The sequence below is a fragment of the Vigna angularis genome, chromosome 4 (assembly GCF_016808095.1).
Source record: "Vigna angularis cultivar LongXiaoDou No.4 chromosome 4, ASM1680809v1, whole genome shotgun sequence".
Classification (NCBI taxonomy): Eukaryota; Viridiplantae; Streptophyta; class Magnoliopsida; order Fabales; family Fabaceae; genus Vigna; species Vigna angularis.
Genome location: NC_068973.1, coordinates 14,273,917 through 14,346,005, shown reverse-complemented (window position 1 = coordinate 14,346,005; position 72,089 = coordinate 14,273,917). Strand labels below are relative to the sequence as shown.

Below are 72,089 nucleotides of genomic sequence, written 5' to 3'. Positions count from 1 at the left end.
AGTATGATTATACTAAAAGACTTTGATTCATTTTTAAATTATAATACCATAAGTTTGAGAAAAAAAATAAGTTGACTAATAAACTAAAGGTGTTAAGATAGAATATTTTGGAAAAAAATGAAGATAGGTCAGTTAGAAAAAAATGTTGTTAAAAAGATGTTGTCAAAGTATAATTATTCAAAAATATTTAGGCAAGTTAACAACAGAGATGCATCATATCAGGTTAAATATCGAGAAGAGACTGCGTGTATGGGGAATAGTCATACAGATCTAGACCAAAAATTAAGTAGAATGGGTTGGGTCGAAAATTAAGGCAGATTAAGTTTTGACGGTGGAGACTGGTTGACCAAAAATGAATGTTCGGAGAATAAGACCAAAGGTGCCTTAAACATTTAGGGTTTCTTAGGGACTTGGCAATGTTGAGAGAGGATTCTTTTGGTTCTTGGTTCTCTGATTCTTATCAAAGATTAACATCTTTGTGGCAAATATTTAATTTAGTGTTTCTTAGGTGCCTTAAACATTTATACCTATATTGTGGCGTTTCCATCTTTGTCTTGTGAACCATAAGTAAAATTTAAAAAAGTCAAGACAGACGGGTAAGGTCATCAAAGATATTTGTCAGAATTCTAGGAACAACAAAAATTTTCTTAGGGACCAACGATATGTTAACAAAAATAAATTGTATTTTTCTTATCAAAGATTAACATCTTTGTGGTGAATCTTTCTTTTAGGGTTTCTTAGGGTCCTTAAACATTTATACATATATATATATATAGGGACACCAAATACATATGTAGACATTTTGGAAGTCATAAATTTGCATTTGCAATGTTGATAGAGGATTCTTTTGGTTCTTGGTTCTCTGATTCTTATCAAAGATTAGCATCTTTCTTTTAGGGTTGCTTAATTAGGTGCCTTAAACATTTATACCTATATTGTTGCGTTTCCATCTTTATCTTATGAACCATAAGTAAAATTTAAAAAAGTCAAGACGGATGAGCAAGGTCATGAAAGAGATTTGTCAGAATTCTATGAAAAACAAAAAAGAATTTAGGAACCAACTATATGTTAACAACTTTTTTGACAATATACTATGTCACTATTTTATTGGTCTGTACATTTGAAACGGAGTGATCACGACTACCACATAAGCATTTATAAAATCTCGAATTTAAAAAGTCAACGACGATCAAAGATCAAACAAACTCTCATAACAACTTTTATTTACCACATTGAGATAAATTATTTTGAATAATTTAAATTATAATTAGTTATTAGTATAAATGATTATGATATAAAAAAATAGTATGAATAACATTATTAGGAAAATACTATGAATAACATTATTTGCATTTCTTAATTTATAACGCTTTGAATCGATTCTTTATTACTTAGAATCGATTATATTAACTTAGAAAAATTGAGAGTGGAATTATATGAATATAGACGGGCACATCAAACTTTTTAACTTCAAGCCCTCCAAATCTCACCTTCTTCGCGGGTGATTCAAAAGTAGACAATTTCTGGGGAGCGGGACGTGATTTTGTTTTTAAATGAATCAAACGAAATTTATTGAATGATGTTTGAACGTCGAATTCGGCGGGGCTTCGACGTTCATACAAGAAGGTGGAGTGTTGCAGTTACTAAGCATAATTATATGATGTACGTCATCAGTTCATCTATAAATATAGCTTGCATTTCACATAATCAATCCCTGCCTCCTGTTTCCGTATTTGACATATTAGGATTCATGTTTTTTTATCTCCTTTGCATTTTCTTTTCCTTAGATATCTAAACATGTTTGTTCTTTAAATTGCAATTTGCTTGGTTGAATGTCAAAGTGCCTCATTCATGTCTCAGTTCATATGAAGGTGGCCTTTGATATTCAAGTGAACAAAATGCTTTTTACAGTAAGGAAATGATTAAGTTATCTTACTGAAAGCAAAGTGCTTGGGAAAAAGAAATATGGTTCACAATATGTTTAATTCTGAAACAATTTTATTATCTAAAACAATTATATAAAGAAGATGTTCAACTTCAACATTCAACTATGTATGAATCGTTTTTTAAATTGTCTTGGAGTTGTCTTCTACCATTAGATTTCAGAGATATTTGATTTCTTTTGGTGGAAACAACTCTAAAAAAATTAAATTTATAATGTTGACATCATTTGTTGAATGCATTTAATGCGAAAGACTGCTGATGTTTGAACGTCGGATTCGGAGGGGCCTTGATGTTCAGACAAGATAGTCAGTAAGCATAATTACACGATGTACGTCATTGGTTCATCTATAAATATTTCATCCATCACGTAATCACTTTCTTCATGTTTCCGTATTGAACATGTTAAGATTCATGTTTTTTATCTCCTTGGCATTTTCCTTTCCTTAGATTTTGAAACATGTTTGTTCTTTAAATTGCAATTTGCTCGCTTGAATGTCAAAGTGTCTCGTTCAGGTCTGAGTTCATATGAAGGTGGCCTTTGATATTCAAGTGAACAAAATGTTTTTGACAGTAAAGAAATGATTAAGTTATCTTACTAAAAGGAAAGTGCTTGGGAAAAATAAATATGGTTCACAATATGTTTAATGCTGAAACAATTTTATGATCTAAAATAATTATATAAAGAAGATGTTCAACTTCAACATTGAACTATGTATGAATCATTTTTTAAATTGTCTTGGAGTTGTCTTCTACCATTAGATTTCAGAGCTATTTGATTTCTTATGGTGGAAACAACTCCAAGACAAATTAAATTTATTAATTTGACATCGAATGTTGAGTGCATTGGATGCGAAAGACTGCTCAATGACATGTCTACATTTAGTCAGCAAGGAGTTCAGAAGAATCCGAAGAGATTTTTTACTTATTCAGTGAATGATGATTGAACGTCGAATTCGGAAGGGCTTCGACGTTCAGAAAGTTAATGTCAAATATTTGTGCTCGAGGACATCCTATATCATTATTCATCATAGAAATATCTACGTTTAGTCAGCAAGGAGTTCTTGAGAATCCAAAGAGATTTTTTACTTTTTCAGTGAATGATATTCGAATGTCGAATTGTGTAGGGCTTCGACGTTTAGGATATTGATGTCAATTATTTGTGCTCGAGGACATCCTATATCATTATTCATCATAGTAATGTCTACATTTAGTCAGCAAGGAGTCTTAAGAATCCAAAGAGATTTTTTACTTTTTCAATGATGTTTGAATGTCGAATTGTGCGAGCCTTCGACATGCAGGATATTAATCATGTGTAATGCTTTTAAAATGATTTAATTTTGCTACGCGGATCATTTAATTTTTAGTATTTTTTTCTTTTTAATTTTTAATTATTCAATGGCACGTCCGACTCTGTGGAGCAGTGGGACATTAATGGTGTGCATTTTCCAAGGATATTTTTAACGTCTTTTGTTGGGGGCTGGACGTCAATTAGTTCTTATGGGGGAAACAACTGAAATATAAATTAAATTTATACGATTGACGTCGAGTATTGACTGCAAACGATGCAAAGGTTTGGAGATTGGGTCAAATATTTGTGATCAATGACGTCCTATATCATTATTTATCATAGAATGTCTTCGATTAGTCAATAAGGAGATAATATCGAATCCAAAGAGATTTTTTACTTTTTCAGTGAATGATGTTTGAACGTCGAATTTGGAGTGGCTTCGACGTTCATACAATATCAAAATCCAAAGAGATTTTTTACTTTTTCAGTGAATGATGTTTGAACGTCGAATTGTGCGGGGCTTCGACGTTCGTACGATGTGGCAGTTTCTAATCATAATTACACGATGTACTTTTTTTATAATGATTTAATTTTCGTCAGCGGATCATCTAATTTTTAATATTTTTTTCTTTTTAATTTTTAATCATTCAATAGCACGTCCGACTTTGTGGAGTAATGGGACAATGTTTCCAGCGATGTTTTTCACGTCTTTTGTTGGGGGCTGGACGTCATGTAGTTCTTAGTTGAATCAAAAGAGATATATTACTTTCCACTGAATGATGTTTGAACATCGTCATTTCATCTATAAATATAGCTTAAATTTTGTGTAATCCCTACCATCCTGTTTCTCTGTTGAACATATTAGGATTCATGGTTTTTATATCCTTTGTGTTTTCTTTTCCTTAGATTTCGAATCATTTTTGTTCCTCAAATTGCAATCTACTCACTTGAATTTCAAAGTGCCGCATTCAGGTCTCAGTTCATAAGAAGGTGGCCTTTGAAATTCAAGTCAACAAAATGCTTTTTATAGTACAAAAGTGATTATGTTATCTTACTGAAAGGGAAACGCTTAGGAAAAAGAATAATGGTTCACAATATGTTTAATGCTGAAACAATTTTATGATCTAAAAAAATTATATAAAGAAGATGTTCAACTTCATCATTCAACAATGTATGAATCGGTTTTTAAATTGTCTCGGAGTTGTCTTCTACCATTAGATTTCAGAGCTATTTGATTTCCTATGGTGGAAACAACTCCAAGACAAGTTAAATTTATAAAGTTGACGTCAAATATTGGGTGCATTGGACGCAAAGGCCTGGTGATTGACGTCTACTTTTTGGGATCACCGACGTCCTAGAACTTAGAGGATTTCAAAAGGAAAACTCCTCTTACAAAACACTTAATCTAAAATGAAGACCAAAGATGATGGAAGACATTATAACCCAAACCAGGAAGTTAGAAAAAAAAACAAAGGAAAAAGTTAACATGAATTTGGTTGCGAAAGTAATGTAGGATAGGTTTTGAAAGGGTCTACTTGAAATTCATAAGTGTTAACTTTTTCTATGCTTTCCCCCATGCCTTCATGGTTAACAAAGAAATGTCTTCGTTTAGTAAAGGAAAAGAAGGAAAACACAAGAAAAAAGTTAACATGAATTTGATTACTGAAGTTATGTAGGATAGGTTTTCAAAGGGTCTACTTGAAATTCATAAGTGTTAACATTTTCCTTTGTTTTAGCCCTTTGCCTTCATGGTTAACAAAGAAATGTCTTCGTTTAGTGAAGGAAAAGAACTAAAATAGTTGAAAAAAGTTAACATGAATTTGATTACCGAAGTTATGTAGGATAGGTTTTCAAATGGTCTACTTATTTATCGAGGTGAAGGGCATTGGAGTGGTTGGGATCATTAATTGTGTGAACAAAATGTTACGTCAAATTCAGCTGGTATATGACGTTTTAATCTTCATCCAAAAGCCAAAATTCGCTCCATTTTTGATTACTTTTTCTTTTTCCTTTTAAACTCTCACTTTAACGTCCAAGCTTTGTAGATCTTCGACGTTTTTTTCGTCAGAAGCACCAAGGATTTTTTTAATTTTTCACTGAATTTATTTACGACAATGCCACCGATTATTGTTTACGTTCCCGATTATTTTATTTGATGTGGAACGCATGACGTTGCGCACCCTTATATAAACTGTATTTGAAAATCTTATGTACATTGAGTTGTTTCTATATTGGTAAATCCTAATACTGAGGAAAATTATCTGGTATCCAAATTCAAATGGCTTCTTCATCACATCCTTCAACAGACAGAGGAAAGGCTGTTGTGGCTGCAAGAAATGTTGATCTCTCCGGGTGGATCAGTGATGAGGAGACTTGTCTACAGTTTTTGAGGTGGAAGAAGTTTAAACATATTGTTCCTCACAAATATCTAAACCTCGACTTATTTGAAAAGGAGGGATTTCACTTCCAGGAATGGATTGAAACTCAAGGTCTCTCTACACTTGTTTAGATGAAGGGTGATTGGTACCCTGACTTAGTAAGGGTCTTCTACAACAATATGAGAAACATAGATGGTGTCCTTCATTCTCGAGTAAAAGGAGTAAATGTTCACATTGACAATGATGTCTGGTTTCAACTTGCTGGGTTTAAAGCCGAAGGGTTATTCTCTCACTTATGGTACTCAGAAACAAACAGATGGCTGAAGAAAAAGGACGTGTACAGTAACTGGTTAAGGTTTCCTTGGAGATACACAATTGAAAGATTATATGTGCATGAGGGACTGAATAAAGAAGGAAAGATAATAGCACACATTCTTGCTTGGGTGATTTTACCTTCTAGACCTGTACAAGTACAAGACAGAATGACAACTGAAGATGTTTTTCTGCTGTATGCCATCAAGAATGATGTTCCTACCAATTGGGTGGAAGTAATAAAAGATCATATGATTGATGCAGGCACCAAACATGAACGACATCTACCATATGTTGTGTCTATCAGCAAAATCCTGACCCTTCAAGGTGTGGATGTTAGTGGTGAAAAGAAATGCTCTTGTAACTGCTCAAATGTTATAAATCGAAACACCTTGACTTCCATTGGCCTTGTGAAGACTACAAAGGGATGGTGCTTCAAGGATGAAGAGAAAATGGTTCAAAGTTCTGGAAGCACACTTGCACTAAATGAAGACCGCACCAACTTCGTCCCTGAAACCAATTTTGAAAGATTTGTTGTTGAAAAACTCAGGAGACTCGAACAGAAGATAGACGCTCTGCATGAGAAAAAGAATAAAAATGATTCTCCAACTGAAGATTCAAGTGAAGAGTCTAGTGAGGAGGATTCAATGGAAATATTCTTAATTAGAATAGAGGCTTAGAATTTTAGTATGGAGTCGATTTTGTGTTTCTGCTCTATATCTGTTTTGCTTCTAATCTGATTGTAATCACTATGAATATGAATGAAATTGTACTACTTGTAACGAAATCCAAATTTTTAACTTATTTCTTATGTTTTCTATAGCTCTCCCCTGCGTCACCCTAACTTTTGTGATGACCTAGGAAGAGCCATGAGGAAACATAAAGAATATGATATCAGAGTGACAAGTTACGACTAAATTTTATAAGTGGAGGACTAGATCAAGGATGCACAAGTGTATTTATAAAAATGGACTTCATCTTTGACATCGACTTTTACAATATGCGACGTAACATTCATTTTTTCCTATTTTTTTTTAAAAAAACACATAATAACATTAAACAAAAGAAAAATATGAAAATATAACCACGAAAAGTATATATTAAAATTTCAAACAGAGTTCAAACATACAAAAATATACTAAAATATATTAAAATATTACATTAATTTAAGAAAAATAAACTAAAATGGACTCTTCTTCCTAATCTTAGTCAGATGTCTCCATAAACTCAACTTCTATTGTGTCGTCTTCATCATCAGATTCACTTGCTGAGGGAGTTATGAGAGCATTGTCTTCATCTGATTTCTTGTTAATCATGATCAGAGATTTTTCAACTTTTGAAATTCTTGTTGAAAGCATTCGAAATTGTTCCACAACAAATCTTTCAAACTCAGTCTATGGAGTGAAGGTAGAAGGATTTTCGTCAACATCCTTGAACACCCAACCATTGTCAGGAGCGGCTGCAGCGGAATGGTTAGCGTGGAATAACAAACCAAGAGGGTTTTTAATACTAACTTGTGCCTTAAAAATTTCTACTCAGTTAAACTTACTTAGCAATTAATATTGACAAACAAAGAGAGTAAGGTTGAGAGAAATTTGCACAGATGATTTTATCCTGGTTCGGATCTTACCAATCCTACGTCCAGTCGCTTATCTCAAAACAAGATAAACAGTTTCACTAACACAAAACAATTACAAACTACAATCACAAAGATACAATTTGTAAAAGTTTAGAAACCACCTCTCTTGATGCCACAAGAGATGAGACAACACCTCCTTTGAATCTTCACAAAGGATGAAACACTTCCTCCGAATACTTAACGAAGGATGAACACCTCCTCCGAATACTTCACGAAGGATGAACTTCCTCTTCCAGACACCTCCTTAGACACACCAAGGATGAACCAGCTATTCCTCTATCACCGTAGCAGTATATCACCAACTCTACAGACAGAGTTTCCTTAGCTGAGCAAGAGCACACAATTCTCAAGAGTTTCTGAGTATATGAGCACAAGGGAAGAGTTTCTCTGTCTCTAGTTTCTCTTCTTGAGAGGAAATGAGAGTCTATTTATAGACTCATCCAAAGACTCTTCCATTTTTCGTTTTCAGCCTTTCTTACTGTGTTAATCGATTAGCTACAGTGGTTAATCGATTAACACTCCAACGGATAGTCCAACGGCTCTAAAAACGGCTAGTTTTTCAAACGGCTCCTGTGTTAATCGATTAACAGCCCTTGTTAATCGATTAACGTTAATCGATTAACACCCTGTGTTAATCGATTAACACTGCAATGCTGGGCTTCTTCATGGCGCACTGGAACAATCGATTAACACCCTCTGTTAATCGATTAGCACTGCACAGTTTTGGCTTTTTGGTTTATTTTTACATCACTTTTGAATGTATACATAAAACTACTAATTTTCCTATGTTCATACAATTATTACAAAAGATTACAAGTCTTCAAAAGATCATTCTTCATGAGTCTTGGTTGTTCTTGACTTGATTTGGATATCATCAAAACTTCATCTTCATCATTTTGCTAACAACCATCTTTTATTTTCTTTAGACCATTATGTCTCAGTGTCACTTTTCCTATTTCATTTGATTCGGTGCACTAAATTGTTTTTTCACCAGTAAGATCAACTTGATGATGCTTCAATACATGACTGATAAAAACACCATATAGTAGAATATGTCTATGACTACTTGCAATTTCAATCATGTGCTCACTCATGACAGCAACCTAGTTGATTGGTATTTGGGTTTTTATGGCATGAACCAAAAATAAATCTACAATAGTTAGACGATCATGTAAACATCTTCTAGGTAGTATTACCCAAGTAAGTACAAAAGCACACATCTTTTCTTCCATTTTCAAACCATCAAGTAGATACGGCTTGTATACCTTTAGCCTTGTTGGACTTCTCAGATATTCCTTATAAATTTTCTTCTTGTTGGTCCATTGGTTGAGTTCAGAATTTCTTTCATGAGACATGAAGCCTTCTGCTTTGAGACCAGTAAAAGATAGCCATATCTCGTCATCAATTTTAATATCGACACCTTTCACTCGAGAGCATATAACACCATCGACAACCTTCAGATTATGGTAGAAGACCTATACCAGGTCAAGAGAGCAATCACCGGTCATTTCTACAAATTTTAGAAGACCAACATCTACAAGCCATTCTTGAAAGATAAACCCCTCCCTTCTGAATAATTCCACATCCAAGAACTTGTGAGGGACCACCTTGAAGAGTTTTCTATAACATCCAAATTTGTATCGTTCTTCGTCATCACTGATCCACCCATTTGGACTAGCATTTCTTAGAAGGTGTGCAACCTTCTTTCCACGCCGTGAAGATGAGGAAGCCATCTCAGAACGGGATTTAGACATTTACAGGAAGGGTTTAAGAATTTTGTTTCTGACAATGATACATGATAGATTTAATCAAACCATATGACGATTTATTTGCCTATAGAAGTATTCATTTTTAAACCTTGAAGTTTATTAACTTTTAATTTCCCTATTAAAGTTTGTCGTCGAATTCGATTTCTATTCGACGTCCTATATCTTTTACTTGAACAAGAAACTACATTAAAAAACACACACGAATTAAATAAAAAAAAACAGAAAAACAATGGAGAATGTTTTTGAAATTCATAACTGTTAACATTTTCCTCAGGATTTTACATGAACAAGAAACAACATTAAAAAAAACACATGAATTAAATATAAAAAAAACATAAAAACAATGAAGAATGTTTTTGAAATTCATAAGTGTTAACATTTTCCTCAGGATTTCCACCGTGCCTTTATCGTTAACAAAGAAATGTCCTCATTTAGTAGAGGAACTGATGGCAATCCTAAGGAAAAAGTTAACATGAATTTGGTTACGGAAGCTCTGTAGTGTAGGTTTTTAAAGGGTAGTTCCAAAGGATCCGAAACTGTATTTAAAGAAAATGCTGGAAGCCATTAATGCACCCAACTACTCTAGTGCCCATGAAGTCAATCCTTACATTGTCAGAGAATAAAACGTCAAAGCCTGTAGAAATTCATCGTTGCTAAAATTATTTTATTAGGATATATATGATTGAAAATTATATTGTTAGACTTCCACATAATAAAACGTCGAACCCTTTAGAATTTCGTCGTTGCTGAAATTATTTTATTGGGATATATAATAAGATTGAAAATTATATTGTCAAAGTTTCGCATAATAAAACATCGAACCCTTTCTAAATTCGTCGCCCATCAAGTCAATCCTTATATTGTTAGAGTTCAACTTCAACCGCATAAGAAGACGTCGAACTCTATATAAGTTTGTCGTTGCTTTAATTATTTTATAAGCATATATAAGATTGAAAATTTTAGTTGGGCCTAAAACTTATAAGATTTGATGCACAACTTTATAAATACTAGATTTGAAAACGCACTCAGTGTTTTCTAAACTAAAGAGTTACAAACCCTAGAAATGTGAAAGACGTTCCACAATCTGATCAGAAATGGCTTCTTCATCATCATCAAGAAGAAAATGGAAGGTTGCCAGGATTGCAAGGAATGCTAATCCTACAGGTTGGATTAGTGATGAAGACATTCGACGGAAGCTTTTTAGTCTAAGGAAGATTAAAACCGTGGTTTCTCACAGATATCTGAAACTGGTGAGCGTGTTCTACTCCAACTTAAAGATGAGTGATGAAACATTTTGTAACAAAGTCAAGGGGGTTGATATGAAGCTGATCAAAGAGGTTTGGATTAGGATTGTCGTTTATCACCCGATCAACAAAGAAGGCTTTCTCTTTCATATTTGGATTGGTATCAAGGACTTATTGGATTCACTAAGAGAAAAAATGATGATCATCAGCAAGTCTATCCCATATCTGATTCTTGGAGTGCAAACAAAACAGATTCGACAAAAACTGAAGAAGATGAGTGGGCTAGATGGTTATGCGGTGAAAATAGATTGTATGTCAGAATCGCTCAAAAAGATTCTTGGGGCTCAAGTAAATTGAAAGCTGACTGCAATAGAAGAATATGGATTTTTATGTTTTGATTTTAATTTTGTAATCAGTAGCTTCTTAACCCATCTTTTGTTTCGCTGGTTGTAATCATCTTTTGTATGTCAGAATCGCTAAAAAGATTCTTGGGGCTCAAGTAAATTGAAAGTTGACATAGTCATTGACAAAAGACTCTAAGGATTGAAAAATCACCGACAAAATGGAAAGGAAGGTGATGTGAACAACCAGAAAGTGATCAACAATAATTCTGCAATAGAAGAATATGGATTTTCGTAGTTTGATTTTAATTTTGTAATCAGTGACTTCTTAAGCCATCTTTTGTTTTGCTGGTTGTAATCAATCATCTTTTGAATATTAATAAAATTCTCTTTTGGCACTAACATTAGTGAATGGTGATTGAATTGTTTAAATTGATTAAATCACTTGTATGAATGTAATTGAAATTTTTAATGTTAGATCATTACATTGAATATACCATTGCACTCTTTTTGTTTTTTTTCTTTTAGAACACCAATAGTACGTCGATTAGCTACTAATCGACGTAATATTAATAAGAAAGTTATGAAACGTAGAGGTTAACGTCCAATTTCTTGGGCATGTGACGTATTATTCGTTAAGCAAACCCAAAGGTCGCTCCCTTTTTTTATTTATGGGAAAACACAGTTGATTGGGCTTCATAAATGTTGTGTTAGAAACAAAGAGATCCACGTCATATATTGAGACCACTCCACGTCCAGGTATATGGGAAAAGACTGTTGGCAGGGCATGATAAATGCTACATTAAAATGAAGAGATACATGTCAATATTGACACCACTTGACGTCCACGTTACTTAGGAAATACATAGGGACGTCCACGTTATTTGGGAAATACATAGGGACATCATTTTCCTTCAGTATTCGACGTAAAATTATTTGAAGGATTTCTAAAAGAAATCCATTATTACGTAGGTTCATAAATGGAAACGAAACAAAGGAAAAACATAATAACACTAAACATAGAAAACAAAATGAAAATCAAACGACGAAAAGATCCTCGGGATTGTTAAAATGTAGAAGGATTTTTGTGAATAGAGGTTGTAGTGTTTTGAAAGGGTGCAAAATCCAAATCTTTCAACCTTTTTCTTTGGATTTCTATCACTCTTTCAACCTCTTTGCCATGACGCACTCTTTCAAGTTATTCGCCATGACAAAGAATCAAACCAAAAGGAAATTACTCGCTTTGGTGAACTTGAAAGAAATGATAGAGAAACAAAGAAGAAAGTTAACAGATTGTTACGAGATATTTGGTGAATAGAGGTTATAGCGTTTTGAAAGGGTGTGAAATGATATGTGCTTGATATGGTTATTAATTGAGAATCACTGGTCCAGGACCACTCAAGAAATTCTTGCTCCCATAGAGGGTTCACTGGATCAGCATTGCCATCCATAAACTATATATTTATTGCAGACACTATAACAGATTAACTTTAAAATAGAATTTATAAATGCCACTACACTACCTCCATGCATAAAGTATCAAATTTAATAATTAATATTGGAATATTTTATCATGTCTAAATTTACAAAGTATTCTCATGCAGGGCATAGTTTGCTCAGGAATGGCTTATTACATCCAAGGAGTTGTGATGAAAGATAGAGGTCCGGTCTTTGTGACAACTTTTAACCCTCTATGCATGGTCATTGTGGCTATCATGGGCTCCTTATTTCTGCCAGAACAAATGTACCTTGGAAGGTAATAGGAAATCCAATCACATGCCCAAAAAACTCACTAAAAACTCATAAGAAAATTAAACTAAATAAATCTGAAATTTTTTACAGGGCAATTGGTGCTATCGTGATTATTGTAGGACTGTATCTGGTGGTGTGGGGTAAAAGCAAAGACTACGAGTCATCAAGTACGATTACTGAAGAGAATATGTTGTCAGCCAAGCAAACAGTAGAAAAGAGCAATCACAAAGAAGAACAACCTTATATGGCCCTGATATGGGCTTCAATAATAAAAGACAGTCTACTTAAATGATATATGGGAACATGCAGTTTGCTACTAGAAACGAAGAGGTTGACGTCAATTTCTTTAGACTTCCAAAGTGTCTTTTTGGTTTAATTATTTTTTATTTAATCCAACACTAAACGTCAGATTCCTTGGGTATCTGATGTATTATTCGTTATCCAAGGCAAAGGTTGCTCTTTTTTTTCTTTTTCCTTTTTAAATTCCCATAGAACGTCAACTCTAGGGGACTTCAACATGAAAGGCATTGGAGTGGTTCTTTGTTCTGTTATGAGACATTGAACTTTGACGTTATATGCGAGTACAGCACGTCAAAGCCAAATACCCACATAATTTGACTTCGCTTAATGAAACGTCGAAGCCACGAGTACAAAGACGTTTTTTCGTTTGGTTTAGAAGAAAAAATTAAAAACATAATTTATGGAAAATACAACGTCCAACGCGAAGAAGAATTCGATGTTTTGTGGTTGGTTTAAAAGAAAAAGAAAAAAAAATAAAAACGGAATTAAATAACAAATCGTCCAAGCCAGTTTAAAACTGACATTTTATGGGTTAATTTAAATGAAAAATAAACAAATAACTGCTAGTTGTAATATACAACTTCCTTCTTTTGTTACAGTCGACGTCATATTAATTAAATCAATATTTAGTATTTATTTATTTTGTATTGGACGTCAACTGCTTCCTTATTGACGTTATGTGATTACGACCAGCACGTCCAACCCCAACTTGTTCGACATTCTGTATTGTTTTAAATGTCGACCCCATAAAGTGTGGGACGTTCTATTTGGTTTAAAATAGAAAAGAAATAAAGAATAATTAAGGGATTTACACTTTGGCTTCATGCTGGCATATAAAACGTCGAATATTTGTGATGGTTGACGTCAAATGTGGGTAGGAGTAATACTGTTGGAAGCAAACCCCTATTTCGTTATTTTTTTATTTTAAATTGAACGTCAGATATTTTTTAAGTTGACGTTATGTGAATCTAAGGTCATTGTTTTACGTCGATCTTGGCCTTGTTTGACGTTAATACATTTTAGATTACGTCGATATGCTTCTTGTTTGACGTTAATACATTTTAGATGACGCACTACTTTAGTAATTGACGTGGAGCGAATCAATTTATTTATGACAATGCCACCAGTCATTTTTAACGTTGGATATTGAGTGCTACAACATTGAATGCGTGACGTTATACGCTATTTTTGTACTAGTGGATCTAGCCAGAAAAAGAATTCCAAGTTCCTTCCAATGAATGTTAAGTGTATAGATAGGAACTTATTGATGTTGAGTGTATAGATAGGAACTCGTTGAAAATTGAAACATCTATTTGTTGTCGAAATTGATGAGTGTGCGGATAGAAACTTATTATTGTTCAGTGAAAGTAGTTTTGCTTTGGGGTGGTGAGATTGTATTGCACTTTTAAGAATAAGGAACCTTTTGGCATACATGCACCCTACCGTTTGTAGCTTACGTTCCCTTCCCAAATAAAATCGCGAATGCAGAAATTGATTGTATTTTGATTCTGCAAGCATTATCGTCTACAAGAATATTGAAATGTTTATTCTTAGTTGTTGCTAGTGTTGAGTTAACTGACTTAAATCAGTTTTATTTTCTAAGAGTGATTTTTTCATTGGCATAGTATAGGTGAATTGTTCGTGAAAGGACAACGAGGAGTTTTCCTACATGAACATTAGTTTTGCACAGTTTATTTTGCCCTCTTTGATGTAAATTTATGAAATATAGTATGTTTTTCCTGTGCAAACTTTATCGGCATGAAGAAATATATTTTCTCTACTATACGAATTAGCATAAGTTTTGTTGAGATTGTTGATAGGGGAGCATTGGTTTAGCTGAACCCACAATCTCAATGATATTTGAGTTTTTGATGATGACAACACATAATTAATAACACACGTTTATTTTATGTTACATGTTATATGCTTACATGTTATATGCATTTTTGAGAACATGATTGTGTTGTTTATGTTGTTCATTGCATTTCACTGTGTTATATATGTGATTTTATACATGAATGCATGACACATGTTTTTGGAAAAGAAAAACCACAAGCACTTTTGTTGAACTTAAATTGTGTAGCAAAACAATAGTTTTAAGTCGATTTCATTATGGGGTGAGTCGATTAAAACTCACGTCTTTGCACAAACTTTTTCAAGTGTGTTGCGAGAGTTTTTCAAAGAGAAAAGTTTTCAAAATTGTTTTACTCTGTTATAAAGTTGATTACATGCATGTTGCATTCAATTGAGTTTGTTATGTTTTGAATAACTGTTAATGCTTGATATAACTGTCACAACAGCTATAGTTTTAAATATGTTGACCAAGCATTAAATGAAATTCGACTACATTAATTGTACATTCAATTAACTGCATTGATTGCTGCTAACTTCAATAACAAAATTGCTATATTTGACTGCATTAGTAGCATAGTCGATTAAAATGTGTTAGAGTTGCGTCAAAGAAATTGAGCCATTCTTTTTTAACAAGTTTGTTGGTGTTTACTAAGAGTACTTTTTGTTTTGACATAATGAGATCACATTTTGCACTTTAGTTTGTGTACATGTATATCGATTTTAGACAGTATATTTTGTCCTCTTTTTGATATAAGTTTGTGAAGCGATTTGGCAAATGTTTCAAAATTGTTGACTTGTTTTTCTAACAGGTGCTTGAGATTTTCGGTCACGTGAACAAGAGAGTTAAGCTACAACCTCAAATTGGTTTACCTTTGTCTAACCTGTGGAAATAGTGTTCAGGTTCTAGTGTTGTCCCTATCACAAGGAAATTTTGCATTGTGTATACAGAGATGGCATTTCAACGTGTTAATGCAAAGGTCTCTAGTTTTTTATATCTAAGTACCTGTTAGTTGATATTATTTTTGTGGCTTTAATGTGAAATTTGATGTTGATTGTAACATCCCGATTTTTGGGATGTCTCGATTACGAGGGAAAATTTAAAATTTTAAAATCATAATATCATTGCGGAAATCTAATTATATAATACCGAAATTAATAAAATAAACAACGAAATAAAGTAAACCCAATTACATTATTTCTAAAATTTATAGCATAAAACTTTAAATAACACAAGTTTTTCTTTCACTCTCATGTCTCTATCATGCATCTGTAACATCCCCTGCTCCCGTATAACCAAAGGTCATACGATCATTACAAAACACACACACAACCACAACACAAAGAAATATGGGTAAGCTACCATAGCACGACCAATAACAAGACAATATATACATAACAAGCAAACACATCTTAATAACAAATAGTCATTTATAGTGTTATCCTTGATCGAGGCCATATTCGAATCAAATTAATATGAAATTAAGTACAGTATAGACTAGGAAGTGACTCCTAGGTCATCTCTCAAGCACCAAACTTTTGTTCAAGCAATAGGTCGAACACGTGGTGGTGGGTGGTTTTGTGGACAGTTGCAACTTCAAATTAACAAACTAAAACACGAAATCAAACACTAATTAAAAACGGTTGTTCACTAGCTCAATTACGTGCTTCCAATCATAGATTAACAACAATTATCCATTCCTCTAACCCCTAATCCAACACAAGTTAACCAACTAAGCGAAGACTAACCATGTTTTCATAAAAGCGAATTAAGCAAACGCGATGCACACATTCAATCAATTCTACACCATACAGTCCAATCAACTAAGCGAAAATTAAACACCAATTAGGCAACTAAGCGTATACCCAATCGCAAGCGCAAAACAAATTCAATATTATGCCAAGTTAGAGCAGCATAATGACAATTCACAGTCCAGAATTCTCATGGAAACGAGGCAATTTCACTAATGAACAACTAAACACGTTAACCTACCATTAAAACGAGATTCAAACAGCAAAACGAGATTGAAAATGAAAGCATCACAGCAAGAAAATGTAACGATAACAACACAATAGAAATCGAAATTGAAAAAAAAAATCGAAAAGCACAAAATGCAAACAAAAAAATGCAAATATAATTGAACAAAATGCAATACCAAAAACGTAAATGCAGATGACAAATGTAAGTGCAGTAGACTGCAAAAGGTAATCAAATTGAACCATGAACAAAAATAGAATTGTAATTAAAACGAAGTTGATTCAATACATGAAGAAGGAAAGGAAAGAAAAACAAAACCTAAAACCCCCAAAGGGGGGCTAGAAAACGCACCAAGACGTAGGAAAAACGAAAAATGAGAAAGGGGAGAAATGAAATTTGATTTGGGTTTAAAAGCCATAAAAGATGAAAATACCCTCATACGGGCTTCTCCTAATTTTTGACCAAAAAATAGGCCCAAAACAAATCTGGTCCAAAAATAAAAGAATTAAAATTACAAACGAAATTAAAAACAATTGTTGACATGGTCGCACTCTTGTTGTCCCAAAATATGATTCCAAAATTGTCCTGCAAATAATAAATGGAATAATTAAGTCCAAATAATTCAAATTAATTAAAATAAGAATTACTAGTCAAATTAAGCCCAAATAGTAAAAATGAGATAATAATGGAGAAATAAACATAATTCGTTAATACAATTTGGTGAGGAAAGCTAAGGGAATAGTACAAAATAATGATTCATCAATCCTCACTAACATCCTCATCATTCATACCACAACTATACCATCAAGGTTATCGTTATCAATACTGTCTCCAAACACATTGTTATCACGAATCATCAACACATGTACCTCCATCAGAACTAACCTCATGATGAATGATTCATCATGAATAACACCATGAGCCTCCACAATACCATAATTCGTGAAAGGAATCAATCACACCCTTGTACCCTACCTCACAAACATGTAGCCTCCCTACAAGTTTGCTCAAGTAGTCCCGTCATCCTGACTATGGAACATGTTTCCTACCACACAAGGACAAGGCAAATGCCATCACCCCCATACAAAGAAAGTTTAATACTCGAGCATCCTAGTTTTGCACACGAGGCCAAAGGGAGTCGTTATCTCGTAGCAGACGATCGATAGTCTCAAGCTTTACTAGGTATAACAAGTAGACCTATCTCTTACTCTTATGCTCATCAACCACACACTCAGGTACATCCCAATACGCACTCGTTCCAACATCAACCAAAGTTCATCGTATACCTAAGTACAATAATCATTCTCATTCTCTGTCTAACATTATTCATTTATCATTATCTAAAGTCTCAATAAAAACCCAATGTGCCCAAAATAATGGGTTTCAATCCAACAACATATGACAAAACAAATAAATAAATATCATTCAATATCAATCCAAAAATAATAAATCATTTATTATTTTAATTAATCATTAAAATTTCCCTACTTTCCTTTTCTTTAAATTAATTCTTAAATAAATAATAATAATTTTCTTCTCATAATTATAATAATTATTAATAATAATTAATGTTTTCGTCTCTTCTTTACAACTTACTTTTATTAATTAATGTTATTAATTATTAATTCTATAGACTCCAAACTAGATCCAAACACTAGGCCATGCAGACCCAACTATACAATAACATGTGTTGCACTTCTATCAACAAATGAAATAAATGACATAGAACTTTATGCTTTACTCCGCACACCAACTAAATTACATCACACCTTGTGAACTCATGCAAATTCTAATAAAACATACTAAAGTCTACATTTTTCTCGGGTCTTACACTGATGACTCCTTTTTTTGACACCCAGTTGAATTTTTAAATGTAAATAATGTTTCATTATAGAATAAATAGTCAAATTCATTGGTTTTGGATTCTTAAATATTGTTTTCTGTTATTGAATGTTTAATGTGGAGACTATCTGATGCCTAATGAGTTTTAAATAGAAAAAGGAAGATTTGGCTCTTGATCTCTTGATGAACATCTCAAAACTTCCACTTCAACATTAGGAAATTATTCTTAAAATCATTGTTGAGGTATCAACATGCACTATTGGACTTTTCCCAAATCTTAATGGTGATGGTTATAATTTGTAATTATAGTTGGGGAAGAGTTTTTCATCCATATTTGGACCTTTCCCAAATGTTAATGGTAATGGTTATAATTTGAAATTATAGTTGGGGAAGAGTTTTTCATCCATATTTTTCAGTATGGGTACACATTATTTGAGTTGGTGTCATTACAATTTTTCAATGCATTGGGACACTTTTCTCCTTATTCTATCTATGAAAGGCTTCAGTTTTGTGGATATTTATTTTTAGGAAATTAGAAAGGATACATAAGGAAAATTAGATGAAAATTCTAAGCTTGGGAATTCAAATAAAGGGATCTTTTAGTGGGAAGAAGGGTCCATAACTACCATTAAGAGCACTTGAATTTCTTGGATCCATGGGCTTCTTTCCAGGATCAAGTTTTAAATGAAATTTTCTTGCTCTATTTTCATTATTTATATATCTTAGTTGCTTTTTATATATTTTTTTTACTATATTATAGAATAGCAAGGGTCATCCTAAATTATCTCTTGGAGTACTAATGGATTTGTGCTTCTTTTTATGTAATTAATGAATGCCACTCTAGTCAAATTGGTGAGGAAGTTGTAGCGAAGTTGATCGAGGACGTACCTGAATCAAATTAATATGCAATGAAGTGCAGTATAATCTAGGAAGTGACTTTTAGGTCGTCTCTCAAGGACCAAATGTGGTTCAGGAATTAGATCGAACACTTGGTGGGGATGTTTATGAAAGATTTGTGAATGGAAATACACTAAATTAAAACTCGAATTCAACACAAATTAAAGCATGTTGGCAACTAGATTGATTACAATGCTTCCAATCATAGATTAACAATAATAAAACACTACTCTCACCCCAAATCCAACACGAATTAACCAACTAAGCGAAAGTTAATTTGGTCTTCAAAAACGTGAATTAAGCAAACAAGTTGCACAAACCCAATCAAATATGCACCCACGGTCCAATTAACTAAGCGTATACCTAATTGCAAGCACAAACCTGAATCGGTATCATGCAAGGTAAGAATAACACCATCAATTACAATTCCAAAATCTCAAGCAAGCATTGCAATATCCCCAATTACCAACCCAAACAGTTTCACTCTTCCATTAAAACAAAATTAAAACATTGCAACAAACTTAAATTAAATTGGCAAAGCTTAAAACGAAACAAGAAATTAAATTGAAAGCAAGAAACAAAATTGATATTGCAATTGAAAATGTAAATGATTCATTACACAAAGAAAGGGAAAGCAAGGACCTAAACCCCCAAAGAGGGAAGGGGGAGCCTGAAAAACACAACTATGCTCCAAGACCTTGAAGAAGAAAACGAAAAATGATGAGAGAGCAGAAAGTGAAATCTGATTTGGAGTTTATAGACCCCAAATTACGATTCTACCCTTCTAATGGGCTTCTATAAAATATTGACCAAAAATAGGCACAAAAGTCAAATCTGGTCAAAAGTAAAAAAATTAAAATTACAAAACGAAATTAAATGATGTTCGCAGCCCTCTTGAAGTCCTAATCATAATTCCAAAATTGTCCTGCAATTAATAATGAGAATAATTAGGCCTAAATAATTCAAATTAATTAAAATAAGAATTATTAGTCAAATTAAGCCCAAATAGTGAAAATGTGACAATAATGGAGAATTAAACACAATTCACTAACACAATTCGGTGCGAAAAGTTAAGGGAATAGTACAAAATAGTGATTCATCAAAATAAACCACACTTAATCTTTTACACTCTTGGGCAAAATCAAGACGCAGAACAAGGAACAATTCAAAAGACATCAAGAGAGTGACACAACCTCAAGAAACAAAAACAAAAAGACACAAAAGTCAACAAACAGATTTACACAATCCTCAATGAATCTGGGAAAAGAAAAGGAGTAGACAACATCCAACACATAGATAATAAGGGAAAGCTGATAGTCATTTTAATCATCCAAGCAATTCAAGACATGGAAAAATAATCAATTAGCTCAAGAGTTGAATCAAAAGCAACAGAACCTCACAGATGCGCTATCACTATTTCTCTAGAGTGTCTAGGGTAAACAATGTAAACTCACTGAACTCAAGAAAGCAAGCAACAAACAGACTTGACCAGTCTCTAATATCAATAGTGAAAACATATGGAAGATCAAATCATAAGGTCATTTCAAGGTTGTAATGGGGCCAAGGACAAAGGAGGATATCATATGGATGAGAAGCTACAAACCAAAAGAAATAGAGGAGCAATGGGGAACAAGTGACAACACAATCAAATCACACCCAAAACCTCTAATTCAATCCTCTTCTTGACTCCATTATTCAATGTTTTTTTTATTTTGCTCATTTTTTTTGTAATGTTTTTTCTATTTTTCTTTCTATTGTTCTCTTGTCTCTTTCCTTTTCTCTCTAATTTTTAGAACACAATTGTAAGAGACAAGATGCATAACTTATTTACAAAACCACCAAGAAGAGGAACCAGCTAGCCAATTCATAAAAATCCCCATGAAGACCACACTTGTTCCCAAAACAATTCCAAAGCTCTAAAAATTCCCTAAGGTTAAGGTAATCATGGTTTTTTCACTTAAGGCTAAGTAATGAGCTTGAAAACAAAGAACAGGGGAAAGCATAGGCTCAACAAAGGTTATCAAAGGATTAGAACAAGGTAAGCTTTTTTTTTTCCTAGAGAGGCTTAAGAACAAAATTGCCTTTATCACTTCCAAACATGCATATCAATCAAGAATTATCAAGTAGAATCAAGTAAAAGCATATGTGCAAGCAATCAAGAGATATATCACACAAGAAATAACATAAGTGGCTCAAATTCTCACATAGGGTATTTCTAGAGATGACAATGGGTCGGGTCGGACACGAATAGTGTGATACCCAAACCTGACCCGCATGAAAAAAGTGTACTCGTTACCCGCCCCGCTACCCGTCGGGTACTGGCATAAAAAAAATCCACGGATTTTTTCGAACCTACGGATATCCGTTGGATACCCGTTAACAATTTGTATTATTATCCAAGCCCAAATTTTGATCCAAACCCTATTTTCCTTTCTTTTTCAAAACTTATAAACCCTAGATCTTCACCTCAAAATTCAAATCTACACCAAAACATTTCAGATCTGCACAAAAACATCTCATATCTCCACTTAAGGATGTCAGATCTACACAAAAGCATATCAGATCTGCACTAAAGGATCTCAGATCTGCAGCAAATAATCTCAGATCTATCGTCGTCTCCTCGTGTCGTCGATCACTCACGATACGGTTTAGTCTCTCAAGCTCTGCGAACGGGATCTCCTGCTGTTGGCTGGCTCCACCGCTGGACGTGGGTGGAGCCGTGAATGGTGGAAGAGCTACGACAACGGCAACGTAAGGTACCCTCGTCTTCGCTGGGGACGGTGATTCTTGTTGTTGGTAGGTGGCGGAAAGAAGAAGGGAAAGGAAGTTTGAGATAGAAGAAGGAAAAATGCAAGGAAGTTTGAGAGAGAAGAAAGAAGAAGAAGGGAGACCTTTGGGCACCGTAACAGAGGCAAAATTTAAAATAAACATTTTATTTATTTTCTAATTTCATAAAAAAGTAATGGGTAAAATTGGAATTTCGTTTTTTAAACGGGTAACGGATACCCGCGGGTACGGATAGTGTGATATCCGAACACACACGTTAACGAGCGGGTATTAAATTACTTGCTACACGCAGGTACCTCTTGCCCGCAGATACTAAATACCCGCAACGGATTTTACCCGCGGATACCCGCGGGTACGAGTTTTATTGACATCCCTAGGTAGTTCTATCACAATCAATTCAACCTCTTAGACATCTGAAAACGGTTTAAAATATCGTTATCTGTGATGAAATTTTGATACTAAATTCACCCTTTTTTTACTTAGAAACTTGCTTTGACTCATGTTTTTCTTTAGTTTTGTGAATAAGAGAGTTGACGTTATAGTTGATGATTTTATCACCAAATTCTCTTGATTTTGTAGGCTATTAGAATGGTTTGAAAAAAAAGTTAAAGTACCAAATAGTTGAAATGCAGAAAAGTCAACCAAAATGTAGAAAAGTCAACTAGACTGTAGAAAAGTCAACCGTAGAGCTTGGGCACCCAGTGAAGGCTTGGGCGCCAGAAATCGACGTCCACCGCCCGGGCACCCAAAAAGGGGTGCCCGAGTATCGTGCGTCGTGGAATAGGCCCATTTTTTGCTCTATTTTGACTCTTTTGGACCAGACCCTATTTCTACTCTTTTCCGACTCTATTTAAAGGACCCAGGCGCTCTAGGTTTGGTATCTCTGGCTGGAGCAACATAACAGCACACTCTTATACTCTCTAAAGGGTTTCACTATCTCATGTTTTTCCATTATTCATATAGTTTCTCCATGTCTATGGGGAACTAAACTCTATTTGTTGTTGGGGAATGATGTAACCTTGTGAACTCTCATGTATTTGAATTGATTCTTAATTTATATATTTTTTCATTAATTATTAGGGAATTCATTTGTTTCAATGCTTGCTCTATTTAACTCATTTAGTAGCATGATTTATGATCTGCATGAGTGCTGGGAGGTTCCTTACAATTCAGGTTCTTGTTGAATTCTCCCAAGGGTAATATTTCTCAAGGATGAGGGTATGAGTACTTGGTCGTCTTAAGCTCTTGATCTTCAAACTTAATTTTCTAGGAACGCTAGGAATTGCACGAACTAGGAATTAAGGCAGGTTTATTGCGCCGAGGGATCGGGTTCTAAGTAATTTAGTGAGTGACGTTAGTACTAATGTAAAAAGAAGAATTCTTATATACATGAGAGTAAACTTGGTGAAATCAAACCCTAACAACATAATCATCTCATTTTATAAACAACCTCCGTTCATCTTTGTGTTACTCTATTATTGATCAATTCGCATTCATATTTAATTTTATGTCTTTGCATTTGAAACCAACAATCTCATTTTATTTAAGTCTTAATTAATTGAGTTATCACACAACTGTTTAGTGCCGAGCATCTTCAGGGATACGATACTTGGTCTTACCATTTTATATTAATTGTGCGATTTGGTACACTTGCCAATCCATCAACAAGTTTTTGGTTTCGTTTCTGGAGATCAAAAATATTGTTAACAACATCATAAGCATGTACCAGACAGAGAAAAGCAAGGAATTCAAACCAATATGAGTATCAATGAAGTGAAGGACAAGCCTACAACCTAAACAAATTCTAGAAATCAAGAGAAACATGCAAAATTGTACACAAACACAAGCTTAAAACAAAACAAAAACAACCTAGAACTAGATACATCTAAACAACGAAAAGCCTAAACAAAGAAAACTCTCCCCCAATAGACCACACTTACATTACACAGTGTCCCCAATGTGTCACAAACATAAGATCAACAATCAAAATAGTCAACAGATCATGGACAGGTGCAATAAAAGTGGGCAAGGGTAGAGAAGGGAAAAGAAAACTCCCCTGAGTCAGGGTGGAAGATGCCAAACTTGATTTAGTAGAGAAGTGTCTTCCACAACTAGATCAAGATATGAAGTTCTGTGGAACTGCGTCATCCGCCAAATCTGATCGAGCAGGGAAATGTCTTCCACAGTTGGATCTAAGAAGGAAGTATTGTTGATGAGTGGGTGTTTATTGGTCAGAGCTATGTATACCTTCTGCAATAGGGTTAGTGCATGGTGACTCCAAAGAATTTACATGCAAAGGTATAACACACAATCCCAATGTATCAGACTGAACATCATAAATACTCTCAGAACATGGATGTATAGATTTAGAAGCAATAATAGTCTCAGATTCATGTTCAATGCATGGATAAGAAGTATTCAGATAGGATGGCAAAGAGTGGTTCTCATCATGCAGAGAGTAAAAATTAGAAGCATACTCATCAATAATATAATCATCAACAACATACCCATCAACAACAGAATCAATCTTAGGTATGTTTACCTTCACTTCCCTGTAGGTTTGTTGAATAGGAGACATCAACAAATCATAACTAGTGGTGGAAGATGAAGATGGCCTACCTGGCTCAAAAGTGTTGCTCATACCCGCCTGGTCCTCAAAATCTTTACCAAGATCTGCATCAGCCTCCTCAAGTGCAAGAGTAGATACATATGAAGGTGGGAAAGTAGGTAGCATAATGAGCACATGACTCTGGTTCCCATCTCCTATGTTGATGGCACTAACATCTCCCAAAATCTGAACAGTCTGAAATGGTAACTCCTCTGGAATTTTAGATTGTTCCTAGTTAAGCTGAATGGCCATCTGCCTCATCTGATTAGTGAAACTATGAATGGATGCTCTGGTCTCTTGCTGGAATTGAATGTTATGCATGGTCATATGCTTCAACAACTCCTCAAATGTAGGCTCAGAAGTAAAAGGCTCAGGAGCTAATTGGGAAGGAGCATCATGTTGCTGACGCTAGTATTATTGGACCGATGAACGCATACAAGTATCCTGAAATGGTGGTTCTTGGTATTGTTGTTGTTATTGTAGAACATCATACCATCTCAGATCTGGGTCATTCGTTCATCCTAGATTTTTGCTATATGAATAAAAATTATGCTGAGTAGGGCAGAATTCGTCCAAGAATAGTTGCTTAAGATTTTCCCAAGCAGTGATGGACTCTAGAGGAAGACAATACAATCAGTCCTTTGCTGCTCCTTGTAATGAGTGTGGAAATGTCCTTAAGAAAATATGATCATCCTGGACATGTGGAGGCTTCAAATTGGAACAAATGATAAGGAAATCTTGCAAATGTTTGTGGGCATTCACCTGCAAAACCATGAAACTTAGGCAGCAAATGTATTAGTCCAGTGGTGAGAACGCAATGAACATCATCCTCATTTAGTGGAATCGACTCCCAAAGAGCACTCTCACGAGTTGGAGGAGTCATATTGTTCTCAGCATAGAAATCAGAAGAATACAAATGAGAATCAAAAGTACAATTTAATGCAACAGATGCACTATGCCCAAAATATGGAGCAGTGGACACAAGAGAAGAATTATAATCATAGGCACATGCAGAAGGAGAATCATAATTAGAGCCACTAGCAGAATAAGCATTATGCATATAACGGCAAACACTAAGAAGGAGAATGTAGTTCATTATGTAACTAAGGCTATTTAAATGCAAAGACTACAAACTCCTAGAATGCCTAACTAATCTACGAAAAGTCGTATCAATATCAGGATCAAAGAGTGGTCATGGCCCAAGATTCCCCCTAGTCATACACTAAGTCAACTCTATCAGTAAAAGTCAACATAGTGAAAACATAGGAGGGTAAACATCAAGTATATGCAAATCAATTCAGAATGGGCTGAAAATTTGTGACAAATCCCCAAAAATCATGAAAAGATAGTACAAAAATTTCAAATCAAAATTCAAAGTGCAACTATGTTAACCGACACAAGAAAGTGTGAAAAACGGTAAACATAAAACTTCAAAAATAAAAAAGAAATAATAAACGACCTTTTTTTGGAATTTGAGGGCTATCCTCCTAGTGTAAGTGAGGAGAAATGGATAGCTCGCATTTTTCTACCCAAAAAGCACATATGTTACTCGTAAAGTTTGGGCCGACGTGTTTTCACAAAACTTGTTTGGGATAACCACAAGTGATTCTGAGATTTTCCTATCCAAATATGAGCCAAAAGAAGTGATCACACCAAAATTCAACAAAAAACAAGACCCCTAGCTATCAAAACCAAATATGCCAATTAGTTAGACAAAATTGGGCATTATTCAAGCACTGGCCATGCGCCGCTCAGCGCCCTAGAGCCAGTGCCACTCAGCGCCACCTGTACAAAACACAAAACACCACACAGACCTAAAATTGAATCATTGGTCCACGGCAACAGTGCCAAATTTCATCGAGAACGTACCTGAATCAGATTAATATGCAACTAAGTGTAGTATATGCTAGTAAGTGACTCCTAGGTCGTCTCTCAAGGACAAAATATGGTTCAAGAATTAGATCGAACACTTGATGGGGCGGTGTTTATGGACAAATTTGTGAATGGAAATGCACTAAATTAAAACTCGAATTCAACACAAATTAAAGCAGGTTGGCAACTAGATCGATTACAATGCTTCCAATTATAGATTAACAACAATAAAACACTATTCTCACCCTTAATCCAACACGAATTAACCAACTAAGCGAAGGTTAATTCGGTCTTCAAAAATGTGAATTAAGCAAACACATTGCACAAACTCAATCAAATGGGCACCCACAATCCACTTAACTAAGCGAAAATCAAACACCAATTAGGCAACTAAGCGTATACCTAAATGCAAGCACAAACATGAATTGGTATCATGTAAGGCAAGAATAGCACCATCAATTACAATTCGAAAATCTCAAGCAAGCATTGCAATATCCCCAATTACCAATCCAAATAGTTCCACTCTTCCATTAAAACGAAATTAAAACATTACAACAAACGTAAATTAAATTGGCAAAGCTTAAAACGAAACTGGAAATTAAATTGAAAGCTTAAAATGAAACTGGAAATTAAATTGAAAGCAAGAAACAAAATTGAAATTGTAATTGAAAATGTAAACGATTCATTACACAAAGAAAAGGAAAGAAAGAACCTAAACCCCCAAATGAAAGAAAACGAAAAATGAGGAGAGAGCAGAAAGTGAAATCTGATTTGGGGTTTATAGACCCTAAATTATGATTACGCCCTTCTAATGGGCTTCTACAAAATATTGACCAAAAATAGGCCCAAAAGTCAAATCTGGTCAAAACTAAATTAATTAAAATTACAAAATTAAATTAAATGATGTTGGCAGCCCTCTTGAAGTCCTAATCATAATTCCAAAATTGTCCTGCAATTAATAATGAGAATAATTAGGCCCAAATAATTCAAATTAATTAAAATAAGAATTATTAGTCAAATTAAGCTCAAATAGTGAAAATGAGACACTAATGGAGAATTAAACACAATTCACTAACACAATTCGGTGCAAAACGCTAAGTGAATAGTACAAAATAGTGATTCATCAGAAGTATAAAAAAGTGAAAAACCCTCAAGATAGGGAGTTGTTTATTGAGTTTTGTCTTCATACAATATTGTACCATCAGAGGTCCCTATTTGTGCAGAATCGTCTCAAATAGGTCCTCGTTATTTTGTCATCCCAATTAGGTCCCTTTTTCTGTAAAATTGAGTCAATTTTGACCTTGTCATTAAATTCAGCGGATGGCGTTAAAATTTATGTGTTTTGGCTTGCTGCCTACGCAATTTTTAATGACGTGACACAATATGGTGCAATTTATTTTATTTTAAGTTTTAAATAAAATCCCTATTTCAAACAAATTATATTAAGTGTGTCATTTCTCTCTTCCTCCTCCTTCGCTCTTTCAGTCGCCGGATAATATGAGGTTGACGAGGGCCATTGGCAACCCGTCCTTACAAGGACCCAAATCAGGAGCACAAAGTTTAGTGGTCCCTAGGAAAGAGGTATAGTTAAAGTAACCGAACTGCCCGGTTCCAAAACCAAACCAGAGAGATTATTGTAGGAAAAATCAACAGATGTTAAACTTTGCATAAAACTATGGAGCTTGGAATTGAGCCAACTAAATGATTTCTTGAAAGAGTTTGGGAAGTCCAAATAGACCTACAGGAATAGAACCATTAAGAAAGTTCTCTCCCATTCGAATCCTATTCAGAGACTTGAACTTCCCAAGAAAATAAAGAATGGGACCAAGCAGATAATTCTCGAGAGTCATCAAAGTCTAAAGACAACGCCACGGCAAGGGCGTAGCCGATGGTTGACCGCGGAGGCAACGAGAGCCCAGCGAAGGTGTGGCGGAGGCGCGGCGGGACGCGGCGAGGGCGCAAGGGCATGTTTCTTCTTCTTCCCTACGTTTTGATTCGTGGGATGAGGAGGAAGCTTCCTTCCCTTCTTCCTTTTCTGATTTTGATTGGATTTTAGGGGTTATTGTTCATTATCTGATTTTTGCGAATTGGGATGGTTGTTGTGCTTCTTTTCTGCAAATTGAAATGCGTTTTGAAGTTTCCCTGTTGCGATATTGGGGTTAGGGTTCAGATTGAGAATGCTAAGGTATTGAGTTTGGGGAATTTCTTTTTCGGGTTTTGTTTGAAGTTTTGGTCCGTGAGGGTTATTGATAGTTGCGCCAGTGGATCAGCCATGGGGGGTTTCGGTTATTGGCGGCGGAGTCCTTCGTAGGCTGTGTGGTCTAGATTGGCAGAGGCGAGAATAAGTTGTAGGAGAGGTTGAGATGGCGGAGGGCGTAGAGTGCGGAGAAGGAGGCGGGGATTGGGCCAAAGAACTGGTTGTCAGTGAGGGAAAGGTAGGAGAGGTCATCGTAGAGTGTGCCAGAGAGGGACAAGGAAGTGAGGTTAAGGGTGGATGAGGACTAAGCCAATGTTTGCCCAGCAGATCGTCCCATCTTTATCCCCTTCCAACACTCACACACACCCACAATCTTACTCATCTTCCTCTTTCTCTTTTTCTTTTTATTTTATTTTATCCAGCCACTGTGAGTTCAACAAGGAAATTATTCGGCAACCAGAAGAGCGAAGGAGGAGGAAGAGAGAAAAACTTTGGGGGCTACTGGATTTCATGGCACCAGAGAGAGAGGTAATTGGATCCAAACAGGACACTTAATATAATTTGTTTGAAATAGGGATTTTATTTAAAACTTAAAATAAAATAAATTCCAACACATTGTGCCATGCCATTAAAAATTGCGCAATCAGCAAGCCAAGACACAAAATTTAACATCGTCCACTGAATTTAACTGCAAGGTCAAAATTGACTCAATTTTACAAAAAAAAAAGACCTAATTTGGATAAAAAATAATACGAAAACCTATTTGAGACGATTCTGCACAAATAGGGACCTCTGAAACGATTAAACATTTTATATACTAACAAGGCTATCTAAAAATGCAGAGAAAAAAATAACAACAAACTGCTTTTGTTCCATGTTGTGAGTTTTTTAAATCATTATTATTCTACTACTCTTGTTCCTATTTTTTTTAATTTACTCTAAAAATAGAAAACTTAGATGATATAAGTATTCTGATTTTTTTTATCATATTAGTGGTTTTCTTCTTCCACATCTTAGCCTATTGTGGTGTTTGTATGATTTTGGTGGTAATACTAGACATTTATTGTTTGTTATTTGCTTTACTTTCATTTTCAATTTTTCGAGAGAACTCTTGTATCTTGAAAGCGAATTCATTTTTCTGCCTTATTTTATCCAAAACCAAATTTGAGTTTTAATTATATTTTTTTTTTGTTTGCTCTTCAATATTTATATTGATATTAAATGTAGTTACTGTTGGAGTTGAAAATGCTGATTTAGAATCAAGAGTTAGTCCTGGGAGTTATGCTTTAAAGGCAAACGTGATGTCTATATTCTACAGGTCAATTGTAGCAGCAAACAACTCCACCTTGCAGTGCATTTTTGGTTGCATTTATGGTACTAGGATATCTTTTTGTTTAATGATTGAGCTTATATTTTCTAATTAATGTTTTTTGTTGTTCTGAAAACTTGTAACTCCTTTCTTGCAAAGTTTATTGCTTAAGAATTGGCCAGTGGAATTAAGATTTTGCACATGCACTATAGTAATGATACTTGTGCACTTGAATTTGCAGCTTCATCATATATAGTCTATATGATTATTGAACATATTAATATATTATCTTAGAATTTATCTCACTTTTCATTGCTTGATTTTTTTTCTTCTATTCTTTAAGTTGTTCAAATAGATTATGTTACAAAGAAGGAAAGTTTATAGAAAAGGCACATGGGCAAATTCTTAAGGACGAAAATAAATAACAAAATGTGTTAAAATAACATTTGTTTTTGTGATAATATTTTTCTTTAATCAACCAATCTATTCAATGATACCGTGCAAACATGGACCATGACAACAGAAATCCTCAATTTCTCTTACCTTCAACAATGTTGTATCCTTAACTAAATCATGGAATGAATGCTGAAGGGGGAGAATGGATTATAACTTTGTACTGATTGTAGGCACTGTAATCTGCGTCATCTTTTTAACGAGAACTTTTCCATTTGAAGTTATTGTGTGATAAAGTAGTTAATGTTGTTGTAGTTAATTTTTTTATTATTATTTAGTAAAACTGTAAAATTAATTGAGTTGTAGCCAAATTAAAATTGTACTCCTCTTGCAGTATATCAAATAAACATAAGGAGCATTGTCTGATATTTTGACGTGTGTACATGTTATGCCTTATTTTACTTTTTTGTTTTTATTTGCTTTTAGACTAATAGAATTTTACTAATAGGTGTTGTTTCTTGTCTGTGTAGGCAAACTTGAAATGTAGAAACGGGAGTTGGGAGACATTACTACTCTTCCTACACAAAAACAGAGCACTTGTGAGAAGAGTGAAAGGGTCTCTATTTTGCTACCCTTAGAGGTGTGTTGGAGAGGAGCCAAGAGGTGTGGAGTGACCTTGGTGTTGCAACAAGTGGAGAGAAGTTTTTGGTCATAGCTAGGACACCAAATAACACTTGAAGATTTATTGGAAACTAAAGTATGTTAGCCTTTATACAGAAGATAGGTTACATTTTTAAGATTATATCCTCTCCCATTTATTTTATTTCTTTTCAGTTAATATCCTGATAGTGGTCTATTTTAAAACCGTTTTTTCAAACGTGCGTGGATGTGTCGTGATTTCCGCAACAAACTCTTCTAACGTTAAAATACTTTGTGATGGTTTTTGGAGTTTTACAGAAATTTTATAATCAGGTCATTGAGCCTACTCTTTACTTCATATACATCACCATCGTGTTTTAAGAGCAAGGGTTCAGAAACTAGAAGTTAAGCAAGCATACAACAATGGTTGGAGGTTGGTCTTTCTGCTTCTGCTTTCTTTCTTATAATCTGAATATGCTTAAATGTATGTGCTTGTTTAACATATTTAGATTTATTGAATCTTTAGTATAAATCTGTTTCATTTGGTATCAGAGCATGTTTATCCTCTGCCTTGTTTGGTTCACTCATCTGTGTATTGTGTTTTTAGTTTTATCAATTGTTTTGAAACTGGATAGAAAGAAGAAAGCTTTCTGTGAAATTTTCGGTGATGAAATATTTTGATGCTAAAACCCTCACATATTATTGGGTTCACGTTTGGTATACATTTTGTTTGGAATCATGTGAAAGGTTGAAGATGATCGAAACGCTTTTGTTTTTGCGTTTCATTGTGGGCATCTACCAGAAACATATATTTCAATTTTTTATTTTCTTCTTTACCTACTGTATACATACGCGCACTGGAGATTGAAATGTACGCTGCTCTGCTTCTGGTTTTAATCCAGAGTTGTCTTTTCATTCTACGCACATTAATTGTTTTTCATACATATATAAATATATGTTGTTTATTGTTTGCGTTTTATATTGGATACTTTTTCCTGATATATATACACGCTATGGTGTTATGATAGGCACTGTTATACACGCAATTAAAATTAAAGTGCGCGTAATTTATACTAATATTTAATGTTAGTATAATAAATTTGAATATTATATATTTATAATATGATTCTTATATTTTATTTAGATTAAATATAAGACCTATAGAGAATTTAATGTTTAGTGAAAAATATAATTTTTAATAATTAGAGAGTAGCCACAACATCTTTAATTAATTAAATTATATTACAAAGATCACTTTATTGAAACATTAATTGTAATTAATTATATATAATCTGATGAAATATACCCAGAGGATTTTTCTTACATTTGTATGATTAATTAGGATAAAATATTTATTATAATTCTTAATTTTTCCACAGGAATTAGGAATGTGATATAATTTAATAGTTTTATCATAAGGTTAAATGAGTCTAATTGAGTAAGACTTTAGCCACAGACAAGTTTTATGTTAATAGACTCATTGGTAAAGTCATGTTTGCATTGGTAAAACATGACATTTATTTTAGTCTCAAATTATGATAATGAACATGATTTTGAATTTGGATTTTCTTAATCTGTGAATATTTCTGATATCAAGTGTGGTATTCCCGAGTTGAAAAGAGATAATTATAAGATTTGGAAGGAGAGAGTTCTTCTTCATTTAGGCTGGATGGACATTGACTATGCTATTAGAAAACCAGAACCACCTGGTATTATTGAGACTAGCACTTCAGATGCCATTGATCTTTATTAAATATGGGAGAGGTCAAATCGTCTCTCCGTAATGTTCATAAAAACCAACATTTCCGTTGGAATCAGGGGTTCGGTTGATCAATATGAGAATGTCAAGGATTTATTGAGGGCTATTGATGAGCAATTTACGACATCTGATAAATCTCTTGCCAGCACCCTTATAATGCAGTTTTCATCCTTAAAGCTCACTAGAATTAAGGGAGTACGTGATCATATCATGCGCATAAGGGACATTGTGGCTCAACTAAAAGCTTTGGAAGTTACCATATCTGATTCTTTCCTAGTGCACTATATTTTGTGCACTTTGCCTCACCATTATGTCCCCTTTAAAATCTCTTACAACACACATAAGGACAAGTGGTCTATTAATGAATTATTGACCATGTGTGTTCAAGAAGAAGAAAGGCTATTGATTGAAGAAGGGGAGAAGGTGAACTTGACCACTTCGTTTAAGAATAAGAAGAACCAACTTAATAAGAAGGGAAAGATTCCTACTCAGCCAGTTATTAAGAAGGAGTCCAGATGTTTCTTTTGTAAAAAGAAGGGACACATGAAGAAGGAATGTCAAAAGTTTAAGGATTAGCTTGAAAAGAAAGGTAATTTGTTTGCTTTTTTCTGTTATGAATCTAATTTGACTAGTTTTAATCATAACACATGGTGGATTGATTCTGGTTCTACAATCCATGTTTCTAATACCTTGCAGGGTATGGAAAACCTAAGGAAACCGATGGGAAGTGAGCAACGCATCTATTCAGGAAGCAAGATGAGTTCACATGTAGAAGTCATTGGGACATGCAATTTAGTTTTAAGCAATGGTTTTGTTTTATGTTTAGAAAAGACTTTTTATGTTCCTAGTTTTAGAAAGAACTTGATTTCTATTTTACAACTTGCACCTTTGGGTTTTTCCTTTAATTTTATGGATTCTGGTTTTACTTTATTGAATAAATCCAAAGTTATTGGCTTTGGGGAATTATGCGACAGTCTTTACTTTACTAAATTGCAAAACAACGCTGCTTATAGTTCTATGCATGTTTCTGCTGGGTTAAAAAGATGTGTTATGAATGAGGATTCTTCTGTTTTATGCCACCGTAGATTGGGACATATCTCCATTGAGAGAATTAAGCGATTAGTAAATGAAGGAGTACTTAGTACTTTGGATTTTACTGATTTTGAGACTTGTGTGGATTGCATTAAGGGAAAGCAAACTAACAAGTCCAAAAGAGGTGCCAAGAGGAGTTCAAGTTTACTAGAAATTATTCATACATATATTTGTTGTCCGGATATGGATGCAAGTAGTCCAAAATACTTTATCACCTTTATAGATGATTACTCACGATACATGTATTTGTACTTACTTCGTTCTAAGAATGAAGCCTTATATGCCTTTAAAGTTTTTAAGGTTGAAGTAGAGTTACAATTTGAAAAGAAAATTAAGATTGTGAGATCAGACAGATGTGGAGAGTACTATGGTAGATACACGGAGAATGGACAAGCACCTGGTTCGTTTGCTAGATTTCTTCAAGAACATGGGATTGTTGCCCAATATACCATGCTTGGATCTCCATATCAGAATGATGTAGCAGAAAGAAGAAATCGAACCTTGATGGATATGGTGAGAAGTATGAGGAGTAATTCAAAACTTCCTCGGTTCTTGTGGACTGAGGCACTTAAGACGGTGGTGTATATAGTAAATCGGGTCCCAACTCAGGCTGTTTTAAAAACACCTTTTGAGTTATTCAAAGGTTGGAAACCTAGTTTACGACATGTACGCGTTTGGGGATGTCCGTCTGAAGTAAGAGTTTATAATCCACAAGAGAAGAAACTAGACCCAAGGACTATTAGTGGGTATTTCATTGGATATGCTGAAAAGTCTAAAGGGTATAGATTCTATTGTCCAACTCATAACACTAAGATTGTGGAATCAAGAAATGCAAAGTTTCTTGAAAATGACTTTATTAGTGGGAGTGATTTAAATCAAGATGTTGATCTTGAAAAAGATCACTATAAAGCTCAAACCTCTCAATCAAATGATAGATTGGTAGTCATTCACGCTCCTCCAGTTCAAAAGCGTATTAGACAACCAATAATTGAAGTTCCACAAATTGTTGAGAATGATAATGTAGATCAAATTGTTGATGAGGAGCAACAAGTAAATGTTGAACAACCAGTTGAACAACAAGCTTCTCATCAAGATGTTGAGACAATATTAAGAAGATATACTAGAATCAAAAGACCAACAGTTTCTAGTGCTTATGAAGTGTATTGGAGGCAAAAATGATCCTTAAACGTTTTCACAAGCCATGAGTTCTAAGGAATCAAATTTGTGGCATAATGCTATGAAAGATGAGATGGATTTTATGTCATCTAATCAAGTCTGGGATCTTGTTGAGTTGCCTAATGGTCTAAAACCCATTGGATGTAGATGGGTCTTCAAAACTAAGAAGGACTCTCAAAGTAACATTGAAATATATAAAGCGAGACTTGTTGCCAAAAGATTCACTCAAAGTGAAGGAATTGATTATAAAGAGACTTTTTCTCCTGTATCTAAGAAGGATTCTTTACGAATAATCATGGCATTAGTAGCTCATTTTGACTTTGAGTTACATCAAATGGATGTGAAAACAGTATTCCTTAATGGTGATCTAGAGGAAGAGGTTTACATGAAACAACCGAAGGATTTTTCTCTAGAAATAGTGAGCACTTGGTATGTAAGCTTAATAAGTCCATCTATGGATTAAAACAAGCTTCACGCCAATGGTATTTAAAATTTCATGAAGTTATCTCTTCTTTTGGTTTTGAAGAAAACATCATGGATCAATGTATATACTGTTAATCTCTTTGGCAAGTGCACCAAATCGTTCAAGTAATAAACCGTGGTAAGACCAGGTATCGTTTTCCCAAGAGACTCGTAATACTAGAAAATTGTGCGATTAACAACTCATCTAGACTCAAGAACAACTCATCTTTAAGAATATGTGCAAAAAGATAAATTCACAAGTAATTACAAGGTTGGACTTTGGTATTGAAGGCACTTGGAAATGGAAAAGACTAGAAATGGTATGAAATGACATTGTTAAGGTTAGTTTTCACCAATGCACTCTTGTGTATAACCAATTTCATCTCTTCTCTATCAATTTACTAAAGTCAATCCACTAAAACACTCTAGCCCTAATCCCTTAGGTGAAAGAGCCTAGGTTTTCCTTATCAAACTCCAATCCCTTGGACAATCTAACAAGCAAACCCGCATTAAGAACTAGGATCTAAGACAACATGTGAATCATATCCCATCCCTGGCTCAATGACCCACAAGGACTCTTGTTTCAGTTCAAGATTTCATATCCCATCCCTGGCTCAATAAAACCCCAAAATCAAGTCATGAACGTCCCCATTACATGCAAGCTTTAAGATCATAAACAAGAATAATAGTAATAGATAGAAAAGGCATTTATAAATACGAAACAATCATTCATTACACAAGAGTTCATAGGCTACATCTAACCCTAACAAGAAGAATCTAGTTCTCCATTTCCATGGAGAACCCTAAAGCTTACAAACATGGAAGATGGAAGAAGAAGGAGACCCAAAGGAAGAGGAGGAGATGTTCCCACAAGCTCCTCGCGCCCTCCATGAGCTCCAGACGTGAAATCGCGCCTCCAAAGAACCAAAGACCCTTTTTTCTTTCTGCCTCGTGAGTATATATACTGCCCGAATTCTCGCTTAAGCTAAATTATTCTCGCTTAAGCGAGAATTCTTCTTGGAGAAGATAGTCATTCTCGCTTAAGCTAAATTATTCTCGCTTAAGTGAAAATGACTGTTAAATCAATGACTTCCTGGATCACCGAGGCTCTTCAATGTAATGGAGGATCTTCCTAACATCAAAATAGGTCAAAGAAAACAAGGGATTAGAGTATTATTTACGTAATGTAGCTCAAAATATAGATAAATACTAAAACTAAATAAAAGAGAGGATTTAAGCAAGTAATAAGCTAAAGAAAAGTTGATTTTGCTACTAAAATGATGCTTAGATAATGGTAAGAATTAGCATTATCAAACTCCCTCAAACTTACAACTTTGCTTGTCCTCAAGCAAAAGTACTTCACGTAGTAAACGATTCAATCACGATAGTCTAGCAACTCAAGCACAATTTCAATCAAATAAACAAAATCAATCATGCTTGCTCAACTCGGAAATTACATTCAAGAGATTAAATGGCTTTAGCAAGCTAAACTTCAATCATGGTGCTCACAATTTAAAATCACAAGATAGATGTAATTGATAGATCAACAAACGTGGCAAGATGCTTTCATTGGATGCATGGAACCATCCTTCACCAAGGAAAGTGTTTCACTCAAGCACAATGGTGTATAAGGATGTGTGTCTAACTCTCAACTATCACAGTGTTATACAAATTAAATTTGTCGTTCGTTTCACAATATCAAACACATTCACAAGCAAGTTAGCATCACAAGGACTTTTTAAGGCTTGTAATGTGGCTGGGCTAAGAAGAAAAATTAGTTTTTTTGGACAACAAAGCACCTTGAGCTAAGAGATAAAACAATTTACTTCATGATATAACATTAGTCTCTCTCTTTGCTTCACAATTGGATAAACCACTTCTCAACTTATTTCCCAATTCTTTTTCAATGAATTCATTTTTCTTTCTCTTCTTCTTCTTTCTTCTTTTTCTTTCTTTTTGACTCATTTTGCTATTTTCTCAATGCTCCCTTATTTCAAAAACTCCCCCAAACTTAAACCATTCTCCTTATCCTAACATATATGTTCATCTCAACTCAAGGTAAGGAGGTTAAGGATTTTTTAATGAGCTTAAGGTTCCAGGGGTGAGAAAGTTTTTCTTCAAGGTTCAAGTGTTTTGCATTGGCTTTTAGGCTCAAAAATGTAGAAGAGGTTGAAGAACAAGATGGCCTTGATCATTTGTAATTAACAAGCAAGCAAATAGTTCAAATAGAGAAACTCAGGCAAAATCAACTATGATTTCAAAGTGATAGCACTCAACAATAAACTCTGGGCACAACATCTCACAGGTTTACTCAGGGTTCCAAAGTTTGATAAACATCATGCCAAGAATATTGATCACAATTAAAACCAAGCATCCATCTAAACATATACAAGCAACCACAACCTCTATTCAACAAACTTAACCACATAATCTCAATTAAATTTTCAAAGAAATTTTCATAGATAAAGAGCAAGCACAAAAGATTTGTATTCAATTCAAGCATAACATATGATTCACTCGAATCACCAAACCAATTGCAAAAGAACTATCCACTAGGCAAGTCAAAAAGAAATCAAAAACACAAAAACTGAAAGTAAATAAGAACTGAAAATTAAAACTGAAAAACTGATCAAAATGGACTCTTTGTAGCTCCAACAGTGTAGAATACTAGCCTCACTTTTCATATGTAACATCTTCCTCCTCCAGTAGCTTATACTCCGCAACTGCTCCACCTCCCCCATCAGTAGGGGCCTGGCCCCCAGGCCATGCTGCACAAGCAGCAAAATCTTCAAGTCTTATGTTTCTCAGCTCAGGCATGCCTCAAAGGTTGACCAATGGTGGTTTTGAACTCTTTAATTCCTAAGGAAGATCTTATCCTGTAACAAGAAAGCTCAAAGTAAAATTAGTATCTCATAGTCAACAATTGAAGAGAAAGGTCCAAAAACATACTAAAAGAAATGTGCAAAAGAAAGCAAAGAAACAAAACAATGAAAGTCAAAACAAACAAAGACAAAAGTCCATGAACATAGAGGGAAGTCTTAAAATTAAGCTTCCCAAAGGTACAACAACACAAAAAGGTTTAAAAACACATCAAAAGAAGTGTTTGAAAGAGTGCAAAGCAAGAGAAAACTCAAAATCAATCAACAAAAACAAATGTGCAGAACCAGTATTGGGGGCACCATATCAGATTTTAGCTTAAGCTAAACCTTTTTCGCTTAAGCTAAACATTTTTCGCTTAAGCTAAACATTTTTCGCTTAAGCTAAACTTATTTCGCTTAAGCTAGATTTGCAGTAGAAATTTTCGCCCAAGCTACAATATTTTCGCTTAAGCGAACTTGTTCCAGTGGGTACCCCAATCTTTAGCCTAAATCTCGCCCAAGCGATTTAGTTTTAGCTTAAGCGAAACAATTTCAGTGAGCACCTTAATTTCAAATTCAGTTCTCGCCTAAGCGAATCTTCTTTAGCCTAAGCGAAAATATCAGCAAAACTTATTTTCCTGTTCTCTGCATATCTCGCCCAGACGAGAATTTTTAGCTTAGGCAAAAATAATGCAGATTTTTGCAAAATTAGTCACTCACCCTATGATTTTTTTTCTACACATTCATTCAATGCACTTACACACAAACCAAGCTAAAACTAACATAATACACTTATACAAACCACAAAAACAACATTACAACTCAAAAATCACGAAAATGCAACCAAAGACAACATAACATAAATCAATAATGCAAATGACACAAAAATGACACAAACATAAGTAAAAAGGGTAAGAAAATTGGGTTGCCCCCCAAAAGCGCTTGTTTAACGTCATTAGCTTGACGGTTTACTCAATGAAGTGCAAATGTTGTTGTTGGTGTGCTCCTTTCACCAACTCTTCTTAAATCACTTTCTAGTCACCAAATTAACTCTCATAGCATAAGAATCTTCATTGTAGCCCTTCCACTACCTTGACATCTTTAAATACTCATCAAATAGTGGTGGTGACTAGTCTTTCTCTTTGGTTTCTCCTTTCTTCTTCTACTTTCACTTAGTACTTGGAGCATACACAAGAAAGGGAGAATTTGGGGCAGTTTGTGATGCTCAAGCTAGTTGTATCCTTGTGTCCTATAATTCCTTCAATCTCAGGGTCTTCATGATGCTTTTGAGGCTGCAGTCCTCCTTATGTGAACATCTCCCTGCATACACTTAGACACAACTAGGCTAAAGCCACAAATTAGCCCAAATAAAAGTGAAAATCTATTTACAACAAAAGAGTTAGTTTTATATATAAAATCAAGTCTACATAAGTTAGAAACCTCACAAAAGTCTAGTATTGACACGAGTCCCCGGCAACGGCGCCAAAAACTTGTTAATCTCTTTGGCAAGTGCACCAAATCGTTCAAGTAATAAACCGTGGTAAGACCAGGTATCGTTTTCCCAAGAGACTCGTAATACTAGAAAATTGTGCGATTAACAACTCATCTAGACTCAAGAACAACTCATCTTTAAGAATATGTGCAAAAAGATAAATTCACAAGTAATTACAAGGTTGGACTTTGGTATTGAAGGCACTTGGAAATGGAAAAGACTAGAAATGGTATGAAATGACATTGTTAAGGTTAGTTTTCACCAATGCACTCTTGTGTATAACCAATTTCATCTCTTCTCTATCAATTTACTAAAGTCAATCCACTAAAACACTCTAGCCCTAATCCCTTAGGTGAAAGAGCCTAGGTTTTCCTTATCAAACTCCAATCCCTTGGACAATCTAACAAGCAAACCCGCATTAAGAACTAGGATCTAAGACAACATGTGAATCATATCCCATCCCTGGCTCAATGACCCACAAGGACTCTTGTTTCAGTTCAAGATTTCATATTCCATCCCTGGCTCAATAAAACCCCAAAATCAAGTCATGAACGTCCCCATTACATGCAAGCTTTAAGATCAGAAACAAGAATACTAGTAATAGATAGAAAAGGCATTTATAAATACGAAACAATCATTCATTACACAAGAGTTCATAGGCTACATCTAACCCTAACAAGATGAATCTAGTTCTCCATTTCCATGGAGAACCCTAAAGCTTACAAACATGGAAGATGGAAGAAGAAGGAGACCCAAAGGAAGAGGAGGAGATGTTCCCACAAGATCTTCGCGCCCTCCATGAGCTCGAGACGTGAAATCGCGCCTCCAAAGAACCAAAGACCCTTTTTTCTTTCTGCCTCGTGAGTATATATACTGCCCGAATTCTCGCTTAAGCTAAATTATTCTCGCTTAAGCGAGAATTCTTCTTGGAGAAGATAGTCATTCTCGCTTAAGCTAAATTATTCTCACTTAAGCGAAAATGACTATTAAATCAATGACTTCCTGGATCATCGAGGCTCTTCAATGTAATGGAGGATCTTCCTAACATCGAAATAGATCAAAGAAAACAAGGGATTAGAGTATTATTTACGTAATGTAGCTCAAAATATAGATAAATACTAAAACTAAATAAAAGAGAGGATTTAAGCAAGTAATAAGCTAAAGAAGAGTTGATTTTGCTACTAAAATGATGCTTAGATAATGGTAAGAATTAGCATTATCATATACCAGAAGGTTAGTGGGAGCAAAATTTGTTTTCTTGTTTTATATGTGGATGACATTTTGCTTGCAACCAACGATAAGGGTATGTTATATGAGGTGAAGCAATTTCTCTCAAAGAACTTTGATATGAACGATATGGGTGTAGCATCTTATGTCATAGGCATTAAGATTCATAGAGAAAGATCTCGAGGTATTTTGGGTTTGTTTAAAGAGACCTATATCAATAAAGTTCTAGCGAGATTTAACATGAAAGATTGTTCACCAAGTGTAGTTCCCATTATAAAGGGTGACAAACTTGAATTAAGTCAATGCCCGAAAAATGATCTTGAGCGGGAACAGATGAAAAATATTCCATATGCTTCAGCTGTCGGAAGTCTTATGTATGCTCAAGTTTGTACTAGACCTGACATTGCATTTGCAGTTGGAGTTTTAGGAAGATATCAGAGTAATCCAAGTGTTGACCATTCGAAAGCTGCAAAGAAAGTAATGATATATCTTCAAGGAACAAAAGATTTCATGCTCATGTATAAACGAACTGATAATTTGGAAGTGATAGGCTACTCTGATTCAGACTTTGCTGGTTGTGTTGATACCAGAAAATCTACATCTGGCTATGTTTTTATGCTAACTTGTGGAGCTGTATCTTGGAGTAACAAAAAGCAGACCTTGACTGCTAGTTCTACTATGGAGGCTGAGTTCGTTTCTTATTTTGAGGCTACTTCACATGGTGTATGGTTGAAGAGTTTTATATTTGGACTTAGAGTTGTGGACTCAATTGTTAGGCCACTGAAGTTGTATTGTGATAACTCTGCTGTTGTTTTTATGGCTAAGAATAATAAAAGTGGAAATCGAAGTAAGCACATCGATATTAAATATCTAGCCATAAGAGAACGTGTTAAAGAAAAGAAAATGGTCATTGAGCACGTTAGCACTGAGTTGATGATTGTTGATCCTTTAACTAAAGGCATGCCACCAAAGAATTTTAAGGATCATGTAACGCGAATGGGACTTGATTCCATGATATGACAATCATTATAAGTACTTTCATTTTGATAAAACTCTTATTTAGTTTAATGTTTTCTCAATTATTTGTGCACATAATTAGTTACTTTGAGAAAACTCATTTAATTGTGACTTAGAATAGACATATGGATTATTCATTAGAGTTAAGAGCTTGTGATGTTAGACTAAATACATTGTAATACATGGGAGATAATACTCATTATTAGAGGAACTGTCACCATGATTCATACATTTAGTCTCTTATTACGTTTGATGGTTGAATAAAACGGACCAAGTGGGAGAATGTTAGCCTTTATACATAAGAGAGGTTACATTTTAAGATTATATCCTCTCCCATTTATTTTATTTCTTTTCAGTTAATATCCTGATAGTGGTCCATTTTAAAACCGTTTTTTCAAACGTGCATGGATGTGCCGTGATTCCCGCAACAAACTCTTCTAACGTTAAAATACTGTGTGATGGTTTTTGGAGTTCGACAGAAATTTTATAATCAGGTCACTGAGCCTACTCTTTACTTCATACACATCAACATCATGTTTTAAGAGTAAGGGTTCAGAAACTAGAAGTTAAGCAAGCATACAACAATGGCTGAAGGTTGGTCTTTCTGCTTCCGCTTTCTTTCTTATAATCTGAATATGCTTAAATGTATGTGCTTGTTTGACATATTTAGATTTATTAAATCTTTACTATAAATCTGTTTCAAAGTAACCATGAAATATGTTTTTTGAGAGATGGGGTTAGTTTCAATCTCTAACATGCATGGATACTTAATGGGGTTTGCATGGGTTTATGTTTTGTTGTTGTATGTTGGGGAGAAACTGGTATATATATATATATATATATATATATATATATATATATATATATATATATATATATATATATATATATATATATTTGTATGCATTGTGGGTTAGTTCAAAACTATATCGTGTTGTAAATGTTTTAGTAGTTACTTGCATGAGTTTATTATATGGTTGTATATGTATAAATTGGCTAGATATGTTGTTTTCGTAGAAGTGGGTTCCATGATAGGGGCATGCATGAATGGGGTTGTTTCAGTTTGATGATGCTACACATGTGTGTTTATGAGTAACCAATTGTTAAGTTTCAGACTATTTCCTTTCACCTATAAAATGGTCACTATGTGGGCACATTCCTACAGTCCTTAAAAAGAGTATGATGGGTGTGACGGTTGTCGGTTTTCTCTTCTTGGAAGTGGAAGAGAAGGTGGAGTGAGTGTAGAAAGGGTTGATGTTTTGTGTGTATAAGAAAGTAAAACGGTAGAAGCTAGGGGAGTCTTGGGTTGAGTGGTTGTGAAAGAAAAATGAGTGTGTTTACACTTGAGGTTTCGGTAGAAAGAAAGAATAATAGGAGAAGAAGATTGGAGCTTGTATTTGATGAATACAAGAAGAAAGAAAAGATGGATGGGTCTTTAGTTACATGAAGAAGTGGCTTGAATGCATGGCAAGATTATGCGTAAAAGATAGAGAGAGGGAGAAAAGAAGAGTAAGTTTGGTATTATGGGTGTTGGTGGGAAAAGAAAAATGAATGAGGAAGAGTGAAGATGGTGATTTGGGTATACTTGCATTACGTAAATGGTAGAGTATTAGCTCCTAGAAAGTAGAAAAAAATAAATAAATAAAAGAGAGGAAGGGGAGGCTTGGGTGCAGGTTTTTACGTGAATGAGAATGGAGAGATAAGGATAGAATGGGTTTAAGTTTTGTTGAAAAATAAAAGGAAAAGAAAGAGAGAGAGAAAAAAAGGATAGTTAACATTGAGAGTGAGAGGGAGAGGAAGGAACAATGTTCTTCGGAGTTTTATGGTAAAAAAGTGCAGAAAACGGAGAAAGAAAGAGGGAGGGAGAGTTAAGTTACGTAACATGGTGAGAGAAAGCACCATCCCTTTTTCCTCCACCTCCCCACAAATTTTTTTAATGGCAAAATTATCCTTTTACTTATTTATCACAGTGCAAAACATCCGTGAGAACATGAAAATTTCTTCCCTTGCATCAACAATATCAAGATAACGCCTCACGATCACATTCCAAGTGACAGCATTAGGCTGCGGAATCTCATGAAACATCCTATGAGCATCAATCATAACCCTGCACTTGGCATACACATCAACAAGTGAACTTCCAAGAATCACATTGCCACAAAAGCCAAACTTTGTGACCAGCCCATGAACCTGCTTGGAAAGAAGAAGCTGAGAAGCCGCACCACAAGAAGCAAGAACGCTTGCAAAAGTAACCTCCGAGGACCAAATGTTGGACCTAGTCATATTCAGGAACAAGGAAAAAGCCTGGTTTGGGCAATTGGGAGTAAGCAGTAATGAGAGAGTAAAGGATAATTTTGCCATTAAAAAATTTGTGGAAAAGTGAAGGGAGAAGAGGATGGTGGTGGAGGAGGGAGCAACACCCTCAGGGAAAATGAGTGGGAGAGTGGTTTTGGGGTAAACCACATGGGGCCCACCAAAAAGGAGAGAGAAAAATAAATTAAATGGTCGTCGGACCCACTTGTAAAGTAGGTGGGAAGAGAAGTGAACCTAGGAATTTTAGGGTGCGTCAGAAATTTTATTTTAGTGGACAGGAGTCTGAATTTAGTAATTACAACAAACATTTTATTTTAGTGGAAAGGACTATGAACTTAGTAATTATAGGGAGCATCATAAATTCTGTTTTAATGAAGAGGCGTATGAACTTAGTAATTTTAGGGGTGCATCACAAATTTTCTTTTAGAAGACAAAGTGTGAATTTAGAAATTTTAGGGGGTGCGTCACAATTCTATTTCAGTAGACAAGGGTGTGAACTTAGTAATTTTAGGAGATGCGTCATAAATTCCGTTTTAGTAGACAAAGGTGTGAACTTAGCAATTTTCGGGGTGCGTCAGTAAAAAACTATTTTAAAAAAAATAAATTATTGAGAATGGTTGGTTATATTTGTTTGGCCTACTTTTTCGATTGGTTTATACATGTTATTGAGAATATGTATGAGTTTGTGATTGAGCACGGGTTATTGTTTTCAGCCGACGTTTTTGATTGGTTTATACATGTTATTGAGAACATGTATGACTTTGTGTTATGCACGTAAACTATGTTATTTTCTTATAATTTTGTCGGACGTGTGAGCATGTTGGTATGATAATAAGTTTGAGTCTCATGTGAGACAAAGATTCGAGTGTCACCTTTCCTTCTACGCGAGGAAATAAAAGGATGGATATCTCGCCCAACGACTTCGACTCGTGTTGAGAATAATGCACCTGTGCACGTAGTATCGGTATTTTTAGTTGTTAGTCCTTAAGGAGTTGGGGCGATAGGCCTGGTGTTACGATAGAAGATGACTCGAATCGCTTGTTATTGATAATAGGTTATGACGATGAAATACAAGAAAACGACATTGGTTTATGAAAGGCCTTATTGTGATGTTATGTTTGAATTCATTCTTATGTAATGAAATAGGCCTAAAACAGATTGAAAATCTAGTTTCTAGTAATTATAATCGATTAAATAAGTTGTATAATTTGTTAGATTAAGCCAGAACACTTACAAAACTAAATTGGAGCAAATCACTCTGTTATAATCGATTACATAAGTTACATAACCAATTAAAACAGAGATAGGCATAATCTATTATAGAAGTAACATAATATGTTAAGAAAGATAAATGGATGACTAATGAGGTTAAGTGTCAATATAATCGATTAAAACCGAAAGCAAGGTCTAATCCATTATACTGATAGCCTAATCTGTTAAGTCTGTTAGAAGGAGAAGTTATAGGCATAAGTGTTGAAATAATCGATTATACAGGTGTAATAATATGTTAAAACAGAGACAAAAGCATAATCGATTATGTTGATAATATAATCGATTAAACCGCGTTAGGATTTGAATTTTCTATATAAACTTGACTTGAGACCTGTTTCATTAATGCTTTAATTTTCAAATACTAATATACTTTATGACTTTTGTGTACAGGGTGTCTCAAGAACGGTTCTTGGAGGATTTAAAGCATCATTGGTGATCAAACATTCAAGATTTCATTCAAGACCAAGTGGACTTCATTGTTGCTGATATATCTGCACTTGAAGAGTGTATTTTGATCAATGTATCATTGTTTCTATATTGTGTAGCACTTGTGCGAGTAGGCCAAGAAAGAGATTAAGAGTTTTCATCTCTTGTAGTTGGTGAGAGTGAGTGTTTTCCTCTCTTACTTGTGTTGTAATCTAATTTCAGAGTGGTAAGTGATAGACGGGGTCCAAGTCCACTAATTAATCATGAGCTCATTACTAATAAAGTGATCATAATAAACATAGAAGGCACCTATGAAAACTTGCAATCAAGGCCCATGACTAAAGGAATGCATAGAAGGCTCTAAGAGGACCTAGAAAGCATTTTCCAGCAGGCAACTTTGAAGAATTGCATCATTTGGAGCAAGGTTGAAATTGACTTCCGGATTAGGCCACGCTTAGCCCAATTCCGCTATCGCTCAACACTCCAAGAGTTGTCCACACCAGCAACAATGTTTTCTTTTTTTTAGCACATGTATTAAGTGCTTTCTAGAGTTTCAGCACACCATCCATGCCTTGCTACGTGGCTTGTGATCCATCTTTAGTGGCAAGCATCAACACCGTACAAAGCTAGGTGAATCTATTATAAATTCATCATAGCTTCACTTGTAAAGGCACTTTTGATGAATCTAGAAAATTGATTGCTGATGCATTTCCAGCCCTTCTCTTGCACGAAAGTCACCAACCAATGCTTCCCCCAAATCCCCTCTAGCTTCCTTCCTTTGATGGAGGGTCGTCTAAGCTAGAACCACCTCCACTGCACCCAATCCAAGAGCTCGTTGTTTCTGCATTTAGCATCAAGGATGGAGCTATCATGTGGTATTTAGACCCTGGTTTGAAGTGCACCAGTGAGCTAAGTGTTTCCTCTTTTAATTCCACACTTTTTCAAGCTTTCTTGCATGTTCTGTTACTGTTCCATTGAAAATTCTGGGTTTATAGGTTCTGTTTGAGTCTTTTTTTCTGTGCTAGCTTTATTTTGTTTGTGCTTCCTCATTTTAATCGGTCCAATTGTGTGTTTGAGTCATTTTTTTAAGCATCCTTTTTTGTAATGTTGTTATCATGTGCATTTGATTTTTTGTCTTTAAATCTGGTTTAAACTGTGTTCTATGCTGCAATCTGGATAAACTGAAGAAGTGAGCACTATCTGCACGATTAATGAGCCATGACAAAATCAACAAGAGCTCAAGTGCATGAGTTGTGACACTAGAATCAGTTTTTGGATTATTGTGCAGTAGCATAGCTTTGTGTGTTCATTTGCATAAAATTGGTTAATTGAATATGTGATTGAATGTCTAAATCGAGCCAGTACTTGATGTGCACCATATAAGCACTGAATTGCTTCTACAAATGGATTGGTAGGATCAATGGAACACTCCTTTGTCATCAAATCTACAGTTGGCCGAACTACCTTTCCTTGATTGGTTTATTTTTTGATTTTTTAATTATGTGTCACTATCTAGATCATTACTGAACATCCTTGATTTAATTCCAGTGCTTTCAACAAGTTTTAAATGTTGTATATGGATATATTTCAATGTCTAAAGGTCATTTGAATCTGTGCACTAAAACCTGGTCAGGTGAGTTGCTCATTTTTTTCTGCATAAAAGGTTTGAACTAGTCAAAATTTGCAAACATCTGTTTCTGCATCAAATTTCAATATTATCAAGTCTGTTTTGACAACTGAAACTTGGTTATGCAAAGAAATCTTGGCTTGTAGCAACTCTACACAATTTCACTTTCTAAACCACCGATTTTAGTCTTCATTTCTTGTTTACAAGTTGCTTATTACAAAACTGATATTGAGTAATCTGTTTTGGTGCATTATAATATCTTAATCTTGCTAGCAAAAGCTTGGCCAAGTGTGTTAAATATGAAAAACAATAAAACAAAAAAAATACATTGCAAATTAAAAAGCTGAATGGCCAGTGCAAGTTGAATTTGTGAAATCAAGTGCACCAAACTGATTTTCATTCAAGCAATTCATCAAACAGTTTTGACAAATTTTTTATTTGCCTCCAAATTTGATTCAATTGCAGCTTGTTTTGATTTCTTGCTTTATTAATCTGCTCTAGAACTCTTCCTAGGTTCCTTTTGTTGTGCTTTCGTGTTTGCATTCCATTTTCTTGCTTTATTTTCAATTTTTGGCTCTCTTTCCTATCACCTGTTTGATAAAAGGTGTTGTAGTGCAGTATTTTTCTGGTGTATTTCTGGGCAGCAGATTCATTTCTACCACTGATCTAATGCTACTTTGTGATCTGTTTGAGGTGTAAGTACTTGGATGTGGTATAGTCAGAGACTCTTTCATCATTGATAGCCTCCTAGGAAGTGGAGATTTGGTGGAAACTGCAAGGCTTGGTGGATTTCAGTGCTGCAGATTTGTCCTCCTGTTTTGCACAAAAACGCTGCTACAGTAGCCACTGTTACTGCAGATTAAAAGCCCTATTTTCCAGTAGCTGTGAGACTTGTGTGCTTGCCCAAAAATTAGCAAATTATTCTTTGAGAGAAGCCAAAGTTGCATTTCCAAACCCCCTTTTTTTTCTTTTTTTTACAAATTGTAATTGTTTCATCATTTCCATGTCTTGTAAATGGCCATTAGACCATTAAGCAAGTGATTTGGAAGAATTCACAAGTATTCTTCCATCACTTGCAAACTCAAGTGATTTGGAAGAATTCACAAGTGTTCTTCCATCACTTGCAAACTTTGTCTTAATTGTTCAAGTAAAATTGGTAGACAGTGAGTGTGTCTTGGATCCAAAGTTCTAAGCCTCACTTAGAAGATCTCACATCTTTCAATTTTCGCAAGCACATAAGCAAAGTCTTAGAAGTCCGAATTTAGAGTCTAGCTTTTCCTTTTTCTTTTGATTGTTTGTTGTCTTTAGACTTTTAGGAGATCTCACATCTTTCAATTTTTTCAAGCACATAGGCAAAGTCTTAGAAGTCCGAATTTAGAGTCCAACTTTTCCTTTTTCTTTTGATTGTTTGTTGTCTTTAGACTTTTAGTGGATTAGGTAATTTTGATTTAAGGAATTCTAGCAAGTAACTAGGAACATATTTGGCAAGGCAAGACTTGGTACTTAAGCAACCTATAAGGTTACCTAGAATATTGCTCTCAAGTGAAAACTCATATTCCTTACCTCAAGAAAACTTTTAAGTTCACAAGATGTCTGGAAGACAATCCCCTAGGATTAGTGATCCCCCTAAAGAGCAATTTTCTTTCCAAACTCTTGTCAACCAACTCAGTAAGATTGAGAGAAAAATGAGTCAAGAAAAAGTCAACAGAGAGCTACACAATGCCATGGTAAAAAAATGAGTTGAGATTGTTAAGAGAGGAACAAGCCCAAAATAGGGAGAGATCTAAGGGAAGTTACAGTGAAGACTCCCAATGTGAACAAGAACCCTTAAGGGTAGGAGAGTATTACCAGCAACCCTCTTCATCAATAAGACATAGGAGGGAACTTGAATCTCCTCCTCTCCCTAGGGAAGTTAATGTGGTATTGCCTCACTTTCATGGAAAAGATAATGTAGAGGCTTACCTAGATTGGGAGATGAAGGTAGAGCAAATCTTTGCTTGCCACCAAATGGGAGAAGAAAGAAAAGTCTCTCTTGTTACCCTAAGTTTTCATGGGTATGCAATGTATTGGTGGACTGCCCTAGTCCAAGAGAGACTAAGACAGCGAGTCCCTCCAATAAAGTATTGGAATGAGCTTACAAATTCCCTTAGAAGGAGACACATGCCTTCCTATTCCAAAAGAGAACTCATGGATAAGCTCCAAAGATTGCAACAAAAGTCTATGTTTGTTAAGAGTACAAATAAAAGATGAAGTTATCATGATGAGGGCAGGAATAATAGAGGGAGAAGAAACTACCTTGGACAAATTTTTGAGTGGGCTGAATCTTGATATCAGGGATAGGGTTGAACTTGTACCTTATAGAGATTTGAATGACCTTGTTCAAATGTGTATAAAGGTAGAACAACAAAATTTGAGAAAAGCTTATGCTAAAAGAGTTCAATCCCCATTTGAACAGAAAATTGTTAAAGAAAAAGAGCCCTTGAAACCTCTAGCCAAGATAATTGAAAAACCCAAACAAGAATCCTCTTCACACATTTGCACTAGTGAGATCAAGTATTTTAAATGTTTGGGTAAGGGTCACATAGTTGCTCAATCTCCTACCAAAAGAACAATCATTTTAAGAGGTAGTGACATTTATAGTAGTGAAAGTGATTCCCCCACCAGTGCGAGTGAGAGTGAGCAAGAGAAAGAATAAGAAGTGTTTACTGATGATTGTCAACTTCATATTGAGAAGGGTGCTTAACAATCAACCAAGACTAGAACACTTATCATAGAGAGAGAACATCTTTCACACAAGGTGTCAAATTCAAGAAAAATATTGTTCTCCATTATTGATAGTGGTTCTTGCTACAATTGTTGTAGTACAAGGCTGGTTGAAAAACTGAATCTTGTTGTAATACCCCATCCAAAACCTTACAAACTTTGGCTAAATGAAGATGGGGATATAACAGTAAAGAATCAAGTAACACTGGCAATTTCTATAGGGAACTTCAAAGATGAAGTTATTTGTGATATAGTTCCCATGGAAGCTTGTCATGCATTATTGGGAAGACCATCGCAATTTGATCATAATACTACCCATCATGGTCTCACCAATACCATAACTGTGCACAAAAATGACAAGAAATTTGTGCTTCATCCTTTGTCACATGCGCAGGTGGCCAAAGATCAAGCACAAATGAAGCTCAACAAAGAGCAAGAAAAAGAAAAGGAAGAAATAGAGCAAAGAAAAAGGGAACAAGAAACAAGAGAGAAAAAGAGAAAAGAAGAAAAAGAAAGAGAAACAATAGTTGAAGAAAGAAGAGAAAAGGAAGAAAGAGAGAGAAGAGAACAAGAGATAAGAGAAAAGGAAGAAAGAGAGAAAAGAGAAGAAGAGAGAATAGAAAAGGAAGAATGTGAAAGAAAAGAACGAGAAATAAGGGAGAAAGATCAACTAAAAGCACAACCTCCTTCAACGATCTTAATTGAACCCAAACTCTTAAGGGGAGGTTTTCATTCTTTAACTTTTCTCCATTTATCCTTGAATTTCCAAATTTTAACTTGTTTTTCAACGAATTTGCCATTTCATCTTTTCAAATATTGCAACTTTTAACACATGGCAATTAAAAACTTGAGTTATGGTTACCTTTCTAGTCACCACTAACTCAAGACAAAAACAAAACTTCAAATGAAGTAAGGTTTCTTTGTTATCATAAAATTGAAAATTTCAAAATTGAGAAACCTTCTTCTATACATGTTCTTATATATATCTTATTGGATCAAATAGAACTAATTAGAGATATGTTTGATTCTTATTGCAGATTGACATTTGACCTAGGAGGAACTCTTGTGAAGTCGACAATAATAAGTCCACATAATAAAGACGACCCACCAGATTTGAGGACAAATCCTTCTCAAGAGGGAGGGGATGATAGACGGGATCCAAGCCCACTAATTAATCATGAGCTCATTACTAATAAAGTGATCAAAATAAGCATAGAAGGCACCTATGAAAACTTGCAATCAAGGCCCATGACTAAAGGAATGCACAGACGGCTCCAAGAGGACTTAGAAAGCATTTTTCAGCAGGCAACTTTGAAGAATTGCATCATTTGGAGCAATGTTGAAATTGACTTCCGGATTGGGCCACGCTCAGCCCAATTCCGCTATTGTTCAGCATTCTAGGAGTTGTCCACGCCAACAACAATGTTTTCTTTTTTTTAGCACGTGTATTAAGTGCTTTCTAGAGTTTTAGCACACCATCCATGCCTTGCTACGTGGCTTGTGATCCATCTTTAGTGGCAAGCATCAACACCGTACAAAGCTAAGTGAATCTATTATAAATTCACCATAGCTTCACTTGTAAAGGCACTTTTGATGAATCTAGAAAATTGATTATTGATGCATTTCCAGCCCTTCTCTTGCACGAAAGTCACCAACTAGTGCTTCCCCCAAATCCCCTCTAGCTTCCTTCCTTTGATGGAGGGTCGTTTGAGCTAGAACCACCTTCACCTAAGCACTTCATCCATAAATCTCTGCATTTATCTTCCGATGCCACTACACCCAACCAAGAGCTCGCTGTTTATGTGTTTAACACCAAGGATGGAGTTATCAGTTAGGAGAGCAATTGAGAGTTTCATTGTATTCTCAACTCAAATTTGATTTAGTGGAAGGCTCTCAACTCAGGTTGTTGGGAGAAGACTGGATGTAGGATTTTGATAAGCTGAACCAGTATAAATCTTGGTCTTCTTTGATCTTTCTTTTACATTCTCTTTACTTAGTTTATTCATCTTATCTTTGATTATTGATTTCAAGTTTCAAGAACTCATAAAGATTCGAAAAAGATTTTGAAAAAGGTTAAATCCAATTCACCCCCCTCTTGGATTGAGATATATAAAGCTCCTATTTCTAACAATTGTCACTAAAGCTGGAAATCATATTTTAATCGATTAAATAGATCCATTATGACTCAAACTTTTGAAGGATGTGCATCAACAAATAGGCCACCTCTATTTGTGGGTGAGAATTATCCCTTTTGGAAAATCAGAATAAAGATCTTCTTTGTTGATAAGGGGACTTTGCCTCTTTATATCTTTGTTTTTTATGATGAATGGTTAAAAGATTATTAATGGTTTCTTGCACAACAAAATGGCATAACAATTGTTTATATAAACATGTGTGTGCTAGATGATTGAATCCATTAATGTGGAGTGATTTAAGTTTAAAACAGATGAAAAATCTCATTTCTAGTAGAAATAATCGATTAAATAAAGTATATAATCTGTTAATCTAGCTAGATCACTTAGAAGGATAACAGGGGTAAACTACTCTGTTATAATCGATTATACAAGTTATATAATCGATTAAAACAAAAAGAAAGCCATAATCTGTTATATAAGTGAGATAATCTATTAAGGATGGCAAATGGATGACTAATACGATTAAGTGTTGAAATAATCGATTACATAAGTTTGATAATCGATTAAAACAAAAAGGATAGTTTAATCCATTACATAAATAGCCTAATCTGTTAAGACTGTTAAATGAAGCAATAATAGGGTTAAGTGTTTAAATAATCTATTACACACATAGGATAATGTATTAAAACATAAAGGAAAGCATAACAGATTACATAAATAACATAATCGATTATACTGCGATAGGATTTGAAAATATTTAAAACTTGTTTCCATAACGTTAACATTTTCAAATACTGACAAATCTTTTGAGTTTTTGTACAGGTGTTCTCAAAGACACGTTCTTGGAGGAATCAAAGCTTTCTTGGTGATCAAACTACAAGGATTCATTCAAGGAAATTGGACTACATTGGTTCTGATTAATTTTTCACTTTGAAGACTGTGTTCAAGATCAGGTTTTTCAAACAATTTGTATTGTGTACCTATGCGGGGATAGCCAGGTTGAAGAGCTGGGATTGCTCTTGGTATTTGTAAGAGATTGAGTGTGTTAATCTATTGTGTTGTTATTTTGATTTTGAGTGGTGAGAGAAGTGTATTCAGAGGGTTGTCTCTCTATTCTTGTATACTCAATCATTATAGTGGATTCCCTTCAACTAAGGTTGTTGAAGGAGGACTAGATGTAGGCTTGTGATAGCCTAACCAGTATAGATTGTTTGTGTTGATCTTTCTCTACTTGTTGATTCGTTATTCTTTGTTTATTGATTTCTTGAAGCAAAGAACTCAAAGATTTCAAAAATATTTCTACAAAGGATTAATCCAATTCACCCTTCCCCCCTCTTGGCTTAAGATATAAGGTCTTTCTTTTCTTATTTTCTTGCAATCAATACACAAAGGTGTATGAGATGTTGTGACCAATGGACCCTATGAACCAACCAAGATAGAAAATGAGAAGACCAAACCCAAAGAATTTTCTGAGTGGACAATTGAAGAAAGTAGGAGAGGTCATATGATGTAAGGTGATAAACGGGGTCCAAGCCCACTAATTAATCATGAGCTCATTACTAATAAAGTGATCATAATAAGCATAGAAGGCACCTATGAAAACTTTCAATCAAGGCCCATGACTAAAGCAATGCATAGAAGGCTCCAAGAGGACAAAGAAAGCATTTTCCAGCAGCCAACTTTGAAGAATTGCATCATTTGGAGCAAGGTTGAAATTGACTTCCAGATTGGGCCACCCTTAGCCCAATTCCGCTATCAATCAACACTCAAGGAGCTGTCCACGCCAACAACAATGTTTTCTTTTTCTAGCACGTGTATTAAGTGCTTTCTAGAGTTTCAGCACACCATCCATGCCTTGCTACGTGGCTTATGATCCATCTTTAGTGGAAAACATCAACACCGTACAAAGCTAGGTGAACCTATTATAAATTCACCGTATCTTCACTTGTAAAGGCACTTTTGATGAATCTAGAGAATTGATTGCTGATGCATTTCCAGCCCTTCTCTTGCACGAAAGTCACCAACCAATGCTTCCCCAAAATCCCCTCTAGCTTCCTTCCTTTGATGGAGGGTCGTCTGAGCTAGAACCACCTCCACCTAAGCACCTCCTCCATAAACCTCTGCATCTATCTTCCACTGCCACTTTACCCAATCCAAGAGCTCGTTGTTTCTGCGTTTAGCACCAAGGATGGAGGTATCATGACGTCCAAGAACATCATTTCCTTTGCACTTACAATTGATGAATTCTATAGAATCTCGGTATCTCAAATTGCCAAAGAGATTTGGGATGTTTTGGAGGTAACTCATGAAAGGATGAATGAAGTAAAAAGATCTAGGAAGAACTCTTTGATCCAAGAGTATGAAATGTTTAGGATGAAGAATGGTGAGACTATATTTGATGTTCAAAAAAGATTTACTCAAACATAGTGAATCACCTTCTTGCTCTTGGAAGGACATTTGACAAGGAAGAGCTAAACATTAAGATTCTAAAAAGTTTGAACCAAAATTGGCAGCCAAAGGTTATAGCCATATTTGTCAAGGGATTTAACTACTATAAATATGGCTACTTTGTTTCGGAAACTAAGGGAACATGAACTAGAACTGGGAAGATTGAAAGAAGAGGAAGAAGGAGAGCAAAGGCACACAATTGCTCTCAAGACTACTGCAAGAACAACAAATAAAACTGGTTCAAGAAAGTATAAGGCTGAAGATGATCCTGAAGCTGAAAATTTAGATGTTGAGGCAATGAGTTTCATGGTAAAAAGGTTCTCTAAATTGTTGAAATTCAAAAATAAGTCTAACTTTGATTTTGCAGGTAATGCAAGGACAAATAAAAGAAAGGGAAAATCTGTTGTTGCATCAACTTGCTATGAATATGGCAAGGTTAGATATATTAAGCCTGAATGTCAAGTAATTAAAATGAAACAAAAACTAAAGAGAAGAATCATCCAGACAGTAGAAATCAAAGAAAGAAAAGGGCCTATATAGCTTGGGAAGATAGTGCTCAAGCTCCTGTTCAAGTGAATCTGATGAGAGCATTAAAGAAATAACAAATTTTTGCTTGATGGCAGTCTTAATGAGTTCAGAAAGCAGTGCAAGCTTTTTTGAAGATGAAATCATAAAAGACAGGTATTATCAACTTCTTGATGCATTCCAAGAATCACATGAAGAGGCTAGGAAAATGCAATACTCAATTAATATACTTAAGAAAGAAAATAAGTGTCTAGAAAGTAGAGTAGACAACCTAGACAAAGAGAATGAAAGGCTGAAAACTGAACTAGAAGGTTTAGAAAATTCACCTAGGCAAACCATAGAAGAGAGTAAAGTGAGTGTTCAAGAGTGTGAGAATTGTCCAACATAGTTGGAAAGAATTAAGTACCTCATGAACACTTTGTCTAAATTCACTCTAGGTAGTTCTAACCTTGAAGTCTTACTTGGATTACAAAGAAGTGTACTAAACAAGCAAGGAATTGGCTATACCCGTAAAAACAGTAAATTGAAGACTAGAAAGTTCATTGACATTAGTAAACCCTGATCTATAACATGCTTTTACTACAATCATATTGGTCATCTATCAAAGGTTTGCTACTACAAAAATGTTGGTGTGCCTAAGGGTAAATTTAAATGGATTCCTAAGGAATCACCACAACTACCTAACACTAACCCTTTGTTCACTTGAATGGATTTGAGGGAGAGTGATTGAGTGGATTTGAAGATAATTTTTTTTGTTGTTTATTTGAGTAAATTTGGAGGTAAGTGAGAGTGAATTTGGAAGCAACGTTGGTGAGAATTAGTGTAGGATTTCATTGATTTGACAGATTAAAAAAATTTACTTCCAAATCCACTCTCACTTACCTCCAAATTCATTCAAATAAACAACAATAAAATTTATTTTTAAATCCTCTCAAATCCACTCAATCACTCTCCCTCAAATCCATTCAAGTGAACAAAGCCTAAATGACCCAAATTCATTTGGATACCTACATCCAAGGCTTTTAACTGTTTTGCATGTAACTGAGATGAATTGAAGATGTCTGTGCTAAGGTGAAATGTAGAACTGAAACATATCTCACAATTCAAAGTGATCATAACACCTTGAAGACATCAAACTTGGTAACAAGCATTGATATTGGTAAAACATGCATATTTTACATTTTGCATAAACATTTTGACATGTATGATGGGTGCTTGATGCTAGATGTAAATAGGATGAGTAAAAATATTCAAAATGACCAAATATGTGAGTTTTAATCGATTATGTTAAGACCATGATTGATTGGGCATTCTTCTCTGTTTTGCTAGAATTGGGTTTTGTTACTGATATAATCGATTACATTAAAAATATAATCGGTTAAAATAGCTTTAGAAAGGGTTTTTCAAACTTTAAACAAATTCCCCACTTCTCTTAATCAATTAGGTTGAAACCCTAATCAATTAAAATGTTCTTTCATTTCTCATTCTTAGAATCTTGAGATCAAAATTCCTTCACTGTCAAAAATCCTCTCAAACCTATAATCCTCATGGCCTTTTCTTCAAAATGTGTCAAAAGGGTCGCTCGGAAAACCAGGTCAGCTAGTCCCACCAAGTGGATAAGCGATGAAGAAGCTCAAACGAATTCTGAATGCTTTTGGCGTATTCGAAAAATCGTCGCCCACAAATACACAGGGATAAACTATTTTCGAAGAGAAGGATTCATCTTTCAAGACTAGTTGAAGTATCAAGGGCTGGCAAATTTCGTGGAGATGTCTAGTGAGTGGTACCCAGATTTAGTAAAGGTGTTTTGTGCAAATCTAAAAGTATTTGATGGTACTATATGCACAAGAGTAAAAAGAGTAGATATTAGACTAGATGAGGATGTCTAGACATTTATTGCTGGTATACGTCCAAGAGGCTACAAATCTCATCTAAGAATGCTTGAAGTAAACAAGCTTGCCATATAAAACATGCTTGAGAAACCCTGAAGAGCCTAGAGATTACACATTATACAGGGAAGGGGGTTTAAAAAGAGATGATAGATTGTGTGCATTTGTCATTGCATGGATTCTATTGCCTAGGGGGAGCAATCATGCTCAACTAACTACAGAGGACTTTTATCTGATCCATGCCTTGAAGGGAAGACTTCAAACCGATTGGATAGCAGCTATTTGTTATCATATGGTCAATATAACAAAACAAAATTTGGCAAAGCTTCCCTATGTTATCTTTTTGTCCAAGGTTATTAGCCATTACAATGTTGATCTCACTAATGAGGTGACAAGAGACTGTAATAAAACCAATCTTATCTCCAACCTTGCCTTGCACCACATGGGACTTAGAAAAAGTGAAACAAGATGGGCATTCAAGGATGAACATCAGCCCATGGAAGGAGAAGACATTGAGCCATTAAATATGGACGCTTCAAATGCAGGACCTGCCTTCAAACCAAAGACATATTTTGAAAGGTTCATGGTTAAGCAATCAAGATTCAGTCAGCTAGGTTTGACAAACTTGAAAAATCATTTGTTGAAATTCAAAAGAAGTTAGATAAGCAAAACATGGATGATGAATTTGATGATGAAGATGTCTTTGGAAGTGACAGTGAGGAAGATATGGAAGAAAAAGTAACTTACAAATGTTACATAAAGGGGTCATGGTCTCCATCTGCCACCACACTCATATTATTCTTGTTTCTTTCTCTTCATCCCCAAGCAGAAAATAAAGAAGAAACCTAAGGTGCTCTATAAAAAGAAGATCATAACCTTATTAATTATTCCCAATATCTAATCTTTTATGTACGCTTTTGTTTTCTGTTATAAAGAAAATTGTGAACTATTCTATTGATATGTGATTCATAACCTCAAATACTCTTCTTCATTATAATTAGGAATAACACTTTTAAAATATTCTTAAAAGTAAGATCTTACTAAAAAAAATACTTGTCATCTTTTTTCTATAATGTGTACTTGAATCAATAATAATAGTAATGAAAAATACTTGTGTAGTCTCTATAATATATTAAACTCTTTAGACGTTTTGTAATCTTTTAGAATATATTACAACCCTTTAAAAAAAATTTCAAGGACGAAATGTCTTAACTTATCATCTATTTTATTATCTTTGTTATTACATATTTTTATTATCCTTTGAAATTAATTATTTTCTCAAAATAGAAGACTCATCTTTCACAATTTTTTTAAAGTATTTAAAATTTAATTCGTACTTCTAAAATTAATATGAAAAGGAGTTGAATGTTTTAACTCATTATAAAATATATTTTTTTAACTTGTGATGATTGGATTTACTCACTAATAAAAACAAGTTTTTTTTTATTATTGAGAAGGACTCTACTTGTATTTTTATGGTAGCAATGTTTCAAATTCTAAATATATTAAGAAATGTATTTAGAAACTTAAATATTTCACAAATAAAAAAGTGTTTGATCTGATAGCAAATATATTTAGGATTCTTAATTAACCAATGACCTCGTACAATTTGGAAACAAAAAGTGTCCATGTTTATATACATTATTTAATGATGAAAATGAGTTGAATTGGATAGGGATAGTGAATTATCTTTACCGAATTCTATAAAAAATATATGTTTTGTTATTAGTTTTATCATTTGTTAGATATTCCTCCTCTCACTTAATTATAATTTTTTTTTTCAAATCTAAAAAAAATTAATTTTTTTAAAGAACCAAACAATCTAAATGTAATAAAAAAACAAACACAAAAAATAAACAAATAAGTTACTAAAATTGATATTTTTGTAGCATTTATCCATTTCTAATATTAGAATCATGAATAGATAAATCCATAATATTTTTCTCTCCTGAAAACATACCATATTTTATCTTCATCTACAAAAAAACTGCTAACTAATAATATTGAAATATAAAATAATAAATAATTAAATTAAATTAAAATAATCAACTCGACTCACCATGGCGGGTGTACTGGATTTTAAGTGTGCCAGATTGAAAATTGATCCGTATCAAAAAATGACATTTTTTTCAAACCCAACCCGACCTAAACTCGTGGTGAGTCAGGTTGACCCATAGGTTCTAATCCATTTTGACAACACTAATATTTATAAAAAAAATTTGTGGTAGGAAATGATATTTTGCATATATATATATATATATATATATATATATATATATATATATATATATATATATAATTTTTTTTAAAATTTTAAATAAATTTACTTAAAACCAAAATTTTAAAATATAAAATTAAATAAAAAAATACTTTTTAAGTACAATTCAAATAAAACTATTTACTAAAATGTTATAATGCATGCAAATTTGAATGAGTTGTATAAAAGTATAGAATTTTTAAAATTAATCCTTTTGAAAATATCTTCAATTTTATAGGTCTAAATAAAAAAAATATATGAAATCAATTTCCAAACAATTCTTCAATAATTATTATTTTTCACTAGTAGCTTTATTTTGATTACTCCATTTAAAAAAAATTGTAAAATAAAACTCACTAATAAGTATTTTTCAAGAAAAAAAATATAGAAAATAATGGTTAACCATAACTTTAGTCCATGAATTTTGACAAAGAATTTGAATTCTGAAAAAAAAAATTAATATATCATGATTCTCAAACTTTAAAAATAAATAAATATAATTATTTTAATTCAATTATATTAAATTTTCTTGATATATCAATTGTGTTTCGTACTAATAGTTAAATTATTTATATAATTTGAGTTGTTTAGACAGTTTAAGCTTTAATATTTACAAAGAAACACATTTCACATGTAAAAAAAATTTAACATTAATTGACTTAAAAAAACTTATATCCATATCCCAACAAAATTTAAAAACTACAAACATACTTACCCAAAAAATAATTATAAGTGGGTAACATATATCCACTGTTCATATACCATGATCCTCATACCCATTATCCACATATATTTATTAAAATATTCATTTAGTATCTACTCTTAAACTTTTTTCAGAAATATCCGTGAATATTGATTTTTCTACTATTGGTAGGCATGTGTACAGGTGTGAAGTTAGTGAATAACCATTTTTATTTCTTTTTAAAAGATTAAAGTAGTAAGAGTGTAACCCGTATATACAATCTTTTATATTGTATGTCTTTAAAATAAATCTGTATTTCATTTTCCGTAAAGTGCAAAAGAGATCTATAAAAATAAAAAAGATTAAAAATACAAGAAGAAGAAAAATGAATTATTAATGAAATTTCACAGCATAAAAGTATTAATTTAATCAGAATACAATTTTGTATATCATATAACATGTATATGATAAATTTAATAATTTGTTTAGAAAAAGATTTCTGAGTTCCACGGCCCAATCCGTGGCCCATGTAAAAAATGTTTCGCCATTTTCTTCTCGGTACTTTCTGCGATGTTTACGTAGATGGTGTTGAACAGCCATGGAGAAGCCATCGTCGTCGCTAAAATCGAGCACGAAGGTGAAAGCTTCGAGCGATGCGAACACCAGCTTGAGTATGCTGAATGAGGATATTCTTCAGAACATTCTAGCGAGGCTTCCTGCTGTACCATTCGCTTCCGCAGCGTGCGTCAGCAAAGCATGGAACTCTCTCTGCAATCGCATCCTCTCTCGTCCCAAACTCTCTTCTGCGCTCTCTCTCAACCCTTCGCTCCCCGTACGCCTCTTTCTATCTCACATTTTACTGAATTAGGGTTCGGTAATAAACCTACGGAATGATGTCGGTTAACGCTTTACAATTTCGAATAGGATGCTGTCAACGAGGTTGTGCAAAGGGTTCTGTCGGAGCCAATTCGACCACATTTTGCTATTGCCAATACTGGAACTGGATTCTGCACTTCCAAGACTCTGCGGCTTGTAAGGAATTAATACCTTCACCTCTTTTGATTTTTTGCTTTATTGTGTTTGCTATGCAATTGGCTTAATGCTTATGTTACAGATTAGACAGTCATTGGGATCTAATATTCCCGTTATTGTTACCGTGGCAAATGGTATTATTGGAAGGGATGCTGTTACTGATGAGTTTAAAGAGGTTGGGTTTTGATATTTGTTTTCTGTTGTGATAGAGATTTTCTGAACTCGACTAAACGCAGGGTGATTTATGTAGGTCAAATGGGGTGCCCTTTTTAGTGGCTTTGGTGAGGAAACATATGCAAAGTCTATAAACGAAGGCTTAGTTTTGACTGTTGGCTACTTGCCGGGATTGAAAGTCGAAGCTGTGCCGTTGCGGCGGCCACAAAAGGTAGTAAAATCCCTTTAAGAATTTGGACTTGTGCATTCTCAGGAAATGAATATGTAATCTAAGAGAGATAGAGATAGTAAGACATTGTGAAAATGAATGTTTGTACAACCCAATTTTAGGGGTTGATGCCAAGTAGATAGAGATGGCTTATTGAAGACAGGTGTTAAAGAACATAAAAAGAACATGACAGTAAAATATTTGTCTGTTTTGCATTGGTTTTTCATATTATTAACTACACACTTTACTAAACAGACGAGTCTCAATCCATAGACTAACACTATGACTATTTGATCTCTTTTAACATCACAGTTAGCATATTAGATCGTTTTTTAGATGTGCTTGTCTAAGCTCAGAACCAGAAAGGCATTAAGGCATAGTGTGTGGTTCAACCAGTATGAGTCACTAATGTTGCCTCACCTCAGTTCCTTAGTTGCACCCTTTCGCATCTTTATACTGATTACTTATATTTAAATGAGGGTTTGCTTTATTCTTTTATTTATTTTTTCCACCAGTCATCTCAAGCACCTTGGGTCGACAATTTTATTAAGGATATTAAGGAATATTCAGCCATTGCCTCCGGTCGCCAGTTCCCTGTTGGGATTATATTGTTTGGAGTAAGTTTATAGCTGCACGCATATATACTAATTTTATTTTATGATCTTTTTCATTATTTATTTAATTCTTGGTTATGTTTCTGATACTCTGATTTGGCTGCGTAGGAAGCAAGCAGTGACATGAAATTGGTTCTGGAGAAATTGGGTGAGTGATACTTATATGCATATCATTTGGTATTCCTGTATGTATTATGTTTCTTAGTTATGCACTTTTGTTTAATATTTTCATTTTCATTGCCTCTTTACTTTATGAGGAATATAGTAGGAGAAAATTGGCGTGGTGCTTGGTAGGCAAAAGAGCAAGGAAGGAAATTATTTCATGGGGTTTATTATGTGCACAATTTTTTTACTAAAAGATATAACTTCGTGTTTACTCTAAAATTTTTGTTGTCAAATATCTATGGGATACATATCTGTAATTTGTACTTGACTTTAGATTCGGAAACTGTATTCTACCAATGTGTTTTAGATCATTATTTTAATTTGTACCCTTTTACTACAAGCTTGTGCTTTTCAATTTCATTATTCTTTTTTTATCAAAAATGATGTCTTGTTTTCATTTCAGATTATGCTATGCCATTGGACACTATCGTTGTGGGTGATGAGAGAGGCTCCTTTGACTTTGTACCCAAAAGTGGGAATGATTCTAGAATCATTTGTAGTAAAAGAGGAAACGTAGAAGCTGTTGCTCTGGTATTTGCTCAGGACAGAGATAGGTCTTTGGGTATGTCTTGTTATCTTTTGACATGATCCATGATATAATCCATGTAACTGCGTGCATAATGCCCTTTTTCATTGAGAGAGAGAGAGAGAGTGACTTCCCCCTCCAAGGCAACCATAACAACCTCCATCCTCTTCTCCTCACTGACTTCTTTCAAACAAAAATACCTCTCCAATATGTTAGTCCAGCAATAAGCCTCGTCTCCCACAAAAATAGGAATGTCCAACTTTCTCCATTTTGAAGAAGCCACGACATAACCTCCCCCCTCATTCTCTCTACCACCGTCACTGCTTCCCTTGGCAACAAAAGAGTTATCTTCTGTATGTTTATCGAATGACGCTAACCTTTCTACCACCACTGTAAGCCCCTTAGTCATATCCTCCAAACAGTGGAACCTTCTATGATTCTCATTGTCCCGTTCTTGCACTATTTTTTCCAGGCCATCCAATCTTGATTCCATTCTTGTATTCACCATGCCCCAACAACCACCACTACACCAGGAAAGAGGCTCTGAATACCAATTGATAGGTACCCAAATTTTATTAACACTGTAAAGAACTTCAAGACAGATTCTTGGATGATTTCTTAGGAAAACCAGACAGCTTGGTCTATGTTTAATGACTGAGAACACAAAACAAAATCCCAGGTCTTTCGAGACGACTTGTCTCTCCCTTCCTTACACTTACAATCTTCATAAAACCTTCTAAAAACAACCCATATACAGACTATATATAGTAGTCTGTTTACAACAATCCACCTCTGTTAGGTTCCTGGGTTTGGAACCTAACAACACACCCTCTCGATGCCGATAAAAGAGATGAAACCCAAACAATAACACCACTGACAATAGATAATAGAGATGAAAGAATGGATTCTCTTATTCACAGTAGTAGAATTGTCACTTTACAGAAAATGGGGTTGGGAGCATAACCTCCCTGGTTGAGAGCATAACCTCTCTCTACAGGCTAAACCTGACTTTACAAAATAATACTCGATAATCCTCTACAGAGTTACAAGAGCTCTATTTATATCAGCTCTGACCCGCTACACCTTTTACAATCGACACCCCCACACCCTTAACTCCTAAACCCACCTATTCTATCATCCTATATCCTAACATTACACCCCCCCTGCAGAACAACCTTGTCCTCAAGGTTGGAGTCGAAAAACTTGGTCTCTTGGCTCCTCTTCATCATCTTGTTATCATCTGAAGAGAATCCACTGGCTACTGCCCACCAATTCAGGTCGGGAGGCTTAGGTGGTGGCAATTCCGCCTCCACTATCTTCCATTCTTCCTCTTTCCTTCCTATCACCCCCAAATCCCACACCAAGGTCCATGGTTCTACTTCCTTTACTTTTAACAAAGCTTCTGGCTCCCCCCACCTTCTAGCTAGTGTTGGATCCCCCTTGCTAAATACCTTCTTCCCTCCTTGATTGAACACCCTAGTCAATACCGTTTGGTTTCTTCCTTTAACGGGCAACACCGTTCGGTTTTGTCCTTTAATGGTCAATACCGTTTGGTTCCCTATCGAACCGTGCAGCTTCATCGCTTTTGGCTGAATAGGGCCTCCAGCCGAGAGAGTGGACAACTCCGTCTGCTTCAGGTCTAAATCGGTCTCGGATCGCTCGGCAACCTCACCTGGAATATTGCGCTCGACATCGGATCGTTCGGCAACCCTTGATCTATCGTTTGGTTCCTTCCCGCTATCTTCAACCGTTCGGTTCGTGTTGGTTTTCTTCCTCTGCTCATTCCCCAAGCTCACCTGTTACGGTTGGGTATCCTCCATGGGTAAACCCTGTTCCTCGACCAGTCCCTTGCCTATGAAATTGTGGCTGGCTCCACTGTCGGTCAAAACCATACTCGTTCGGCCCCTTATTAAACCGTTTGGTTTCATCATTTTTGGCTGAGTGAGGCCTCCAGCCGAGAAAACGGACATCTCCATCTGCTTCCGGTCTACTTCGGTCTCCGCTTCCTCAGTCTCCAACCCTTCATCCTCTCCCAAAATAACCGTCCCTCGACTCTTTTCTGGCCACTAATGGCCTGGATCGAACGGTCGTCCTGGATTATGGCGATCGGCCTCTAACCGTTCGGTAACTTTCAATCGGCATGGGTTATAGCAATAGGTCTCGGACAGTGTCACCTCTTCGCTCGGTCGTCCCCAAGACGACTGGTCTTCAATCCCGCTCCTGTTCCCGACCTTTTCACCTCCTTGGAATTCTTCAACATCCTTTGCAATCTGCATCGCCACCGTCCCCGTCTGTTTTGATGCCGCCAAACGCTCAACGTAGGTTCCAAACCTTGTCACAAGGGCTTCCTTCAACCCATCCCTTGAACGATTCTTGGCTTTCTCCTTCCAGGCTCTGAACCAGTAGCCCGCGCTGCCCTCCATGCTTATGTCTGCGAACCGCACTTTCTCCTCCTCGGCTACTCCTTGAAGATCGAAAACCCTCTCCGCCCTATTGATCCAGTTTAACGGGTCTAGACCTTTGAAAGCGGTTAATTCAACCCTTTTCCGCCATTGATTTTGCACCTCCTGGTGATTGCCACCGTGATTGTGGGTTTGGGTCCCACCGTGATCGCCACCCACTCTCCTTCCAATATCTTCCTCGCACCGTCGCTGGTTCCCGTTTACGGAAGCCTGTCGCTGGTTCCCGTTTACGGAAGCCTGACTTCCACCTGATTGTTCGTCGTTGTTGTGAGCCCGCTCCCCCCATCATCCTCATTATTTCTTGCAAATCTTGGCATATTGCAGCATAATTTTGGCGTATTGCAACATAATCTTGGCATATTGTTGCATAATCTGGTCACAGCTCCCCTGTCTGCGCCTTCATTCTATCAACCGCAATTTCCTTCACCCTCACACGATTCCAGCGGTGTCTCGATTCGGCAGCGTCTCGATCCGACAACGTCTCGATCCGATAGCGTCTTGATCCGGCAGCGTCTTGATCCGACAGCGTCTCGATCCGACAGGTTCTTGACTACTTCTTAATTCCAGCACCACTCTCCTTAGGAAAACCGACAGTGCTCCTGTTGAAACGGCAACACTCTGGATGATCGGGCCGCTTCTCGAAACGGCAAGTCGGACCAATTTGTTAGGTTCCTAGGTTTGGAACCTAACAACACACCCTCTTGATGCTGATAAAAGAGATGAAACCCAAACAATAACACCACTGACAACATATAATAGAGATGAAAGAATGGATTCTCTTATTCACAGTAGTAGAATTGTCACTTTATAGTGAATGGGGTTGGGAGCATAACCTCTCTCTACAGGCTAAACCTGACTTTACAAAATAATACTCGATAATCCTCTACAGAGTTACAAGAGCTCTATTTATATCAGCTCTGACCCACTACCCCTTTTACAACCGACACCCCCACACCCTTAACTCCTAAACCCACCTATTCTATCATCCTATATCCTAACAACCTCACAGACAGTTATAATTGCCTGTTATCCTTATTCCTCCTAACATACACTTTCCTCCTAAACCTATCATGGAATGATTGCTTCAGATTTGGGGAGAGGTTTAAGAGCATGGTGATTTGACACTTGCAATTGGGAATGTTATAAAGTCCACTAAGTACATTACTAAGCTTGAGGAAGATGTGATAATTATGAAATATAGGGAGCGAGTTGAGTTGTTGATAGTTCCTTTCCTTCTTTCTCACCAAAATATTCTCTCTCAATAGGCCATACACAAGAAGCCATATACCATAAAGAATATTACTCTTCGCTTTTGAATTCTAGGTTCCTAACAAATTGGTCCGACCTGTTGGATAGAGGAAGAGGTGGAAGCATGGAAGAAAGAGTAAATACTATGGAGAAAGGGGCCAACAAACAAGGAAGAGCCATGACAAAAAAAAAGATTGTATGCAAGAAATAAGGGAAATCATCCAAGAAATAAAAGACATGCTACAAGAACTCATTAATGATGGAAGGGGCTCAGAAGGAAGTGAGAAATTTGTCATGAAAGGAAAGAAAGAGGGAATAACAAGTATGGATGCTGAGAAAGATAGTCTGCAAAACATCAAGAAAGGTAAGAAATTCTCTAAAGAAGGAGAGTTCTTGGCTAATGATGAAGAGAAGAAGGAAGAAAGATATCCACAGAGTAGTAAACCAGATGAGGGAGAGAAATTGTTGAGGCCTAGGGTTAAAACAGTGGTGTCAGGGAGCGACCCAGTTGAGGTTTGAGTGTCCATGGGTGCATCCACTATAGCAGTTACAAATCCATATCTCGAAATTCCTGACATTATAACACCAGCAGATCTTGCTTTTGGCAATGGCCACAAAGGAATTTCCAGTTTTCTTGTAGAGTCTTTATCAACTAGCCATCTTGAATTACTAACAATGGAGGAAGATAAAGATGGGGAAAGAAACTTCAGGAATGGAAGCAATGCAAATAGTTTCAGAGCGAACTGCGACACTTGTGCTTTACGGGGATATACCAGATGTTATCTGCCTTAAGGATTTTCTCAATGCGGTCCAGAATGTTACACAAGTTTTTGATCAAATTCATTAAGTATACAAAAAATTCATCAAGTATACAAAATGCAGTCATTTTAGAGGAAACAGTTAGCTCGGCATGATGATGATGATGAATTTGGATGGTCAGATCAACAAGCTCTTTCCTTTTTAGCTTGTAGGATGAACAAATCTGAACAAGGAGAGGGTTTAGCCATTGCCGCCGCTATACAAATACAGAAAAAGTTTCAGGGTTGGAAGAAGAGAGGAGAAAAGAATTCTTCGTCATGGAATTGTTAAAATCCAAGCCCATGTAAGAGGTCACCAGGTCAAAAAGTAATATAGAACAATCATATGGTCCATGGGAATCCTGGAAAAGAAGCCGTTCTTATTATTAATGGAACAAAAGGAGTCAATAATTCTCTCATATCGACCAACCAACCAAGCCTCTAGACCTGAATTGGAGGGTAGTAACACTCTCATATCGACCACCACCCAAGACTTTTTGGCAATTTTGTAGATTGAGCTTTAACTCTTTGTGAAGGGGAAACCCTTGGAGGAGAGAGTGCTCTTCTATTTTTTGTGTTCTTTTGGGTCTATACAGTCTATACTTAAAAGAATATTACTCTTCTTTCTCTTTTGAATTTTGGGTTCCTAACAGTTTATTTCTTAAGGTGGCCTTGAGTTTCCATTTATGCTTAGATTAAATTTGTGTTTAGTGGCTAAACTTTCTTGAGTTTCCATGTTCATTGTTGTTTGTGATATAAAACTAAATCATAATTCATAACAAGTTCTAATTCAGGCTAAAAATATTAGTTGAAACTTGTCGCTATCTTAGAGGTTTGTTGGCCTTATTGTGTTACTCACTATCGGTGGTTACCAAAGCATTCATGAATACCTATTCCCATGCATTAGATGTTCAGTCCTTTGCGGGACAGGATATGTTAGATTGGGTCAACCACTTCCCCATACTGGGTGAAGATTGGGAGATGCAAGTCAGCTTGAAGAAGCTTTCACCATTAAGAAGGACATGAGAAACAAAAGTACTAATTAAATGGAAGGAATTGCCTGACTTGAAAATTCTTGGGAGGATCTCTGATATGAACCAGGCTCAGGCCCAGTATTTACTTGATAGAATCACTTATTATGGAGTTCTGTCAGTTGACTTGTTTTAGTGAGCTTCATGTTGATGACACTTACCTCAGTATCTACTTTCATGTTTGTTAATGTTAAATTTGAAGTGGTCACTTTTAAAATTTGTCTGAGGAAGTTGGCAAAAATAAGTGATTATTTCTCCAAAATAAGTTGAATCAAAGTCAAGAGTTTGTTGAATAAAAGCTTTATTAAGTTTTTTACCTAATCGTGTCCAAAACACAAATTATCAATATTGAATACAAATGTCACCAGTTTTCTAGTATCCATCCATCGTAGGATAAGCACCCTCATTGTTTTTTCTTTACCATGTTTCCCTCTCTTTTTTGTTCTGCCTTTGTATGTGTGAACAAGTTGAATAATAGTCTATCTTGTGCATTGTTTTACTGTTGTGATTGTTTCCAGTCACATGGCATGATTTACTAGTCTTTTAACTTAGTTGTTTTTTACAAGTTACTTACCTTTGCTATGGATTGATTTCACTGCAGGAACTATTAGGTTTCATGTTGCATTGTCAGATGGTGTTTCAACTGTGGGTCCCAGATACAAGGCAGCCTCAGTTAGAGCAAACTCCACTGATTGTGCAACATGGCTAACTGCTAGGAGGGAAGGGCAACAAGAACTTCTTGATGGTCAGAGTATTCTACTTGATATCAATAATTTGGTGCGCAATTATATGCATATTTCTAGGCAAAATTAAATATGGAAAAATATATTTAAATTATTTAGAACTCGTCAAACGAAGTTTTATAGAATGACCATTAGATTTCATGTAATAAATAAAATACCCTTGTGAAGAAATTTACAAATGACTGTTTGGATCCAATTGCAAGGTACGGAATTCTCGTATGGGATTTATTTCTTCTTAAATATGTTTTTTATTTTCTTAACTTAAAAAATGTTGCAGCTGGAGAATCATATTGAATCTCCTGATTTGTACATCGGGGTAATTAAACATAGGAAATTCTCCACGGGAGCAGAGAAGCCAATGCCAAGAACCTGTGTTGCATATCATGGAATTGTGGGGTATGACTGAAACTACTTTAGATGTTCTACTTCCTCATCAATGTCTATTCTTCTCTCATTCTCTGGATTCGTTTTATTAATATTTTTTGAAAAAGGACTGAATTTTACGACATCTACCTTTTTAGTGCCATATCTTATAATCCCATTATTCCATCCACTGTCATTTTCAACTGCTGATATTAATTTTGGTTTATCTAGCTTGGATGAATTACAGTGCTTATGACCAACTCAGCTAAAAGATATGGTAGTCTAAATTTACAAATTTGGTAAATTGTTTTCCTATAGTCTTAAAAAGTTGTTTTACCCATATTTTTGGAATCTTGTGCTATGTTGAAAAACAATTGTAGGAGTGGCAATGTGTAATTATTATTGTACTTCAAATTCCTGGATGCTGAGTATATGGAACTAGAAGCAATCTTCTAATTCATTAATGCTTGTTTGGTGATTTTGTGAGGTTGAGTAAGGCATAAATCCTCCTACGTGTGTTTAAATTGTAACTGTTAATCTGAGCTCAAATTCTTTGAGAAAAGACAAATGCATGTATGCATGATTGCCTAAATTCTTTTTGTACAATCCTAGATGACATGAATTCTGTCCAGAATGAAATACGGGTGCACACAATATTTTTTAACATAATTGTAAGTCTAAGCTAATTTTTTGTTTTGATAGATGGTATTACTTTATTACTATAATATTGAGATCACTTAAATATTAAAAATGGTGCCCAGACAGAAATAATGGGAAAGATGCTTCTGCTGAAATTGGAAATGAATCTTTATTAGCTTTTATGACAGCCATTTGATGTTTTTATATTGGTTTCTTTTCGTGGAGCCTGGACATGCCCTGTTATATAATCAATTTTGTTCCCATTCTTTCACGTAAAATTATGGGTGTACTTGCAATCCTTGGCCTTTAAAACACGTATCTAAGGTTCTCCATAGCCTCTAGTGAAACTGTCACCATTGGCATCATGAGGCTCATGACCATGTGTGCGTTTTTTTTTTTTTTTTGCTCTTTTATGAGACCTCTATTTCCGTAGCAGGTATTTGTGCTCTTAATAAAAAGGCTAAGTTTTTGTGTTTGGACAGAGGTGATGAAGAGTATCTGTATGTGGACGGCATCGGCATAAAAACAGGAGATTTCTTTCAATTCTACTTTTCAGATCCCAACACTGCCTTAGCTTCATTAACCAAGGTCCATGAAGCCCTCAAGAATATTACATTGGAAAGAAATTCCAAGAGTTGCAAGGGTGATGAAGACAATACTGCCAATGTTTTTGGAGGTTTAATTTTTGCTTGTTACGGCCGGGGAGAATCCTTCTTTGGACGTCCCAATGTTGATAGCTCCCCTTTCTTGGAGAATTTTCCAGGAGTGCCCTTTTCTGGAATATTTTGTGGTGGAGAAATGGTGCGCCCCTGTACCACTGTGATTGGTCAATGTGAAGGAGCAAGCCCCTCTAGTTGTTGTCTGCATGTCTACAGCACTGTCTACTTGGCAATGTCTTATACTCCTCCCTCTGTGGAAGATTAGACGTTCATAATTTCCTTCCATAGTGTAAATTTCTTAGTTAAGTAGGATGCCATTTTACCCTCTGCCTAGTAGTTAATGGTTATGGAATTTGTGTTTTTTTTTCCTTTTTCTATACATTGTTCTTTTATTTATCTATCATAATAGCATTATGAAACTTTCTCCATACCCTCTGATATGATCATACATAGGTCAAGAATGAAGAGTTTAAAGAGTGACAAAAAGCATAAAAAAGAGTAGTATAGGTTCTTGGCTTGTATTTTGCCTCTTGTTTTTTTTCTGTTTATTTTGGTTGTAGAGCTTATAAACTCTTTTTTTCTTTAAAGTACAAGAAATATGGGATTTCACATAGTTTGGACTTAAAAAAAAAAGAAAAATAAATAAGCTTTCTCCTTTTGTTACTTCT

The 72,089-nt window shown here is 35.0% G+C and overlaps 1 protein-coding gene across 1 annotated transcript; it reads left to right on the top strand.

Moving 5' to 3' along the window:
• Positions 1–61,256: 61,256 nt before the first annotated feature.
• On the top strand, positions 61,257–71,851 carry LOC108331751 (F-box/LRR-repeat protein At5g63520). Its single transcript, XM_017566660.2, has 10 exons — positions 61,257–61,592; positions 61,685–61,792; positions 61,875–61,967; positions 62,043–62,177; positions 62,690–62,791; positions 62,897–62,936; positions 63,357–63,515; positions 69,619–69,794; positions 70,038–70,156; positions 71,245–71,851. Exons 1-10 carry the CDS (start codon positions 61,359–61,361, stop codon positions 71,684–71,686), a joined length of 1,608 nt encoding a protein of 535 aa, XP_017422149.1. The 5' UTR covers positions 61,257–61,358; the 3' UTR covers positions 71,687–71,851.
• Positions 71,852–72,089: the final 238 nt, after the last annotated feature.

Bases quoted from the DNA above. Each gene is read 5' to 3' on its own strand.
- LOC108331751 (XM_017566660.2), top strand. From the start codon at position 61,359: ATGGAGAAGCCATCGTCGTCGCTAAAATCGAGCACGAAGGTGAAAGCT. The intron at 62,792-62,896 runs GTAAGTTTATAG...TTGGCTGCGTAG, and splicing joins TTGGGATTATATTGTTTGGA to GAAGCAAGCAGTGACATGAA. The intron at 70,157-71,244 runs GTATGACTGAAA...GTGTTTGGACAG, and splicing joins GCATATCATGGAATTGTGGG to AGGTGATGAAGAGTATCTGT.